General features: G+C 34.8%; 4 protein-coding genes across 4 annotated transcripts; 3 read left to right on the plus strand and 1 right to left on the minus strand.

The window, feature by feature from the left end:
* The first annotated feature begins 9522 nt into the window (after positions 1–9522).
* LOC105164491 (uncharacterized) lies at positions 9523–10560 on the plus strand. The gene has a single exon (XM_011083143.1). It carries the CDS (start codon positions 9523–9525, stop codon positions 10558–10560), a length of 1038 nt encoding a protein of 345 aa, XP_011081445.1.
* A 9837-nt stretch (positions 10561–20397) lies between these two features.
* LOC105164476 (beta-casein (DUF760)) lies at positions 20398–26193 on the plus strand. Its single transcript, XM_011083122.3, has 3 exons — positions 20398–20666; positions 21599–21876; positions 25252–26193. Exons 1-3 carry the CDS (start codon positions 20532–20534, stop codon positions 26063–26065), a joined length of 1227 nt encoding a protein of 408 aa, XP_011081424.1. The 5' UTR covers positions 20398–20531; the 3' UTR covers positions 26066–26193.
* Positions 26194–27363: 1170 nt separating this feature from the next.
* On the minus strand, positions 27364–50829 carry XTH30 (xyloglucan endotransglucosylase/hydrolase 30). The gene is made up of 4 exons (XM_011083123.3): positions 50594–50829; positions 50333–50433; positions 50001–50209; positions 27364–28048 (listed from the first exon to the last, which is right to left on the minus strand). The coding sequence occupies exons 1-4, from the start codon at positions 50793–50795 to the stop codon at positions 27523–27525; spliced, it is 1038 nt and encodes a 345-aa protein (XP_011081425.1). The 5' UTR covers positions 50796–50829; the 3' UTR covers positions 27364–27522.
* A 14858-nt stretch (positions 50830–65687) lies between these two features.
* Positions 65688–66445, plus strand: LOC105164479 (18.2 kDa class I heat shock protein). The gene has a single exon (XM_011083124.3). It carries the CDS (start codon positions 65822–65824, stop codon positions 66299–66301), a length of 480 nt encoding a protein of 159 aa, XP_011081426.1. The 5' UTR covers positions 65688–65821; the 3' UTR covers positions 66302–66445.
* Positions 66446–72089: the final 5644 nt, after the last annotated feature.

The following is a 72089-nucleotide window of genomic DNA, read 5'->3' on the forward strand; positions in this document are numbered from 1 at the left end:
CTAAGATTTTTAAAATGAAGCAATTTAACTCCCTATATAAGGAAGTAAATTGCTTCATTTTAAAAAGTATAGGGGGTAAATTGCTATATTTTTTTAAATAATATACTCATTTTTAATATCACAAGAGGTAAATTATTATTCACCCAATAAAATTCGCCATTTACTTAACTTCTCCATATAGTTGTTTTATGTTGATACTATAAATATCCATACCTAAATATTCATAAATTATGTATTTTCATACACAACGAAAACTGTATGGTCCCAATAAAAGATTTCGTACGTATCGATAGTGTATATCTACTACTCATGTAGTAAATTAAATATACATGTCAGTGAGTAGCCTTGATTTGTAAAATTTTATGGAGGATTTATTTTGTTTAAACATAAGATTTTCATTATTTAGTGTGATTATGTTAGATTGTTAGAAATATTTCAAGTTTGGACACAATTTTATTTGTCATAAATAGACTCATATCCCCTAATAAAATTGCGTTTATCTCCTTGTTCTTGCTGATTTTCTTTTATACATTAGTAATTGCATTCTAACCCTTTATTTGGGGATATTTAAGAAATTATTGTTAGAAACATTTGCCTACAATAAGTGTTCTTTAGTGCCATGTCGATATAACGTGGCTCATTCTCATTCTTGGTTATGAAAACATCTTATATAAGTCAGTGAAGAAATCGGTAGAATTTATTTTCTTTATTATATTCACTCTTTACATAACTACGTGCATATACTCCATACATAATTGCCAATTGACTGTTTGCTCACACTTTTGTCTTTGTCTTCATTCTTTATTTACTCAGAGTCTCTCACATACATATATACTCCACACAACACTTTGTGCACACAAGAAAAGATGGAGCATAGCTGACATGATGGGAGCAATGTAGATATTTACTTAGCGACTTAACTACATTCAAGAAATACTGCAGAAAATATCACAAAATAACTAGAATACTTTATTGAAGAAAGATCTGGGCTTTGATAAAGCCACGCAAGTAAGAGAACTAACGAAAATACAGGTCACTAAGCATTTATTTAGCTAATTACCAAGATTAAATCAAACTAGCTAAAGATAACTCCAAGACTAAATCAAACTAGCTAAAATTACTCTAACAAACTCTAAATAATAGTTCTCGAATCAACCAAAATATTCCAACAATCCCTCCCTTGAACTCATTGCTTAAGCAATTGGTTCAAATATGCAGCAGCACACATACCCAGTGTCTTACGAAACTTCTCAAAAGCATCTAACTTGAGGGGCTTAGTCATTAAATCTGCAAGTTGGTCTTGAGTGCCATAGAAAACTAACTCAACAACACCATCTTTGGTAAGATCTCTGAAAAAATGAAACCTTACTCGTATATGCTTGGAACGACCATGTAAAACTGGATTTTTTGACAACTTTATAGTTGAAGTATTATCACACATTAATGTAGTACAATCATCCTGCACATGACCAATTTCTTTTAAAATTCTTCTCATCCAAATAGCTTGGCAAGCACACGCAGCCGCTGCTACAAATTCGGCCTCAGTGGTTGATAAAGTGACTATGGGTTGCTTTCTTGATGACCAGGCTAATGCTCCTTCACACATCATGAACACATAACCTGAAGTGCTTTTGCTATCCTCCTTGTCTCCGGCGTAATCACTATTTGTATAAGCCACCATTTCACTTGCTCCTCCTTTCTGGTAGAAAACACCATAATCCATAGTTCCTTTTAAGTACCTCAAAACTCTTTTTGCTGCTGCAAAATGTAGTTGTGTGGGATTCGCCATAAAACGACTAATAAGACTTACAACAAACATGAGATCGGGTCGAGTCGTTGTAAGGTACATCAAGCTTCGTACCATTTACTTGAACTGAGTTGCATCTACTTTGATTCCTTCTTTATCCGCATCAATCTTTTGACTAGGAACAATTGGGTTACGAACAGAATTGCTTTCTCCCATGCCAAAATGACTTAAGACTTCAGCTGCATATTTTCTTTTGCATATAAAAACACCATCAGCCCTGTGCAACACCTTAATTCCAAGAAAGAATCTCATCTTTCCTAAATCTGTCATGGCAAACTGCTTATTCATAGAATTTTTGAACTCACACAGCATCACCTCATCATCACTAGTGAACAACAAATCATCTAAATAAATACTTACAATTAGAATTTTTCCTCCTTTTCTTTTAAGGAAAAGTGTGTGCTCACTAGGACTCCTTTCGAATCCTTCCTTGATGAAATAGGACTAAATCCGACTAAACCAAGCTCTAGGTACTTGTTTTAGTCCGTAAAGAGCCTTTTGTAAATCATAGACCATAGTTCACTTCCTTTTTTTTCATATCCTCTTGGCTGCTCCACGAACACATCTTCCTTCAATCCCCATGCAAGAATGCAAATTTGACATCTAACTAGTAGAGACTCCATCCTCTTTGTGCTGCAAAAGCAATGATCATTCTCACCATATCCATCCTAGGCACAGGTGCATATACATCTGTATAATCTATTCCATGCTGTTGGGAGTAACCTTTCACTACCAATCTTGCCTTGTATTTGTCAATTTCACTAAGCTCATTTAGCTTAGTTTTGTAAACCCACTTCATTCCTATTTTCTTGGCTCTAATGGGTAGTTCTACTAACTGCTAGGTCTGATTTTTCTCAATGGATTTGATTTCTTCATCCATGACCAGCCTCCATTTTGAGCTTTTAACTACATCCTCAAAGCTTGTAAGATCAGAAGACACTACAAATTCTATGCTTGTCATGTTTACTTCATCATCTTCTGACAGTTCTTCACCGAATGTGTAATCTATCATCCATACTGGTCGATGTTGAATTCTGCCCTCCCTTGTTGTCAAATTCTCTTTGGCAATTGGTGCTTCATTTACTGCTCCATCGACATCTTCTACCGCTTCTCCTTCTTCATTTGTAGTTATTACAGTGTTGTCTCCCCATTCTAAATCCATCAACTACTCTTTTTCATAATCGGCATCACAATTCCACACACGGTCTTCATCAAAAACTACATCAAGGCTCAGAATAATTTTCTTTGCAACTGGATCATACATTCTGTACCCTTTAGATTCGTCACTGACCCCAAGTAATACACAATTCACACTTTTATCTTCAAGCTTTGTTCTCTTAGCATCTGGTATGTGGACATGTCCCACATAACCAAACACTCGAAAATGCTCCACTGAAGGTTTTTCTCCACTCCATACTTCTTCCGGAGTCACATCCTTCACAGCTAAAGTAGGTGATCGATTTAAGGCATGAATCACCCACCTAGCAGCTTCTACCCAAAAGGTCTTGGGTACTTTCTTCTCTGATAGCATGACCCTCACCAAATTCATCATTGTGCGATTTTTGCGCTCGACCACTCCGTTTTGTTGTGGAGTGTAGGTTGTTGTCAATTGTCTCTTCACGCCTTGTTGCTTACAAAAATCATTGAATTCTGCAGAATTGAACTCCCCTCCGCTATCTGTTCTCAAGCACTTAATAGACATTCCAAGCTCTGTTTCTACGAGAGTCTTGAAATGTTTAAAGAGATAAGAGGTTTTTTACTTCTCTAAAAGAAAATAAATCCATGTCTTTCGAGAAAACTCATGAATGAAAGACAATAAGTACCTCTTGTGGCTGCTGGAGGCAGGTGTAATTGGACCGCATAGATCTGCATGAACTAGTTGTAATTTCACTATTGCTCTCTAGTGGCTCCTTTTGGGAATGAGAATTTGGTGTTGCTTGCCTTTCATAAACGCATCACAAATGACATTTGTTTCTACAATTGGCGGCAAACCAACCACCATTTCTTTGCTTTGTAATGTACGCAAACCTTTAAAGCTAAGGTGATCATAACGATGATGCCAGAGCTTGGATTGATCTGTGGTACTGATCTGCAGACACTTTTCTTCCTTTACTATGATGGGTGAATCAGTAATCAACTTAAACATCCTGTTTGCACTCATGATGGATTCTGCCATTTTTCCTTTTTGTGGATGATAGATGCTACACACCTCATCTTTGAACAACAGTCCCAATCCCTTTTCTTGCAACTGGCCCACGCTCAAAAGATTATTTTGGAGTTCCGGCACACAATATACATCACCAATAACATAACTAATGCCTTTCAAAACCAGCTTCACAACTCCCTTTCCAAGCACCTTCATTTTTGTATTATTTCCAGGCTTGACAGTATGAGAGAAAGTTGTATCCAAGCTTGAACATATACCCTGATTCTCACACATGTGATTTGAGCATCTTGAATCTAAAAACCACACATCACTTCCCTTGTTTTCATAGAGCTCCCATATGCCATTAACAGCAACTCATCTTCATCTTCATCTTCTTCTACTTCGGCATAATTAGCCTCCTTATTCCATTTTGGAAATTCATACTAAAAATGTCCTAAATTGTGACATTTATAACATTCAACAGTTGCTTTGTTGAAGGCTATTCTTCCTCTTCCTCGTCCTTTGCCTCTAGATGATCTTCCTCTACTCCTTGTTCCAGACCCTGAATCTACCTTTAGAACTTGATCCTCATCCTCATTGTACACCCTTCGAAACTTCTGCTCATGTACCACCAATGAACTCTGTAATTTATCAATGGACATGTTATCAATATTCTTTGATTCTTCGACGGACACCACAACATACGTGAACTTCTTAGTTAGGGTTCGTAGAATTTTATGAATAATTTTTGAATCAGACATATCTTCTTCATTGCTCCGCATCTTGTTAGAAACGGTCAACACTCTTGCAAAATACTCATTAATGGCTTCATCTTTCCTCATTGATAGAACCTCAAATTCCCTTCTTAGTGAATTAAGAAGAGATTTTCTTCACCTTGTCATTTCCTCCAAATTTCTGTTTCATCGAATCCCAAACACTCTTGGTTGTACTACGATCTAAGATTTGTTCAAAGACTGTACGATCAAGTGCCTAGAAAAGATAATGTTTAACCTTATAATCCTTGGTTGTGGCATCATCGAGCAACGCTTGTTGTGCCTCTGTCAGCCTCGTCCCTTCTACTGGCCTTCCACAATCGTTTTCTATCAAACTCCACTGACCCTTTGCCCTAAGCAGATTCTCCATCAATTCACTCCAATGGACATAGTGACCATCAAAATGAGGGATCTTCGTCATAGTCTTGTCGTCGTTCACTCTCTTAGTATCTGCTCACTTGAAGACTACAGCTTCTCTCTCTAGTTTCTACAAGCCCAGTGCAGGCTCTGATACCAATTGTTAGATGTTAAGAAATACTGTAGAAAATAACACAAAATAACTGGAATACTTTATTGAAGAAAGATCTTGGCTTTTATAAAGCCACGCAAGTAACAGAACTAACGAAAATACAGGTCACTCAGCATTTATTTAGCAAATAACCAAGACTAAATCAAACTAGCTAAAGATAACTCCAAAACTAAATCAAACTAGCTAAAATTACTCTAACAAATTCTAAATAATAGTTCTCAAATCAACCAAAATCTTCCAATAAGAAAAAGAAAAAAGTACATCCAAGAGTACAACACGGAATGACGGGTCTTTTTTTTCTTTTTTTCAGAAAAACCATACATATGTGCAATTATCATTCTTCTTCTTTATTTAGATACTTTATTTTAAATATAAATTTTATAGAAGTACTAACTTAAAATTTGTAACTTCTCAATATTAAAAATGCTAACACAATCTCTCTCTCTCTCTCTCTCTCTCTCTCTCTCTCTCTCTCAATAAAATCTCAACATTGGTCAGTATATCTAAGTTTTCATGTAAGATTAGGTTAAAATGTTATCGTCAAGTTAAAATTGTATAAATTATTAATGATTCGACAAAAATGACAAATTTACTAATGTCATAAATCACAATAATATTTTTTATTTATAACTCATGTTAATTAGGTATCATGCTCATTTGCAGCTTATGATATATCTACTATGAAGAGCTCAACAAAACCAAAAAAGCTATTCTACAATCAAAACAAACATATGTGTAATTACCTATGTATTGTTTGCTCATACTCAAATTTTTGTCTTCACTATCTATTCCTCGGTGTCTCACACACACATACTCCACACAACACTTTGTACGCACTAGAAACTATGGCGTAAAACTCAAATGATGAAAGCAATGTAGATTTTTTTATTTAGGGTTTAAACTACATTCAACATTTAATTGTATTTTATAATTTTGTATGAGCTCTAACATATGTAGACTTTCACATTGTAGATGGAATTGATACGGGGAAAGACTACTTCCATAGTGCTTGAAGGTAAATGGTATGATCTTTTCGAGCCAACTCAATTTTAATGTGCCGGCACCTCTTCTTCCAGCCCCATCCCCACTATCAAAAGTACCTCCAAGAGAGCAATATGCATCGTTGATCTTTTTTTCTTTCTTTTTTCTTCTCTTTTTTAGAAAAAAATATATATTTGCTCCAAGATTCGTTTTTCTTTTTTTTTTGTTTAATCTTTTATAAGTAAAAGTTTTATAAGAAGTACTAACTCAAAAATAATAATCGCTCAACTTGAAAATGTAAAAAATATATCCGCTTGCTTTCACTTTCGATTTTTAAAATAAAGCTTTTAGAAAAAAAAAACTACAATTCGCCTTCGATTTTTTTTTTCTTGGATATAAGATTTGATATGCGGGAATGTTTCTTCTTCTCTCTCTTCCTTTTTAATATATTAATGAACAATAATAGTCATGAATGGGAGTTACATACTTATCCAAATATTAAGTCTTAATCTTTCAAATTTGTTTAAAGCTGAGTGTTTATGTGAAATCAGATTAAAAAACTAAGCATCATGTAAAGACCGTCAGAGAAGTTTTCTTTTTTTTTTTGTTTTTTTAAATGGGGAAATGGAATATTATGTCTGTAAAATCTGGTCATCACCCCAAGGGCATTAGACAGGGAAGTAGGAGGGTGCACCCGGCGCAAAAAAATAATTATCATTAGCTAATTATTAACTTAATCAGAAATTTGAATTTTGGGTACATACATTGTTTTTCAAAAATTTCCTAAGTATATGATGACTCAAGAGAGATTTATTTATACCATAAATACATAAATCATCATCCATTTAATTTCTCAATATAGTTGTCTTGTGTTGATAATGTAAATATCTCATACTTAGAACTTTGCATTGCATTAGCTACATATTGTGAGGGATGACACATCTACTTTTATAAGTGACAAGCATATTGTGAGGGATGACATACAAGTGACAAGCTGCATTTAATGTATTTTTTCGTAATCAACCCCCTAATTTCATATTTATATTTATAATCTATGCATTTTTCCGTGAAAAATTGGTGTTACTTTAATAAATTGACCATATACGTACATAGTATTTATCCATATTTAGGGTTAAAATATGAGATAAAAAATAATATTGGAAGATTAATTAGTTTTATAAATAAATACATGCATATTTTAGACTCTAATTATTAAAACTTTCAATATATATATATATATATATTTATATATATTACGAACAAAGTTTAAAAAAAATATTAAAGAATTGCGAGATAAAAAATATTATTGAAAGATCAATTAGTTTTATCAATAAATACATGCATATTTTAGACTCGTACTTATAAAACTTTCAACATATATATATATAATATTATGATAAATAAGTATAAAAAAAATAGTAAAAGAATTGTGTTGGGGTCCAAAACCCCAAGGTTTTGCACCCATATTGAAATTCGAGTATAATTAAGATTGATGCCTCATAAATTTATTGGGTCAAGCCAACGAGTTAGGCATACTAGCTCAGTCAGCTAAGAATCCAGCTGGCTCATCAGCAGAACAAATAAGGGCCCAATAACAAGACGGATAAAGCCCATCGCTAGGAAAGAAAGGCCCACAGGATTACCTGCTATTTTACTGAACTGGTAGGCCCAAGAAATAAGCTTATTTCAGCTGGACACATCATCATACAGCTGAAAGAACATGTTGTATAGCTTTCCAACACATTTTTACACATCATCCTGATAACTCTGCAATTATAATGATTTTATAGCAATTTAATCTTTCTTTTTAAGCCAAAATATTGCTAATTATGTAATTTTATTGCATATTCAGCAAAAAAGGAAGATTACAAGGAAATTTCTACAGAATTGACAAAATATGCCCATGCTTAATGGAGTAGTCAACTCGAGATAAGGATAAGCACGAGCGATTTCCCCAAGAGATAAAGGAATCAATTGTTTAGATTTAGAAAGGATTCTTTAAAGCTTATCTCTTATAATTTATTTACCTTTTTAGAGTTTATCACGTGTCTATCCCCCCACTACGTCTAGATTCGTAGGGGACTTTTATTATAAATAGGGGGGATCTCTTCATTAGAAGATTCGGTTATTATTTAGAATTCCATAGAATTCTTGTTCATCTTTTCTCTTTTATTTTTATTTTACAGCCGGAATTAATGGAATTCCACTTTTTAGTGTGTTCTTCTATTAATATGTCCGGCTAAATTCCTTATTTTCTGGTTAAGGTATGATGATTGCTTGATTCCTATTATGTTGTGAGATCTAATCTGCGTTCTATACTTGTCAAATAAATATTCATGTTATTCTCTAAGCTTTAATTACAAACGTCTGATTTATGAATGATTCGGCCGGTTGTTCATTATCAAGAAGGTTTGCTTAGCTAATTGGACTTTATAAATTCGTGTAATTGTTTATTTAGTTCAATACTTAGTGGCAACGTAGCATGATTAGTTATGTCACAGTATTTAATTATGTTATGGGGAATGCATGATCTAGTTTAAACGAATTATCCTCGTAGGAGTTTGTTGATTAGAATCAGGCCTTTCTAATTCTTAATGCTGTTAATAGATTAAATCTTGTGGACGTTCCCAAGGTTGTCTGTTAATTAGAGATCTAGCACAACGGTCGTACCTTGGCTAACGAAAAGGTAAGGAAAGGTGAGGTTGTTATGTCGTACCAACGACCATAAATGGTTTATTTGTCCATACATGTGTTACTCTTGCATCAATGATCAACTCATAAGAATCAAGCATAATCCTAGCCTTAATCGGAAAATCTCCCTCATATATCTCCACCAGGTATTTTTAATTATTTATTTAGTTTTCAGTCACTTCTTTTTATCATCAATCTTCCCCCATTATTTTCTATTTTTATCAAAGAAATCAACTTAAAGCCAATCTCTGTGAATCAACCCTACTCCCACTTTCACAAGTGTAGTAGGAATTATTTTTGGTGACTTCGACACTCATCAAATTTTGGCGCTGTTGCCGGGGATTGGCATTTTTAAGAAGATTTCTTTTCTTGTTGATTGATTTTTTTTTACTTGATTTAATACTAAAATCTTCTCTTACAGGTGAACTTGAATCTAATTTAAAACTGAGAGGAATGGACGAAAATTTTAACCAAGCAACAAGTTGAAAAAAAAAAAGAAAAAAAAATTAATGGAAATCGTTTCTTCCGAGCCATAGTTAGAACAAGAGATATTGGAAACTTGGAGTGAACCATAACACACAACCCCATTGCAATCATGTGGGCCAATACTCAACAGTTTGGGACTAGATACGACAATCCTCCGGTGAATGAGGTAAGTATATCTTCCCTTGATGATCGTTTTGATAAACTTTTGTCCCTTGTTGAAGGATATGTCGAAGAAAAATACCAACGGGTGAAGGCTTGTGGAATATGCAATTCCATGGTACATCCCACCAATTTGTGCCCTATGCTTCAAGAAGAAACCATCGAGCATGCCAATGTTGTTGGAGGACTTTTTGGACCACCACAAAGAGGATATGATCCTCATTTCAACATGTACAATCCAGAAAGGACAGATTACCCCAGTTTTAGCTATATTTCACAATCTCAAAACTGGCCACCACCTCCTCCACCTAGTCCCACGCCTAGCCCATCTCTCGAAGACATGATGAAAGCACTAGTGACCAACACACAACAGTTCCAGCAACAGACCCAAATGAGCATTCAACAGTTCCAACGACAGACCCAGACGAGCATTCAAAACCTAGAATCTCAAATCAGTCAACTGGCGTCATCTGTTAGTAAATTGGAATCCCAAGGTAAATTACCTTCCCAGTCTGTTGTTGATCCCAAACAAAATGCTAGTGTTTTTGTCTTTCGCAGTGAAAAGGAGTTGCAACCAAATATGAACGAAAATGACACCAAGTGTACGGATGTCCAACAAGGTGAACCAGATCAAAAGATGGAAATTTCTCAAAAGCAGACCAACAAACCCAAAACAGCCGACAGTGAATATCACAAGGTGTTGATGGTCAAAACTCCATTACCGGAAGGATTTGTTGAAAAAGAAGAAGGGGAAACGAAGGGAACACTTGAAATTGTTAGCATAGTGGTGGTAAACATTCCATTGATCGACGCAATCAAAAGAGCACCTCACTATGCAAAGTTCCTCAAGGTCTCTGGTCCGAGAACTTATAAGAATAAAGCATTTCACGACAAAATAAGTTCGAGGAAGAATTCTCTCATGAACCTCAAAGTTTTCCTTGGTCCACACCATCTTTGGGTGCACTATGTGAAGAAGAAGAGAATTTAAAATGCCCAACTTATTCAAGTTGAGGCACAACAATGTCTAGCCAAAGACATTAAAGAAAGGCGCTAGATGGGAGGCAACCCATGAATTTCTATCCCTTCTCTTTTTCGTTTCATTTTATTTTAGTTTTAGTGTTTTTATTCAAGCTTTGCGATGCGTGCCCACGCTTAGTCGATCTTTCAAAACTGTTTAACTCACTTCACCAAAACAGATTTGGAGCTTCCACTAAGCGTGCCCACGCTTAGTCGATCTTTCAAAACTGTTTCAACTCACTTCACCAAAACAGATTTGGAGCTTCCACTAAGCGTGCCCACGCTTAGTCGCACTTCGTAGGCTGTTATTCACTTTCATTTTCCTTCATTTATTTATTTATTTTTATTTATTAAAAAAAAACTCAAAAATTCAAAAAATCAAAAGAAATATGGAAATCAGTCGAATCTTTCCATCACACTTCAAAATCTTTGACCGATATTTTCTTTTTATCTTTCTCAGCTCATCCACAGTAACTTCAAATCCGCCAAGAACTCTTCAACAAAGCCATCTCACCGGAAAAGCTCCCCGCCGTCGTTTGCCATCGTCGCTCACCGGAAATTTGAACACTTCGGGCGGACACCAAGGCAACCACCCACACCATGACCTTTTCGTGACTTGCACTTAGGGATGCTTCCTTAAACTCTCTCCTTTTAATTTTTCCTTGAAATACATGTCATAGTCCACATTGAGGGCAATGTGGATTTTAAATGTGGGGGTATTATTGTTGAGCATATTTCTTGAATTAGGTGTTGCACGTTGAAAATAGTTGTTGCTCTTGTTGATTGTTGAAACTACTCGAAAAGATATTTTTGTGCTTGATTTTCTTGACTTTTGAAGATTGAGTCTTATGGAAATTGTTAGTAAAAATTGCTTGGTTTTGAAAAAATTTTGGCATGATAAAACCCTTTCAATTTTGGACTAATCTTGGCTTGATGATGTTATGTGTAAAAAGAATATATGTTTTATGTTTAAGGATAATTCACTAGTTGAAAGCTTGTTTTTACCAAAATGACTTGAGTTAAAAATCTTCTGATGTAGGATTAGTGGACTAAAACATACCTCGTGAGATTTTGAGCTTGATATATCCATAAAAAGAATTATTCTTTCTTGAGAGAATAACACTTCTATGGCTTTGTCTTCCTAGAACTTGCCTTGAACCACATCGAGGCCACACAAATGTACATTTACTTGGATATGATAAAGGCATTAGAAACCACTTTCGGCCTTCTTTAACCACCCAACACATTTTAACATTAGAAAACCCCTTTGAGCCTTTTGACCTATTTTGTTGAATAACCCGTCATATACGAACCTATCCCGTCGTTTGTTTAAAATCTTGATTTTGATCCCTCTAAGAACTATTAGAGCATCAAGGGAAATGGGTTTATGTTCAAAAGAACAAATTCTCAAAATGGGAGATTTTCGAAACCTTTGTGATTTACATGCTTAAAAGATGTATTTCAAAATGAGTGTGGGGGTTCCAAAATTATGTTCTTCTTCACTTTGTGGAAACCGACATCAATTTTCTTGGTCTATGCCTATCACAAAAAAATTGGAGAAGGAGAAAAAGAAAAAGAAAAAAAAAGAAAAGAAAAGAAAAAAAAGAGAAAAAAAAAGAAAAGAAAAGAGAAAGAGAAAAAAAATGTATGAACTCTCCAAAAGGAATAAGAAAGGCATAGTTCAAGGAATTGTCGAAAGATCTTGAAGGGAGATGAGTAAACTTTGAGAGCTTCGAATTATTGTTCACTCAAATTCTTTTGGTGCTCTAATTAGTTTCTTGAAATTTAACCTCATTATCCTTTTATCATACCCCAAACCAAAGCCCCATTACAACCAAAATAAAAGACCTTTTGATCCTTATATGTGCATATTTCAAAAGTGGTGGAGATGTGGTGTATAGGCAAGCCTATGGTGAAGCATTGTCGTAGTAAGTGTCGAGAGATACACTTGAGCCATATATACACTTGAGAGAATGGAAAGAGGAGAGAAAATAGTCCACTAGTTTTATGCGATTGGTTTTGATAATGGTCATCATGTGAAAACTTGTTTGATACATGTTGAATTATCTCCTTCATAAAATATGTCATTTACTTTGCACATAATTACAAATTGCCTTGAGTAGTTTAAAATTTGGAGGGATTTTTGAATGCGTCTTGACTTTGCTTGAGGACAAGCAAATGGCTAAGTGTGGGGGTATTTGATAACTCTGCAATTATAATGATTTTATAGCAATTTAATCTTCCTTTTTAAGCCAAAATATTCCTAATTATGTAATTTTACTGCATATTCAGCAAAAAAGGAAGATTACAAGGAAATTTCTGCAGAATTGACAAAACATGCCCACGCTTAATGGAGTAGTCAACTCGGGATAAGGATAAGCACGAGCGATTTCCCCAAGAGATAAAGGAATCAATTGTTTAGATTTAGAAAGGATTCTTTAAAGCTTATCTCTTGTAATTTATTTACCTTTTTAGAGTTTATCACGTGTCTATTCCCCCACTAAGTCTAGATTCGTAGGGGACTTTTATTATAAATAGGGGGGATCTCTTCATTAGAAGATTCGGTTATTATTTAGAACTCCATAAAATTCTTGTTCATCTTTTCTCTTTTATTTTTATTTTACAGCCGGAATTAATGGAATTCCACTTTTTAGTGTGTTCTTCTATTAATATGTCCGGCTAAATTCCTTATTTTCTGGTTAAGGTATGATGATTGCTTGATTCCTATTATGTTGTGAGATCTAATCTGTGTTCTACACTTGTCAAATAAATATTCATGTTATTCTCTACGCTTTAATTACAAACGTCTGATTTATGAATGATTCGGCCGGTTGTTCATTATCAAGAATGTTTGCTTAGCTAATTGAACTTTATAAATCCGTGTAATTGTTTATTTAGTTCAATACTTAGTGGCAACGTAGCATGATTAGTTATGTCATAGTATTTTATTATGTTATGGGGAATGCATGATCTAGTTTAAACGAATTATCCTCGTAGGAGTTTGTTGATTAGAATCAGGCCTTTCTAATTCTTAATGCTGTTAATAGATTAAATCTTGTGGACGTTCCCAAGGTTTTCTATTAATTAGAGATCTAGCCAACAATCGTACCTTGGCTAACGAAAAGGTAAGGAAAGGTGAGGTTGTTATGTCGTACCAACGACCATAAATGGTTTATTTGTCCATACATGTGTTACTCTTGCATCAATGATCAACTCATAAGAATCAAGCATAATCCTAGCCTTAATCGGAAAATCTCCCTCATATATCTCCACCAAGTATTTTTAATTATTTATTTAGTTTTCAATCACTTCTTTTTATCATCAATCTTCCCCCATTATTTTCTATTTTTCTCAAAGAAATCAACTTAAAGCCAATCTCTGTGGATCGACCCTACTCCCACTTTCACAAGTGTAGTAGGAATTATTTTTGGTGACTTCAACACTCATCACATCCTAAAATATCTCCAGGTGGTTCCAAGTAAATGGATAGCAAATGAGCTGAATAATCTATGAATAATAGACCCTCCAATTTTTAGGCAGTTTGATAGGATTTCGTCTAGCTGGTATATTTTAGTTAATATTTATCCAAATTGTAAAGGGTTTGATTTGGATGATAGCCAACTTGCAAAGCTTTCTAATGAGGTACGGAACTTATTAATTTACCCCTGATCCAACTCTGTACACGCCTATAAATAAAGGCCTTGTGCAGTTATTTGATAACATCTCTCTTATTCTCAAACTCTTACTTCCTTGCATTATTCTCTCTCGGATTTCAAGCAATTCTAAGCTTACAATTTGCACTCCACTTGAATATTCATCATTTATAATTATATTTTACCACTATTCTCACTTTATTTTAAATTTTTAAGTTTCTCTTTTAATTTCTTTTTTAATCCATTACTGAGTTAAGCATCACAATACTAACCTCTGTTTTGCAAAGGGTAATCTTAGAAATTTTTTGAAGATCCTTTGACCCTTGTGGTGTCGTGAATTTCTAGTAAGCATCATCGGCGCCGCCTTTGGGAACACTTGAGCTTTGTCGTGAGAAATAGAAAAATTCCAATAATGGAGGTGATCATAGATCTTATGATGGAGACTCTTCCCTCCTCTGCATCTAGACTTTTTGTTCCACCTGCAGATTCCACTTCAGGAGATGTTAATGTCCCGGGTCTAGATCCAACACCAGGAGTTAATGCTGCAGTCTTAGCCCCAACTCTTGACCAAGCAATTGGATCTGCCATTTTGAAATCGCTCTTCTGCGAGCAGGTTTGTCAGTTCATCATGGAGACCATCAACTCAACCCTCTGCGGTTCTCAAACTAGCTAAGTGGGACCCTCTTCCCAACTGAAAAGAGGAGGAACACCAAGATGTCAAGGTATGGGCAAATAGATTCTTGCTGGGCTTTGGCAAGACCAATCCACCCTCGTTGAGTAAGTATGTTGTTGTTAAACGGGCATGTCAAGGAAATCTAGTTTCTAGAGTTGTTATCCAATGTGGTGCTAGTGCCCAAAACCAGGTAACAAGTGGCAAATGTGTGTTGACTTTTGAGATGTCAACAAGGCATGCCCTAAAGATTTTCACCCTTTACCTCGCATTGACCAGCTAGTGGATTCCACCTCTGCCATGAATTATTTAGCCTAATGGATGATTTGTAGGGTTACCACCAAATAATGCTCAACCACAATGACCAGAAGCGAGTTAGCTTTATCACATAGGAGAAACCTATTACTATGTTCTTATACCTTTTGGATTAAAAAATGCAGGGGTTACGTATCAATGCTTAGTAGACTGCATGTTTCGAGAACAATTAGAACGTAACATGGAGGTATACGTTGATGATATACTGGTAAAGAGCAGGCAGATGGACCAACACTTTACTAATCTAGTTGAGACGTTCATACATTAAGAAAATATCACATGAAGCTAAATCCAACCAAGAGCGCATTTGGGTTGCGAAGTGGCAAGTTCCTAGGATACATGGTTTTGGAGAAAGGAATTGAAGCCAACCTAGAAAAAATTCAATCTATCCAAGAAATGAAACCTCCCGCTTACCTCAATGAAGTACAGAGACTAGCAGGGGGCATAGCGGATCTTAGAAGATTATATCCCAGTCAGCAAAATGCAGCTTACCCTTCTTCAAAGCCTTGAGGAAAACTAAGAATGTTGTTTGAGATGAAGACTGCCACCAGGAGTTCCAGGATCCGAAAACCTATTTAGCATAAGCCTGGTCACCAAGCCAACACCTGGTGAACCCCTATACCTCTACTTAGTAGTCGATCAACAGGCAATCTGTGCTCATAAAAAAACCCATCTATTATGTAAAAAATGTATTGTATGGGGTCGAACAACGGTTCCTGAGGTAGAGAAATTAGCTTTCACTTTGATTATAACACCAGGCAAGTTATGACCTTATTTTTTTTCACATCCTAATTGTTTGCGTACTAATGCCCCATTGCATACAACATTAAGTAAAACTGAAACCTAAAGAAGAATGATTAAGTGGGCTATTGAGCTTAGTGAATATGATATCTCCTATCAGCCCAGATCAGCCATAAAAGCTCAAGCATTGGCTGAATTCATAAATGATGCGACACTCGTGGAAGAGGACGAATGGAATTGGTTGTTACATGCAGATGGCTCTTTCACTCTTGCTAGCAATAGGGCTAAAGTGGTGCTCACTAGCCTAGAAGGGGATCAACTGGAATATGCCTTGCATTTCGACTTCAAGGCCTCAAATAATGAGGCCAAATGTGAGGTCCTCATTGCAGGTATCAGGATAGTCTTGGATGCAAGAGCTAAGAGTCTAATCGCCTACGTCGATTCTCAGCTAGTGACCAATCGGGTGAAAGGTAAGTATGAGGTCAAGGAAGAAAGTATGAAAGAATACCTTCAGGAGGTAAACAAGCTTATCAGCCCCACAACTTTCAGCTCCACCAAACCCCTTGAATAGAAAACACCAAGGCTAATTATTTAGCCCGACTAGCTGGCTCCCTGGTTGATTGTAATACTCGCACAATAACTATAAGAACTCTCATAAAAAATTCCCTTAAAAGTGACATAATCATCTTGTAGGTTGATACAGATTGGAGGAAACCCCTCCTGGACTATCTCAAAGAAAGTATCCTTCTTGCTGATGAAACAGAAGCAGCCCGCATAAAGAGCAGGGCAGCTAGGTTTGCTCTATTAGAGGGTATCCTCTTTAAGAGTAGTTTTTCTCAATCTTATCTCCAATGTTTCTCAGCAAAGGAAGGTAGGAAAACATTGCAGGAAATACATGAAAGAGTCTGCGGATCTCATATAGGTGGCATGGCTTTGGTAAAAAACAACTTTGTGAGCAGGATATTTCTGGCCAACTTTCAGGAAAGATGGGATAGATTAGGCCAAAAGATGCGAGCAATATTAGAAGTATGCCTTGTTAATCCACGTTTCAGTTGAACCATTCAAGGCCATATCAGTATCTTGCCATTATCCTAATAAGGAATAGACATAGTTGGGCATTTCCCAACAGCAATAGGGCAGCAAAAATTCCTTCTCGTGGTAGTAGACTACTTCAGCAAGTGGGTGGAGGCTCAGCCTCTAGCACAAATCACTAAAAATGAAGTGATAAAATTCCTTTAGAAAAATATAATTTGTAGGTATGGTTTACCTCGCGCTATTATTTCTAAGAATTATCGTCAATTTCAGGGTTGGAAGATTCAAGATTGGTGTGCCGAGCTAGACATCCAGCACCTTTTCACGTTCGTTGCCTCTCCTTAGGCTAACGGGCAGGCTTTAGTCACTAATCGTATCCTGGTTCAAGGAATCAAAACAAAGCTGGAATAAGGTGGACAGTGGGTAAACGCATTGCCTGGCGTGCTGTGGTCATAAGTAGTACTCCTCGCTCCACCACAAAAGAAACTCCTTTCAACCTGGTATATGGATCAGAGGCAGTCATCTCGACTGAAGCTGAGCTGAAACCTTTGACGAGCCGGCCCTCTTAGGCCAGTAGGAAATCTAGCACCCAATTGGGAAAGGCCATACAAAATCACACACATCATCAAATTTGAGGTATACAAACTTGAAGACATCGACGATAGGAAACTTTCTTGACCATGGAATGCTTGCAATTTTAGAAAGTTTTACTCCTAAAATTCCTTTATTTCTAATCAGTTATTAAATGTACTCAAACATTCTTTTCTTAATAGACACACATCCTTTGCCTTCCTTCTCACATTGTCTCCAGGGTAGATGGAATCCCAAATAAAGCTAACTGAGCAAAACAACACTTATCTTTACCTAAGTCGCCTTGTTCAGCATGAAAAAGGAATGAAACTGTACAGTAGTAGGGGTCTCTCCTAAATTTCTTACAAAAATATGAAAACCAACAATTATACTAAAGGCTTTTAGGGCAAACTGATTTAGTGGTACTCTGAATAAAGTGGACACTCAACAAAAAGAGAAGGGATTGGAAATCGCGGACCAACTTCTAGCTGAGATACATAAAAGCTTAAGAAGCCCTGGGGGTGAGTGGGGGGAAAGAAGGGATTTTAATAAAAAAATTATCATGTATTCCAAATCAAGACCTAAGGTCACCTATATCCTTCTCCTTCACACAAGAGCGGTAAACTTTATAAGACTCAGTACTAAAAGCTACCAATATGTCCTCCGTCTTTCTCCTCTCAGACTCTTCCCTAGAAATTCTCCTCTTACTACTCACTTCCTCTTCACCCTTGCCCTATTGGAGGCTAGAATGAGAGGTATTAGAGAAAGCTGCTAAGTCAATCATAAAATCCTCTAAGGCTCGATCGTCTACACCATCGTCAGATATGATTAAAAAAATCCAAAGGAGAAGGAGACTTACTTAGAGATGAAAACACTATGCGATGATAATAGGATGAAAGACGAGAGCCTGCAGAATCAAGGGGTTAGAAATTGCCCTAGTTTCAAATGCAAAGGAAAAGGGAGAAGGAAAGATTTTTTTTTGACCTTAGAGTGCAAATGGTAAAACTGAAAACAAGGGGAAAATTCCTTATATATGATTTATCATGAACAGTCATCCTATTTGATGACTCAAGAAGACTATTGTTTTCTCCGGCTGACCACGCGAACTTCCAAGGATAATTCAAATATAGGACTCTTCTCTTTCTTTTTTGCAATCAATACCATTAATGGATATCTCTTCTCTGCATGTGCAAATTCAAAATTCAAATCACATCTTTTACTGAAAAAGGTTGGAACTAGATAAACTTGATCAGTCTTGTTGATAAGCAGGGAAATATTTCTCTTTTGTACAACTGCTCACCTACTCCAGCAGTTCAAGTCTACGACTTGCATTCCTGGAGTGGGGGGAGGGAAAGTGATGATGCCTTTTAAATTTATTGGGCCAAGCCCATGAGATAGCCTAGTTGGCTCATCAGCAGGACGGATAAGGGCCTACTAGCAGGACGGATAAAGTCCATCTATAGGGAAGAAAGACCCACAGGCTTACCTGTTACTCTACTGAACTGGTAGGCCTAAGAAATAAGCCTAATTCAACCGAACACGTCATCGTACAACTAGAAGGACATGCCGTATAGCTTTCCAACAAAATTTTACACATCAACCTAAAATATCTCCAGGTGTTTTTATGTAAATCGGTAGCAAATAAGATGAAGAATCTACGAATAACAGACCCCCAGACTTTTAGGCAGATATGGAAGGATTTCGTCCCGCTGGTATATCTCAATCAATATTTATCCAAATTATAAAAGGTATGTTTCGGATGATAGCTAACTTGAAAAGCTTTCTAATGACATACAAAACTTATTAATTTACCTTGGATCGAACTCTGTACACAATATTGTGCAATTATTTGATAACATCTCTCTTATTCTCAAGCTCTTACTTCCTTGCATTATTCTCTTTCGGATTTTAAGCAATTCTAAGCTGACAATTTGCACTCCACTTGAATATTCGTCATTTTTAATCATATTTTACCCCTATTCTCACTTTATTCAAAGTTTCTCTTTTAATTCATTTTTTAATTCTTTACTGACTTAAGAATCGAAGTGCTAACCTCTGTTTTGCAGGATTAGTTCTCGATAGTTTGAGAATTTTCTTGAAAATCCTTCGATCTTTGTGTTATGGCCAAATTTCTGATTACCATCAAAGACAATAAATGATTCGAGTTAAGCTGAACATATCATTGTTCAAACTTATTTAAATTCTTATCGAACTTCAAATATTGTGTTTGAATTCGTTTTAATTATTAATCTAATCGATTCAAATGGGCTTTAATTTAATGACACATGAGCCAAAATCGAGTATTTAATATTTTGTTATGTTGGTACTAATCGAATAAAGCTCAACTCAAACCTAACTTAAAAATTTGTCAAACAAAATATTTATTCAATTTTAGTTTATTAAGCTTAATAATCGAGTTCAACGAACTTGTAGTGCTCTTTTTAATCGAGAATCAAATTATTTAATTTATTTTTCAAACCTAATTGTAACTTCAAAATCCCTTCAAACTAATGAATCTAAGTTTAGGATTAACCCAAATTCATTGCCATCCCTGCAGCGATGGTTATATTTGAGGGCTTGCATATTTAGGCCAACACTTAAAATTGATTTGTTTTTGGGTTTTTAAGACATCTTTTAAAATATTATTAAATTTGATAATATGAATTTAATTTTAATTATTGTCCTAATTACAACATGGACACAGTTTTATCTTTTATTTTTAAATAATTTCTATTCATAGCGCAAAACTCATGCTAGTATTTAATATTCAAAATATATATATAAATATATAAATATAAAGAAAATTACCTCCTCAAGATGGCAGGATAGCCACGTCAATACAAATTTCCCCAAAAAAAGTTGATTAAAAACGGAAAAAAACCAACAAAAATCTGCTGCACTTCTTTGCTATTCCTCATTCGTCACTCTTTGATAGACTGAAGTTCTAAGGGTAAGAGATTGATGATGCAAGTTTCCGGCTTGTTGCCAGACGTCTCTGTTGTTCTACCGTCGGCTGCTGGATGCCGGTCGCCGGACGTCAAGCATTGCAGCTCCTTCTTTGAAGCAAAGTGCTTTTTCTCTCCTGGATTCTCCAAAGTAAGCTTTCATTGTATCTGTTGGATCCCAGATGTCCTGTTTTCTGAGTGAGTTTCATTTTTTTCTGTAAGAGTTTAGAGTTTATTTATTTACTTTTTTTTTTTTTTTGGAAATTTTTATGCTGTTTGATGATTGATAATTCTGTTTTACTGATTTGCAAATTTGTCTAAGTGGGGGGCAGCATGGCAGAATTTTAATTCACCGGCTGGACAATAGTTTTTCATGGTTGCCTGCAGCGGAAATTATCTTTGGCTTGAAATTTTGAAGAAATTGGGTGAATTTAGTTTGAATGTGAATTCCTAAATTCGACGCAGTAGTCATTTGGATGCTAGTTGGGGGTAGTTTTGGCCGCCTTTTTTTCTCACCTAATGAGAGAGGAAGGGTGATGCGAAACTAATTGTTAATGAGTAGAAGGCATGGAGAACTGGTGATGGTTTATACAAAAACATTTGTTTTTAAGCCTTCAGTGTTGCCCTTAGAGAGGTTTCAGAAATATAAGGGAGCAAGTGATAGAGTCAGTTGAAATTGTCTCTGGCATGAATACAAGCACAGGCCACTGAAGAATTTGTGCAATTCGATAATGAGATTGCCCACAGCCTCATACGACCAATTCAATAATGAGATTGCCCACAGCCTCATACGACGAATTCGATAACAATTGTTTTGGATCAATGACGAATCTAATATTTCTTCCATACTTCCAGAAGGATATGGTTGTTACTTCTATATTCAGCTCGAGAAATGAACTGCTTGATACCATCATCGATAAAACTAAAGCATTCCAGCATGCACTTTTTGTGGATGTGATGGTATTTATGATAAATATGTACTTGTATGGCTTTGAGTCTTCGGTTAAATTTTTATATTTGTGTGCATCTTTTTGATTTATCTAATTGAGATAACCTTCTTGCTGACTGCAATTCATTGAACAGAATTGCTCATTTCCTAATCCGAAGTTAGAGATTGGGCCAGAGAAGTTGAGAACAAGAGGCTTTATGGTGAGAGCCTCTGGAAATTCTGGTGGTGATCTGATTCCAGTGGCTCCTCTTCAGCTGGAGTCCCCAGTTGGTCAGCTTTTGGCCCAAATTCTACAAACTCATCCACACCTACTTCTAGCTACTGCTGAGCAGCAGCTGGAGAATCTCCAGAGCCAGCGGGATGGCCAAAAGGAGACAACTGCACCATCATCACAAGATCTCCTCCTCTACAAGTACATATTCTTTTATTACTTTTATTTCGTCGGTGTTGTTTAAGTGAATTGTTATATCAGCATTTGTTTGGACTTCGATCTAGCCGTGAAATTCATTGTCAGTTTATCATGAGATTTTTCTTGGGATTTTTCTTTGTCAAAATTGATGCTTGGGAACTTATATTTAATACACTTGATAACCAGAATGCACGGTTGTTTGAGGTGGTGATAAGAAGATGGACTTCTTCCTGGCCTTGTTGTGGGTTCCAACTACATGTTAGATATCTGACAAAACTTTAGTGACAGTTGGAGAGAGTTAAGCTGGCTGAAACTGTTTTAGTTTGAAAAGTTTGGAAAAATCACTCTAATATTTTGTTGTTACCCAAGCTGGTTGCGACAACTTTATTTACAATATAGTGTAATCTGTATAAGATAGCAGCAGCTGCAGAAAATTCTCCTTTTTAAGGTCAAGACATGTATCATTGAGTCAACTAGGATAATGCCAATGACAGATTTAGGTGGGGGCTTGGGGGGTCCAAGCTTTCTAAATCTTTTTACAATTATATATATATATTTTTTTTTTACATATATTGCCCCCCAACAATATGATAATACGAGCCTAAAATTACAAAGTCCAAATATAAATGCAAAGTTTGAAGGCCTTTAATTTATTTAAGTTGATTAGTGGCACAGATAAATTAAGCTGAAACATATGAAAGATATGAAGAGATACAATTTGATAGGCTCTTCCCATAGGATACTGAGTCTTGACTCTATCTGTATCTTCTACAACCACTAGGGGATCTTTCTGCCATGAAATTGGTGAAAATAGATTCAGAAATAAGATACAAGATGAATATCTTGCATAATTGTTTGATTACCTACATTGAGAGAAGAATAATAGAAGATTTTGATACAGACTAGGTTGTAAATAAATTGTTGTGCAACTTTGATAAATTTGAATATGTTACTGCTTATAAATTTGCTTTTAGACACATCTATTGTTATCTATATTTATTTATTAAACTATAACTAATCAAATTATTAGAAAAAAGTTATTTTAATTATTTTGCGGCCCCCTCAAGCTTTTGTCGTGTACAACTTCGATAAATTTCAATATATTCTTATAATATAAAATTAAATTTGCTTTGACTAGACACATGTATTGTTATTTTTATTTATTAAACTTGAACTAATCAAATTATTAAAATATTATTTTAAAAAATTTTCGGCTCCCTTGAGCATTTGTTTTTGGAGATGAGGTTCAAAAGGTTATAAGATGTGTGCTTAGGCATAATGAATTTTAGATTTTCTGCCAAGCCTAGATCACAAAATGGTTATAAAGATTGACTAGGGAGCATGGTGCTTCTGGTTAAATCTTGAGCTAATAACTAACTATTAGGGCGTTGAGGAAGTTCGCTGCAAAATGAATGAATTAGTAAACTCAATCATGTCGTCTTTATTGTGGGAAGAAGTGACAGTGTCGGGTATGGAAGATGAGTGCCAGTTATCCCACCTTCTGAAAGTTGATGTATATGAATAGGACAATAGCTAAATTTTGCTGTGCAAAATGGTGATGTTTCTTAAGAATATGAACTTAAGCAGGCTTTTGGAAGTTAGTGTTTTAGTTTCAATTCCAAAGCACCAACAGTGTTGGTTAAAAGAAACTAGAAAGAATGTAAAAGATTGCTTGTTGAGTCTGAAACTCGTTCTATTTTCTTGCGCACAACAAGGACTGGTGTATTAATATTATTCCTTATGAGGAGGAGAAGTAACTCCAGTTGCAGCATAGAGCAGCAGGTTGCTATTTATTTGAGCAGAGAAGTAGGATTTGTCTTACTGTTTTTCTGTTCAAAATAGCCTTTGAGGATGTGAGCGATTGAGGGAACTGTATGACGTCAAGGGGTTGGAAAGGTTTTCATGTGGCAGCAGCATTTGGTTGGACGAAGGAGTTTGAGTGGAATGGTTGATTTCTCTTAATGTGCAACTTTTGCCAGCAATCCTCTTTCCACAGGATCCGTGGAGTAAATGGATACCTGGTGGTGCTAAGGTGTTGGCAAGTGTCAGCATTGGAACTTATGGAAAGATGATATATTCCCTTGTCTACCAGTATTTTACTAATTTCCTGCATGCACTGGCATAGATGGAAACTTGGTCATCTTTTTAAATAACAATGAAAGAAGAGTTGCTGGAAAAAAAAAAAAAAAAGAAAAGAAAAGAAAGAAAGAAAGACATCATTGCCAGTGTTACTGAAGCTTGGGATATGGTGGACACTTTCATAAACCTCTTATCTTTGACATGAAATGAGAAAAGACCTGGATGTGTTTGCATTTTCATTTTCATTTTTAACAAAATACACTCTTCTACTGGAGCAAGGACAATGCAAAAGGTTTTTGTGCTACATGCATACTGTTTTGCAGTTTAAAAACCATGATAGTAAAGATCATTTAGTATTATGTGTTCTATTGAAGTATCTATTATAACAAAGAAGTCCTGTCATTCACTTTTTCATTCTGTTGCATAACAACAGATACGTGCAGTGCTTTATGAGCTGCTGTTTCCTGTACATGCTCATGCTAGTTGTTCTCCACAAACTGAATTCCTTGTGATGTATGGATGTGGAGCTTCATTTTCTCTCCCAAAGTTCAGTGTCTTTGGTTTTCTCCTACCCTCTCATGATATCAACTTGTTTCATATATAAGCACTAAGCTTATTATTGTAGGAACAGAATATTGCTGAAAGTAGCTTATTTGAAAGTACGCAAAGTATGCAATAAGACACTTGCTTGAGAGTCTACTACCCTTGTGATGGAAGCCTGGAAAGTGGAAAGAGGCAATGCTTTTTGGAACATCTTACAGTTAACTGACAAAACAGGAAAGCGAGAAAATTGGGGAAGATAAAAGCGAAGTAGGAATATGTTTTCTGCAGTAAGAGAAAACGAAATGGTCCCAAAATTATTTTGCTCTAGTTTGTATGTATGCATAATGTACTACATTTGGATGCAAGGATTTGGAGAAAGATGTTAGAGGACTCCAGAAGCATTTGGAATTCATGAACATTCCACAAAATATAGTTGAAAATTAGAGCTTAATGTGGTATTATCCGGCAAAACCAAAGGGTTTGTTATTAGGGATATGAAATCCCTGTTTTCAATTCCATCAATTCGAAGACAACGATTGTGAATTTGAATGCCATCTGTTTATACAATTTAGCCTCTGAGACTGGTGAGAAAATGCAGAAATACAATGCAGTTCTGGAGGGTAGTTTTTCAATGATGCTACTTCCTTCAAAGTTCGGTTTTCCCATTGGTTCTTTCAGGTTTCCTGGACTCTGGTGAACAGAACTAATTATCAATGTTTGTTGTGTGGGCATAACCATTTTCTCTACTGATTTCAGGAGAATAGCTGAAGTGAAAGAGAAAGAAAGAAGAAAGACATTGGAGGAGATAATCTATTGCTTGATTGTGCAAAGATTTGTAGCCAATCATATATCAATGATCCCTAAAATATCAACAACTTCAGATCCAACTGGCAGGGTGGACTTGTGGCCAAATCAAGAACAGCAGTTAGAATCTGTGCACTCCGCTGAGGCATTTGAGATGATACTGAGCCATTTATCTCTTGTTCTTGGAGAACGCGTTGTGGGACCCCTGGACACAATTATACAGATCAGTAAAATCAAGCTTGGCAAGCTTTATGCTGCTTCAATTATGTATGGGTATTTCCTCCGAAGAGTTGATGAAAGGTATCAACTCGAAAGATCCATGAACACGCTTCCTGAAGGTTTTGGTGAAGAACGTGTAAGATTTGAAGAGCCCACACCAGAAAAGCAACTATGGGATCCAGATTCATTGATACGAATCTATCCTGATGAGGGCGATGGGGGAGGTATAGTCGACTCTAGCAGTGAAGAAAAGTCATACAAATTGAGATCATATGTTATGTATTTGGATGCAGAAACTCTTCAGCGGTACGCGACCATAAGATCTAAAGAGGCAATATCTCTGATTGAAAAGCAGACGCAGGCATTGTTTGGACAGCCCGATATTACTGTTACTCAAGATGGTTCCCTTGATGCATCTAATGACGAATTAGTTTCTCTTACATTTTCTGGACTTACAATGCTGGTACTGGAGGCAGTTACATTTGGATCGTTTCTATGGGACACTGAAAATTATGTTGAATCCAAGTATCCATTTATTAACAGCTAGAGGTACTATTCCTTTCTCCTGTTTCATTCCTTTCTGGAGAAATCAAAAATTCTTTCAGCTTTGTAAATCATTGTGCTTGTTGCGACCTTGCGATATGAGATATAATAGAGCAGCTCACTAACTTTTCATCTTTGTTACACCTCTTAACGTATTCTGCTAACTCCAATTTAGTCAAACATAGATAATAGTTTTGTTCTTCAAAACTTCACCTGCTGGATTATGTTAAAATTACTTCTCTGTTGTGCATAATACATCATACATATCTATTTCTATATCTATCTATACTATATATACAAGTACGAATGTCTCATATGTTTGTTCTTATTGTGAAAAGACGATTGTATCCTTACTTAAATAATTTTGTAAATAATAAATCAGAATTAGTTCTAAAAGATAAATTCTATCAAGGGAAGATTATTTAAAATTTCTAATTTCTCTAAACTACTTGGACATTTAATGATAAATATATCCAACTAAAAATAAATAAATAGGCAAATAATATTTCTACATGATTAATTTAATTTTAGAAGTTATTTTTAAATATTAGAAATATTAATCTAGGGACAATAAAATTTAAAACGAATATCATTTGAATAATATATAAAATACTATATAAACTTAATAAATAAATATATATGTGTATATGTGAAAGAATAAATATCATTAATTTTTAAATAAAAATTATCAATCTTATTAAATTAGAAATGCTTTTGAAAAATTTAAAACGGGTAACTTCTAACTGATTGATTTTAAAAACAATTATATTTTTGGTTCATATGTTAGGTTCTTTTTTAATTTAGTCCTATTTGTTACGATTTTGTCATATTGATTACAAAGAATTATCACAAAGAGTGTTGTGCATAAAAAAATTCTAATTTTAATCGAGTTTGGTCAAACATGAACCAATTATACTGCAACTATAATATATTTATCATGTAAATGGTGTACAAAATTAAAAAGAGTGATTCATTACATGTCAAATATATCATATTTATTGTACGATCTATTGTATTTGATCGAACCTAATTTAAGTAAAACTTTTTCATTGTACATATATATAGATTTGAGTTCTTAAATGTGAACAAATCATCATTCGATGAGTCGGATTATCCCTGTTTGTAATGGCACCAGCTCTAAGTTAACAATTTACAAATTTATGGACAAATGTGAGGAAAATAATCTAAAATTTATCATTTTACGCTCAATTATAATATGATCAAAGAGATCAATTTAAGACAGAAACCAAAATTTAGGAATATTAAGGTAAAAAATTGAACTTGAGAAATGAAAAAAAACACTTGTAAAATCCAATCGTGAAGAAGCTTGTCACTCTTCCAACCACCACATTCTACATTTGTCTTACCAATTACCATCTAATAGATTTCTTGCAACATAATATATAACTACTACTACACCTAACCATAAAAGAAACAACAAACATGCAGTACTCCACACAGTCACACATCACTAACACCTTTATTCTTGTTCCGACGCCGCCTGTTGGCCCTCCCACGGCGGTGGTGGCTGCCGTGGAACTTCATCTTACTCCTCAGCCTCCCACTGTTCTTGAACAAGTTCCTCTCTGAGGGAACAATCACACATTCTGGCGGGGGCACCGGATACCTAATATTATCGTAGCAATACGAATAGTACATATATTTTTCTCGGAACCACTTCATGGATTTCCGGCCCTCCGAAGTGATATTGGAGTAGTCCTTGGCCATCAATTCCGCGATATTATCAGTGCAGTTGGAGGATAAGATTTGGTCGGTGGGATCAACAATGCAGCCCTCAAGAACTAGGTCTTTGAACTCTGTGACGAAGGGTTCGTATTTGTAGTTAACTTTCTCTTTGCCGCCATCAGTGGCCCAGGACGAAGCATCCCATATTGTCGCGTAAACGGACATCGGCTTTGATGGATAGTCCCCTCTCATGCCTGCAGTCCGGACTACCTCTCGTATTGGAATATTGTCCACATAAAATCTGAATTTATAGCATATTATATATTATTATATTGTAAAAGATAGGGTTCATACTATATTTATACTTTGTCTTATGGTTTATTTATATAAATTATCTTTATCTTTTGAAATTTTACACATACATCCACTAGAAACGTCAATATTTCACAAACTATCTTTATTTTTTAAAAATTACACATACACTCCAAAAAACGTGGAGATCATTACACAAACTCCTACTTTTTGATTGATATGGGAGATTTCTATAATTTCGCAAAAGACATGAAATTTTTATAAATAGACCATAAATTAAAGGAGTGTAAGTATAATTTCCGTTGAAAATATCATTATGTTATTGCTTTGAGATTGGAATTTGAGAGACGAGTTTATGGTTCGTTTATAATTTACGGGAATATGGGATTGGAATATATCTCTAAGTTTTTCATTTTAAGAGGGTTTTCTCGAAAAAAAAATTAATTATTTTCTATATTATAAATTAGGTTTTAATTTAATTTACCCTAATGATATTGCAAATGAGCAAATCACCATCACTCCCCTCCTCCCTAGAAAAGAATACCAAATTACTTTCTTGTGTTTTTATTAAATTAGAGCAATTTACCCCTCACGCAAATTCATAGTTTACATGCCTTTTTTTAATTTACTTTTTATCTTTTTAATGTTTACCTGTTGAATTACATTTATTAGTTTATTTAAGAACCGTCGGATCTGATTGAATTTAAGATCCAAAATCAACTTATAACAATATCAATGGTTTAAACTTTTCAATTCAAATCATGAGTCTTATATGAGATTAGGGATATAGGAAGGGGGTGGCGATGGGGCGGGAGCTGGGAAAGGGGGAGGGGGCGGCGACGGGGCGGGAATTGAGAAATGGAGTGGGGCGGCGACAACAGAAAGGAGTTGGGAAGAGAGAGGAAGTCCAGGGGGCTGAGAATTTGGAGGGGCAATGATGGGGTGAGTGGGAGAAGGGGATGGGCGATGGTGTAGATTGGGGAGTAGCATTTGTTTGTTTTTTTTTTAAATTAAATAATATATGTTGTTAAAATGTTATATGTTGTATATCAAATAATATTTTTATTTTTTAATAAATATTTATATAATATATTAATCAATTATATGTTTAACATATTATATAAAAAATAATATTTTATTCTTAAAAAATCACGCATAATCGAAAGCAGGGCACGTGCACCTCACCACTCTTTCTCGTTTTAAAAAATACATGAAGGTAATTTGAGTTATTTTTCATAGGGAGTATTTTGCACGTACCCCATATCACAAAGGATAATTAGTATTTTTTCCTTATAAACAACTATGTATAAATATTATGGTAAATTAACACTATTTACCATGATCAAACAAAATCAATACGATAACTTAAGTTTTGACCTTAGTTAATCAACATTTCTCTTAATTTTGGCCAAAACGTTTGTTATACTATTTAGGTATGAGTAATGTTTTGGCCTCAAAAGCAATAGTTAGTCGGGCCTGATGGAACGACATGTCTCCGAATTGGGGCATTGGGTGGGGAATTTGCAAAGAGATTTTGATAGAGGTGATCGATGATACGAGGAAGTGCGTGGTAATGGATGGGACTGGAAGACGAAGCTGTGGGCATCCGTGGCAAAGGGTTTCATCTGGTCAGCAGACGAGGAGGGGGTGAAATAACTACGAGAGTGCATAGATCTCAAGAGCAAACTTGCAGAGAACATTAAGTCTTGTCTTAAAGCACACAAATAGAGTAGGCTGCAACTAGACTTATAGACTGAAGCATTTACTTTGGTAGCTTCATTCTTCAAGATTTCCAAAGCAATTTTCGTTGTGGGATGAAGATTCCAACCTGACATTGGTGAATTTCCATGCTTAAGAAATATTTCATCTCACCCAAATTGGTCATTCCAAATTCTCTCTCCTTTTGCCTTATAAACAATATCAAGATTCTTGAATTACCACCTATAGCCATCAAGTCATTTACGTACAAAGAGACAATAAGTTGATCTTCTTCCTAAACTTTCTTCACATATAAAGTAGCTTCGTTTTCATTTCTTTTAAATCCTTGTTGCAACAAATAGACATCAATTCTACTATACCAAGCTCTTAGAGCTTGTTTCAGGCCATAGAGCGCTTTGTGTAGCTTGTAAACTTTAACTTCACAACCTGAAATTGAAATCCTTCTGGTTGCCAACATAAACTTCTTCGTTAGTAACACCATTAAGAAAAGCTGACTTCATATCGAGTTGATGAATTTTCCAACCCATCTTTGCTGCTAAAGTACTAGAAGCCTTATAGCATCATGCCTAGCCACTGGAGCAAAAGTTTTAAGATCACAACACTACACTCTTGAATACAGCCTTTTACGACTAGTCTAGCTGTGAGCTTACTTACTGAGCTATTTCGGTTATATTTGATTCTGAAAACCCATTTGAAACCAATCGTCTTTTGATTTTTTGGCCTATATACTAGCTTCCAAGTTTCATTTTTATTTATGATTTTTAACCCCTCCTCTTTTGCAACTCTCCACCCATTCTCTTCAGCAACTTCATCATAACGTGTAGGCTCTAGTACCGCTATCTCACATCTCTCATAGATTTCATTTAGTGATCTTGGTCCTCTTACTGGTACATCATCAAAGTTAACCTACACCAACTTCATCCTTAACTTCTTTTAAAGCCTGAGGTGTGATTACTTCAATTAGATCAGCATTTGCAGGTTCTAAAGCGTTCTTTTCCGATAATGTTGCTTCATAAAATTTGATGTCCTTGCTAACCACCAACTTTTTGTTTTCAAACTGAAAAATCTATGGCCTTTGGAGGTAGAGCTATATCCCATGAAGATTCCCATCTCCACTTTGTAGTCTAACTTGACTCTTTTCAACACTTAATATTTTAAGGTGCTCCACAATTGGTTTAACTCCATGCCAAGCCTTAAATGGAGTTTTATCCTCCACAACCTCAGTTGGAAGTATACTCAACAAATACACTACTACACTAGCAGTTTCTACCCAAAAACACTTACGCATCTTCTTTTTCATCAACAAACACTTGCCATCTCCACAATAGTTCTATTCCTCTTCTCACTCACTCCATTTTGTTGAGAAGAGTAACAGTCAATTGATGTTAAATTCCAGCTTCAGCACAAAACCTATCAAATTTGTCTGATGTATATTTTGTTTCATTATCCAATCTTATCACTTTAATGGTGCAATTTGTTTGATGTTCCACCAACGCCTTCAAATTTTGAAACAAATTAGCAACCTCTGGCTTTTGTTTCATGATGTAAACCCAACACATCCCTGTGTAATCATTTATAATAAGATGAAATACCTATTTCCATTCAACGATAGTGTCTTCGTTGGTCCTCACACATCAGTATGGATCAATTGCAACCTTTTAGAAGCTCTCAAGGTCTTGTTTATAGGAAATGACAATCTACTTTCTTTTCCAAATTGACAGACTTGACAACATTTTTCTCACCATAAATGATAGCATACCCTGAATTAAGCCTTTGTAATGCAGGTTTTAAGTGAAAAGATAATGTTATAAGCATTCAAATTAGTCTCTTTCCAATTATTGGAGTCTCTCATTTTTACTGTCATCAACTCACAACCAGCATCATCAACAATGATGCATAACTTATTCTGAAACTGCAAAGAATAATTCCTCTCTAGCATTTAGACCACACTCAACATGCTTTGGTTGATTTCAGGTACAAATAATACATCCGAGATATTTTTATACCCTTTGACATCAACCGAGTCTCCGTTCCCAATCTTCGCTTTCGACTTATGGGACTGTTATAACCCCCTGACCAATTCAAGGGTCATGTGGTTTCTACAACCACTATCAATAAGTCAAGTTTCTATACAATTGTTTATTGCATGACTTGTAACAATGAAGAGTTGGTCTTGTTGCTACTGATTTTCTACTATATGTGCTTGTTGTCCTTGATGTAGTTGTTGATCATTTTTATTCTTGCAAACCTTTTCTACATGACTGAATTGTTTGAATGATCTGCACTACACACTTGGCCTAAACCAGCAAAAATTCTCTGAATGACTCTTCTTCTTGCATTGAGGACATGGAGGATATCCCTTTTTGTCAAAACTTTTACTTGGATCTCATTCTTCTCCTTGGATTTCTTCTCACCAGCTTGCTACCTATCTCTACCATGAGGAGCTTTTCCTTTTGGATTTGCAAGGAAGGCCCCTTTGTTCCTATCTTCTTGCCTCATTGATCTTCTCTATTCTTGAGCTTGGAAAGCATGATCAAGCTCAGTTAAGGAAATTTTGGTTCAGCCCTTTGAGCCTTCAAGAGAGGAGATCTTAGACTCAAATCTTTAAGGTAAGCTAACTAGAACTTTCTCTACCACCCTTTTTTCTGTTAAATCCTCTCCCAGAAGCTGGATTCTATTTACAACTTCCACGAGTTTGCCCACATATTCGCTGATAGATTCATTAACTTTATCCTCAAAACTTCAAATTCCCTCTTAACATTCAGAATCTGCATTCTCCTAGTTCTATCACTACCTATGTACATCTCCTTGAGTTTGTCCCAAGCCTCTTTTGGTGTTTTCCCAAAGGTTATATTTGCTTCTCAATCTCAACCCACTACCACAAACCAAGACCTCTCGGGTGAGCTTTCATCCTGACATCCCACACTTGATAGTTTTCACCTCTGAAAGCTAGGGATGAAAGAGTTGGGATATTGTTGGAAGCCATAAGTCTGAGGTTTGATTTTCTTTTTTGTTCTATTTTGGTCTTATGAGATGAAAACTTGCTGGTGTTATCACTAGTAACTCACAGGTCCTTTAAGACGTTTTAGAGCTCTGGTACTACGTAAGATAATAATCTTTCAATCATGAAGGAAAGAGGTTTCATGTGAACTCATACACATTCACATTTTGATACATATATTACATTGGCACAAATCTTATTGCTTTGGTCAATACTGGGAGTGTTTGCGCAAGCTTCAAAGAAGTGCTTTTCAGATTCTAGCTCAAAAAATGTACTTCTAAAGTGTTTGTGATGCCAGCTTCTACTTTTGAAACTGCTAAGAAAAACTCTTTAGGCTAAAAGTTAAAAGCATCTCCGGGGTGCTTTTAGCTACTTTGGTTTTTTTTATAAATAAATTCAATTTCATATTTCACAACTTGACCCTCGTTATAATAACCTTAATTCAATTCATCTTTTTTTAATTTATTTTTAAAATGTCATATTTAAAGTTGATATTTAAATTTTTAAATAATTTGAACAATTTAACAATAATCAAATTTACAATTTCACTTATTAAATATTTTAGAATTTTTATATGTTATATGCTATATTATCTAAATATATTATATCATTAAAAAATATAAATTAATGTCTATGATTAATTAATAAAATGATATTTTTTAAAATCATGCAAGTTTAGTTATTGTGTTTGAATCAACAGTTATATTACTTCGTACCAATATTATTAAATTGAACATTCACATTTTTTTTATTGAAGTAAGTTTAGCTTTATATGTATTGTCCATATGAGGGGTATGATGGGAATGACTAGGTTAGCTACTTTTCCTTTGTTCCATATAACTTACATAAACTACTCTCCACCTATATATATTAAGTCAATTTACTATCTTTGCTATGAGAAGTGTGGGTAGGAGGATTTTTGAAAGAAATACCACATACGCGTGCCCGCTCGTCCCGTCCCTGTCTCAACTGGGCCGCGCAGTTATATATCTTTTCTAGAGCAATTGCATTAAAATCCTACACTCTTATCATTTCTGAAATTTTCAAAGATGACCAAGTCATGGAGGTTGAGAAGAAAAATCTTTTTTTACACATTTTTTTATTTGCTGGTTAAGAGTCAGCTATTTGATTCTCTCATCAAACCGAGTCTGTTTCATCTATAAATAGCCTCAGCTACTATTTCATTTTACACACCAAAAAATCGAGCTCTTCCTCCCTTCTTTTCACTACAAAAAAGCAATGCTATAGCAACGGACTTTTTGGAGCAGAGATTTCCTTGGCAACTTTGCCATGGACTTTGCCAAGACTTTGCAATACAATTCCAAAAATTTGAGTTTTTAGTGGCAAAACAACAATGAAATGTTGCAATGGACATTCCGCTGCAAATGTCCATTTCAAAAATCGGTCAACTCTTGGATGACCCAATTTCGTTGCAAAAGTCACATCAAACTTTGCCACGGACCATATCCGTTGCTAGTTTGCAACAATTTTTGCAACAATTAATATTCGTGGCTAAGTTTGCAACGAATTTTGAAATTATGTCCGTTGCTAATAACTTGCAACAAATATTGCATCGGAAAGAAGCCGTTGCAATTTAATTAAATTTTTTGCAGCGACTTTTGCAACGATTTTCAAGTTGCAAAATTTTTTTTAAAAAAAAAAAGCAATTATTTTCGCCACGAACTTTCTAGTATGTTTTACATTGCAAATTAAAGACTTGAGTGTTGCAGCAGTTTTGGTCACGAATACAAAGCCGTGGCAAAGTTTGATGATAAATTTGTAATCATATTTGCAACGGAAGTTTGGTCCGTGGCAAAATTACACTTTTACCTCGAATTTTGCAGCGGACGCGAGGGTCATGGCAAAATTCGCTGCAGAAAGGCGATAAAAGAATACTTACATCTTTATTCGTTCTTGTTTTATTATACATTTTTTTACTCATTCTTACTTCTCATTTCTTTTATCGTAGTGGAAGTTTGATCTTCTATGTGAGATTTAACTAATTGTGATCAAGCCAGTGCAACAAGTCACACGTCTAGAGGTTGAACTAGCTTATTATCTATGTCGTTATTAAATGTATATATATTTGTTGGTTTTAGAATAAAAATGAGGAGAGTGTTGAGAAAGCGGATGTGTGGAAAAATCTACTCCATAAAGTTGGTGGAAAAGAATTTCAAGACGGAGCGACAGAGTTTATAAACTAAGAAAAAGCACAACATTTTTTTATGGATAAAGAGAAATTCATTATCCATGTAGTAAATGTAAGAATGATAATACAAATCCACAAAGGAGGCGACATACAACCTCCTTAAAAAAGGGTTTGTAGAAAATTACTATAATTATCTCATGGTGAGCCAGAATATGAGCATTCAATATCTGAACGTAACTTGTTTGACCAGGTGACACACTAGAATACCTATGAGCAACTAAATTGGAATCAGAGAATGGTGTTTGATGCAACTAGTCATGTATTTCCCCCATCATATATTGGTCATGGATATCATAAATATGAGGACAGATTAAATGAAACACATGAGAACGAGGCTTATGTGAGTTCTAACGACAACGTAATTTACAATGTTGATAATTTTTTTGATATTGTAAGCGCTACATATCATCAGTCATACAGTGAGAGCAAGAGGCACTGTTAGTTATCTGGGGTAGCGAGGCTAGTTAACATTAAATCTGAATACGACCTACCACAAAGTTGAGTCAAGGTGGACTGAGACAATGTTTCAAGAGGACGAGATTGAATCTGTTCCAATATTTACTACAGAAAATGAAATTACACCTGTACATGACAAGCGGTATACCGATAATAAAGAATTTGCTGATGAAAAAGAAGAAAAAGATAGCTTTAAAAATTATGAACCTAATGATAAGAATTATGATGATAAACAAACACTTGGACAAGATGATGATGAAGCTCTTAGACAAGATGATTATTGATTGAACACATGTGTCTTATTTAATTCTTTGAGATGATGATTATTATTTATTAATGTATTGTATTTTATTACAATATTTCTCATTTATATATATTGAGAAAGTATAAAAAAATAAATAAAGAAGTATAATTACATAATGTATAAAAATATATAAATAAGACATAAATTTTAATTTTAATTTTTTTATAAAAACAGAAATTTATATAATTTAAATTAAATTACAAAAAAATATAATTCTTTTGAAAAAATATATATACATAAGATATACATTCTATAATTTTAATAATAAAAATTAACGTCAAATTTTTTATCTTCATTCTCCCTCTTTTTTTCGTTTCCCTCCCCCCTTTTCCCCATTCTTTTGCAGCATTTCATTTTGATTTCTCTCTCATTTTCTCTTGCATTTTCTCTCCCTCTCTTCTCACAACCACCACTGTTCTTCTCTCACTCACCACTACTCTTCTCTTGTCATCCCCCTGCCGCCGCCGGCTGCCAAACGCCTCCACCCGCTACCCCATTGCCGCCACAAACTTTCTCTCTTCTCTTCTTTATGATTTTTTAAAGATATATTTTATTTTGTTTTTGGTAGATGGATAATTAACATTTTTGTATTTTTGTTTCTTTCTTTAATAGATTTGAGGAAAACCTAAAATTTTCAGGTATGTTTTTTTTTTTCTTTTTAAGATGGTTTGTTTTGGTGTTATAGTGTTGTAAATATCGATTTGTTGTAGATGTTAAAAATAATTTACTTTGGTGGTATATTTTTGTATATTTTGATAGTATAGTGGTGTCAAGAAGTTGAATAATGGTGTATGTAATGGTAGTCAAAAGTCTACTTTGTTGTCTTGTTTTTGGAATTTCATATTTATATAATGGTGTTAAAAGTTTAGAGCCCGTTTGGTTGTGTTTTCAATGAGATTTTTTTCACTTTTCACTATTTGGGTAGTTGGAATTTTGTTTGGTCAAGCCATTTTCATTGAGAATGCATTCCTATTTTAATTCTCAATTTCTTGAAATTATAGGTCACATGGGTTTGTCATACTTGTCTTGTCATATTTATATTTTGATTTATGTAATGGTGTGTATATTGTTGTTTATATTGTTTGATATATATGATAATGGTGGATGAATATATTTTATATGTTTAGTATATATTGTAATGGTAAATGAATTTTATATATTGTTTAGTTTCTATAAGGGGATGATTGTGTTGATGAGATGAATGAGTGTTGTTGTTGATGATTGTAGATTATGATTTAAGTTAAAAGCTATGAATCTAAAAGTTTCAATTAAACTAATTTAACTATGAACTTTAAAGTTTCAACTAAACTATTTCAACTCAATTAACTCAAATCTAAAAGGTTCAAGTAAATTAATTTAACTATGAACTTAAAAGGTTCTACTGAACTAATTTAACTGTGAATTTAAAAGGTTCGATTAAACTAATTTAACTATAAACTTAAAAGTTTCTACTAAACTAATTTAACTATGAACATAAAAACTTCAACTAAACTTTTTCAACATAGCTAACTCAAACTTAAAAGTTTCTATTAGAATAATTTAACAAAGTTAACTATAAACTTAAAAACTTCAATTAAACTATTTCAACTTAGTTAACTCAAAGTTAAAAGTTTCAACAAAGGTAATTTAACTATGAACTTAAAAATTTCAACTAAATTATTTCAACCTAAATATTTCACCTTAACTAATTTAACTAAGTTAACTATGCACTTAAAAACTTCAATTAAACTAATTCAGCTTAGTTAATAGAAACTTAAAAGTTTTAACTAAACTAATTTAACTAAGTTAACTATTTCTATTAAATTAATTTAACTAAGTTACATGCTTATGTAGATTTGGTACACAGAGGATTGAGGGAGGTTGGCGTCGGAAAGTGAAGTACAGAAAGAAATAGATGTAAATGCTAAGGATGCAATTCACATATATTTTGGTACCATGTTGGATGATGTAATTGAATCAGAAAATAACTCGGTGACAATAATTTGCCATCCTGATTTGACCAACTATGTATAAATGATAGTGAAAATGATAATTACCACCATATTTAATATTGGAACGAAACTTTATATTTTTGTATAGTGGACAAGTATTGACATGTATTCAATTATCATTTTATATTTTTTTATTAAATTTTGTTATTTTTGAATTTTATGAACTTTTATTTGTAACTTAAATGTAAGTTTAATTTAAAAAATTATGTCAAAATTTGAAACAAAAGAAATTATAAAATTTTATTGCAAAATTTCGTAGTAAAATTTTGCAATAGATTTTAGCAAAACTTTTGTTGTAAAATCTCATGCAAAATTTGCAATGGATAGAACGGAAGAAACGTGTTGCAATTTTGCCACGAATTTCGTTTCATATGTCGCTGTAAAATTTGCAATGGATTTTTGTTTCAAATGTCATTTGTAATCAAATAAGATATTGCAATGAAATTGCCACAAATTTTGCAGCGAAAATATTATCACAAAGTCATTGCAAAAATACAACAAATTCTGTTGCAGTTTGTCGTTGCAAAATTCATTGCAAGATTTGTCAAAAGTCAAAGTTTTGGCAGCACAATTTGCAACGGACAATTATTTTGCCATGGAAGGAGAAAATCACTACAACTATAGCATTAGTACTTATAGCAACAGAAAATTTTCCATTCAAATTTTCGTGGCAACACTATTTTGCAACGGATTTATGCAAATTTCGTTGCAAAAATCCATTGCTATAGCATTGTTTTCTTGTAGTGCTTCTTCTGTTTCTATGTTTGTCTCTTCTTTTCTGAGTGTTTTACGTTCGTTCTTCCAAGTTCTCTATCATGAGTTCACGTGTTTAAGAGTACAACTATGTTAATCTTGTGGAGTGAACGGTTTACACTATGGTAGTACCAAAATTTTGCTTTCTAAGCAGTAGCTTATCCACGGCATAATATTATTTTTCCAACAATTGAAAGAGAAATTCTCCTTCAACATTCGAATGGCTATTCCCATTCCTAAAAACTACTTGATCTCTCCAATTGGAGCCACTCGATGGGACCAACTACAAATTTGGTCACAGAAGCTGTTCATTTATTCAAATAGTTGGATGTAGACTACGTGCTATTCCAAAATACCCCAAAAATTGGAACTCTTGTGGTAACCCAGATGGTTGCCATAACTTCAGTCAGTTGCCATAATTGCAAACTCCAAAAAAACCTAAAGATGAGGCCGAAAAAATACGATAGAGACAACAAAAAAATGAGATGTCACTTGGTTAATCATATGAACAATTCTCTCTTGAACCTATTTGTCAATCATGGGAGTGCTAAAGAAATGTGGAGTACATTGGAGATAAGATATGGAGGTGACGATGCCAGGAGAAAGAAGTACGTTGTGGGCAAGTGACTTTAGTTTCAAATGATTGATGAGAAGTCAATAATGACCAAGTCCATGAATATGAGAACTTAGTGGTACACGTGCTGAGTGAAGGTATGAAAATGTGTGAAATTTTGCAAGCTAATGTACTACTTGAAAAATCCCCCCCCCCCCCGCCCCACTTGAAGCGAATAACGAAACCATCTAAAGCACAAAAAAAGTGACCTAACTCTCCAGGAGCTGATCGACCATATGAGAATAGAGGAAGCAAACCGTATGAAAGATAAGGAAAGTTATATCTTTTCTCTTTCTGTTAAAGCTAACCTTGTTGAATCTGTTAGGTTTAAAGACAGGTTTCACTAGAATAAAGGGAAAAAAATTCAAAAAAGAGCACCAACACAAGTCATTCAAGGGAACTGATAGTAAGATCCAAAAGAACAAACAATTGTGCTTTCCTACGGAAAATCGTCCATGAAGCGTACCAATTCTACCAAAAAAAGGACCAATAGAAGGCAAACCAGAAGTCAACCTAGTCGAAAAACAGAAGCAAACAGAAGGCAAACCACTCAAGCTGCTCCGAAAGTCAACCTAGCCGAAAAAGGCAAGATCATCGATGCAGTAGTTGTAAAGGCAAATTTGGTGGAGAACAAAGTTGATTGGATACTGGACGCTAGTGCATATAGGCATTTCTATCCAACAAAGCCCTATTCCACGAACTTTTTGATGCAACTGATGGAAAATGTGCCTTCATGGGGAACTCCATTATAGCAGGAGTTTTAGGTAAAGGAAAGATTTTCCTTAAACATGCATCTGACAAAACCTTAGCTTTGGATGATGTATTATATGTGCCTTCTTTACGTAGCAATATAGTTTTTGGTAGTTTGTTGAATAGAGCTAGTTTGAAAATTGTGTTAGAGTTTGATAAGGTCATAATCACTAAAAATAATGACTTTATAGGAAAGGGATACTTATCAGATGAGTTATATGTATTGAACACTATTCCCACTATTCTTAATAATTCTTTCAGTTTTGCATATTCGATATAATTTATCAATGTGCGGCATACTAGACTAGGACATGTAAACCTTTCTTCATTTAAAAGGTTGAAAGGTATGAATCTTATAAATATATCTGATGCAAAAGAATGCTCTTGAATTTAGCTGATTTAAAAAATACATTAGCAAGGGTGGTAAAAATTATTATATTATCTTTGTTGATGATTGTTCTAGATATACTAGGATTAATCTATTGAAATCAAAAGATGAGGCTGCTGAAATATTTTTTAAATTTAAACCTGAAGTTCAAAATCAACTAGATAAGAAAATTAAAAGACTTAGGCCCGATGGTGGTGGAGAATACAACACTAATTTTTTGAAGGAATTTTGCGAGACTAATGGAAATAATGCATGAAATAAGTGCACCTTATACACCTCAACAAATTGGCAAAGCTGAACGAAAAAATAGAAGCCTAAAATAAATGATGAAGGATGCTTTTTAAGCTCGGGTATGCCAAATAATATATGAGGAAAGCAGTTTTATCTACATGCTATATCCTTAATAGAGTTCGACATAAAAAATTGAATAAAACCCTTTATGAAATATAGAAAGGGTTTGCACCTAACGTTAACTATCTAAAAGTGTGGGGTTTTTGGCTAAAGTGGCGTATCAAGAATTTAGAAAAACAAATATATATAGGACCTAAGACTTTTGATTGTGTTTATTGGATACACCCAAAATAATACTGCATATAGATTGAGGTGTTTAAATGATAACGCTCTTTATGAATTTAGTGATGCTGAACTCTTTGAACTAGTTTTTCCTTTGAATAAAACTATTAGAACAGATATTGCTTCTTCAAGTCACAAACCTTTGGAAACTTCCTCTAATTCTGTTATGGATGAACTAAGAAGAAGTAAGAGAAAAAACGGAACATAGTTTTGGACCTGATTTTTTAACTGCATTCTTAACTTGAGACCTAGAGAAATTAAATGAAAACTTTGTTTTGATATTCTAGTTGAAGAAGATCTTAAGACATATATGGAAGTAATAATTTATATAAACTCTAGTTTCTGGAAAGAATCCATTAAAAATGACTTAGATTCCATCATGTTAAATTATACTTTATATTCAATGGATTTGCGTATAGGAAGCCTACAAAAAGCAAATGAATTTTCAAGAAGAAAATGAAACTAGATGGATCAATAGACAAATTTAAAGCACGGTTAGTGCTTGTAGGATATTTACAAACGAAAGGTATAGACTACTTTGACACATATTCACTTATGACAAAGATTGCAACCATTAGAACTAGTTACACTCCAGCAGTTCATGGCTTAATAATTCATCAAATGGATGTAAAAACAGTCTTTTTAAATGGTGGCTTGAAATAAAAAATATATATGGAACAACCTAAAGGGTTTGTGGTGCCTGGTCAAGAAAATAAAGTATGTAAACTCAAGAAATCACTACGTGGACTTAAACAAGTACCTAAACAATGGTATGAAAAGTTTGATCATACCTTAAAGACTAATGGATACAATACAAATACATAAGATACATGTATGTACTCAAAACTATTTGGAACTAATGTGTTATTATATGTCTATAGTTGATGACATGCTGATTTTTTAAATCAACGTAGAAATAATTAAGGAAACTAAGAGATTCTTGTCCTCATAGTTTGACATAAGATGTAGGTGAAAGATATAATCCTTAGGCATTAAAATTAGGAAATCTAAAAATGGATTCTCTTTGTGTCAATCATACTATCTAAAGAAAATCTTTGAAAGATTGGATTGTCAAGATGACATACCAGTTATGACACCTTATGATCCAAGCATATATCTTAAAAGGAATAAAGATGATAGTGGGTCACAAGTTACGTATGCTAAAATCATAACGACCGCTATGTTTCTCATGAACTATATTAGACCTGACATAGCCTATGCTGTGAGTAGACTAAGTGTTATACCCCACAATCCCAACAATGAAATCTAAAGGGTACAATAAATTTGAGTTTGCACTTTAATAAATTCCTGCAGTGTTAGAAGGATTTTGTAATGCTAACTGGCTAACTAATAATAATGAAGTAAGCTCAACTAGTAGGTATGTTTTTACTTTGGTTAGGGGAGCTATTTCTTAAAAATTTGCAAAACAAACTTGTATAGCTCTCTGTACTATGAAATGTGAATTATAACTCTTGAATTAGTAGGTCAAGAAGCATAGTGGCTTAGAGACTTATTGGGAGATGTACCTTTGGGGGGGGGGGGGAACTGCACCAGTGTACCTGTACTGTGGTTCCAAAATGCCATTAAAATTGCTAAGAATTATGCTTACAATGGCCAAAGGATACATGTTCACATCAGACATGGAGCAGCGAAAGAACTTTTGAAGAATGGGATAATCTCCTTGAATTATGTGAGTTCCGAGAGGAACTTGGAAGATCATCTCACAAAAGGACTTACTAGGAGAATTTTTTTTGAGTCTGCATGAACAATCGGGCTCAAACCCCTAGACTAATAAAATATGGTAATGACCGTATAAATTCATGGCCCTGCGTTTCGATGGTCCTAACAAGGATTTGATGGATAATCCTGACATACTATGGTCAGAAAGAAAGCTTCATAGCTTAATTGCTGAGTGGTCTATAGACTTGATGAAGCTATCTAGATGAGTGTGAAGGTACGACACCATCTATGGATAGAAAAAAGAAGTTCTTTCTAGAGCACTCATCAGAATTCAAAGTACTAGCGCATGGCCATTAATAGCACTTGGAGTTTTTATTACAAAACAATGAACTCTAAGGAAATAATACGTAATTGTGGGGGTCTGAACTTGAGCTATCGAAAGTTCAAGAGTTATATCACTCTCATTAACTCAATTGATTGCCTCACTCACTATGTATTAATTCAATTGAAATATATTAGTGCTTACGTATGTTTCTTCCTTCACTCAAAAAATCGTATTCTTCATCTAAGTTAGTCAATCGTGGGGGAATGTTGGGAAGGACTAAGTTAACTACTTTTCCTTTGATCCACATAGCTTACATAAACTATGTACTTTCCACCTATATATATTAAGCCAACTTATTACCTTTGGAATAAGAAATGTGGGTAGGTGGATTTTGAAAGAAATATCACAAGCGTGCGCCCGCTCATCCATTAGCCGTTTGGGCTAGGTTGGGCCGCCTCGATTATATACTTTTTTTGGGAGAATGCATTAAAATCCTACACTCTTCTCATTTCTTAACTTTTCAAAGATGACCAAGTTATGGAGGTTGAGAAAAATCTTACCCACATACACTCTTTTTTTTTATCTACTTGTGAAGAGTCTAACTGTTTGATTTTCTCAACAATATCCTATTTCATCCATAAATACCCTCAGTTATTGTTTCATTTTACACACCAAAAAACTGAACTCTTCTTCCCTCTGTTCTTGTGTTTCTGTTTTTCGTTGATATATACTTTTTGGGAGAAATTGCATTAAAATCCTACATTCTTCACATTTTTTAATTTTTCGAAGATGACCAACATGGAGGTTGACAAAAATCCTCCTCAAATACATGTTTTTGTTTTTTTTTTTTTTTTTTTTGGTCTGCTGGTGAAGAGCCCAGCTGCTTGATGTCAATTTTCTCAAGAAAACAAACATGTTTCATCTATAAATAGCCTAAGTTAACTGTTTTATTTTACACACCAAACATGTGTTAACCTTGGGCAGCGAACGATTTACACTATTTGCACTTCTGTAGTACCAATATTTCACTTTGAATGCAATACCTTATCCACGACACAACATTTTTTTTTCATCCGGGTAAACGGAAGAGAGGTCTCAATATTCCGGAACTGTGATACATAGATGCTAGGTTTGGAAGATGGCCTTGGGTTATCAGGAACCGAATGTACATGGTTGGTAGCGGAAAGGGTCGAGGAAACACTTTGGTTGTCGGTCGAGGTAGTCAAAGAGTAAAGAAAATGATCATGGGGATCTGGGGTTTAGGACGACAGAGAAAGGTAGCAGTGGTGGACAGAGATGAAGCTGAGGATTCCCGTGAACATGCAGCAGGAACTGGAGAGCATGAGGAAGCTATTGTTGGAATATTGAAAGACTGTGCCGTGGAAAACCACTGCCTTGAAAATGAAATTTCGGTACTACCGTGGTGCAGATAGTATAAACTGATCGCTTCCCAAGGTTAACACAGCTATTACTTTCTTACACGTGCACTCGTGGAAGAAAGCTTGGAACAACGAACAAAATATAAAAACTCAGAAGAGAAAGAAGAGAAATGAGCTAGAAGAGGAGAGCTCTCAAGTTGTTTTTTGGTGTGAAAATTGAAGGAGAACTCATGCCTATTTATAGAGGCATGACTAGGTAGGTGAAATGAATTGGACTCTATCCAATCCTTAATCCAACGGGTATAATAGAATAAAAGTGGATTTGTTGGTTAATTAGCTTAAAGTAAGGCAAGTGACTTGGTCTTCTTATTAGTCATTCCTAACAATCCCCCACAAATGACTAATATAGAAGAAGAATATGATTTCTGAGTGAAGGAATAGATATACTTAAGCATTAATATCTTTCGATTGAATTAATGCATAGTGAAGTGAGGCAATCAATTTGGCTAACGAAAGTGATATGACTCTTGAACTTTCGATAGCTCAAATTGAGACCCCCACAATCACGTATGAATTCCTTAGTATTCGTTGTTCCGCGGTAAAGTTCCGAGCGCTATTAATGGCCATGCGCTCATACCTTGGGTTCAAATGAGTGCTCTAGAAAGAACTTTCATTTTTCTTTCATAGAAGGCGGCCCACCTCCACACTCAACACAGATAGCTTCATCAAGTCTATAGACCACTCAACAATTGAGCTATGAGGCTATCTTCCTGAACAGAGTCAGAGTTATCCATCAAATCCTTATTAGGACCACCCAAACACAGGGCTATGGATTTATATGGTTAATACCATATTTCATCAATCAAGGGACTTTAACCCCATTGCTCTCGAAGACTCAAAGATAATTCTCCTGGTTAGTCCTTTAGTGAGAGGATCTGCCAAGTTCCTCTCGAACCTCACATAATCTAGGGAGATGATCCCATTCTTTAGGAGTTCTTTCACTGCTTCATATCTGATACGAATAGGTCTCCTTTTGCCATTGTAAGCATAGTTCTTGACAATTCCAATAGCAGCTTGGGAGTCACAGTGCAGAGACACTGGCACAGTTGACCCCCACAAGGGCACATCTCCCAATAAGTTTCTTAGCCACTCTGCTTCTTGACCTGCTAATTCAAGAGCTATAAATTCAGATTCCATAGTAGAGCGAGCTATACAAGTTTGCTTTGCAGATTTCCAGGAAATAGCTTCCCCACCAAAAGTAAAGATGAATCCACTAGTTGATCTTACTTCATCACTATCGGTAACCTAATTTGCATCACAAAATCCTTCTAACACTGGGGGGAATTTATTAAAATGCAAACTCAAGTTTATAGTCCCCTTTAGATATCTTAACAAGCGACGTAGTGCATTCCAATGTTCATTATTGGGATTATGGGTATACCGACTCAGTCTACTCACAGCATAAGCTATATCAGGTCTGGTGTAGTTCATGAGAAACATAACACTCCCTATGATTTTTGCATACTCAGCTTGTGACACACTATCACCTTTGTTCTTTTTGAGACATATACTTGCGTCATAGGGTGTTTTGACTGGTATTTCATCTTGACCACCGAACTTGTCCAAGATTTTCTTTATGTAGTGAGACTGACAAAGAGAGAACCCATTTTCTGTCTTTCTAATTTTAATGCCTAGGATTACATCAGCTTCTCCTAGATCTTTCATGTCAAATTGTACTGATAAGAATCTTTTGGTTTCATCAATTCTTTCTATGTTACTGCCAAAAATCAACATATCATCGACATATAGGCATATAATAACACATTCTGTCCCAAACAATTTTGAGTATACACATGTATCTGATACATTTGTTTTGTATCCATTAGTTTTTAAAGTATGATCAAACTTTTCATACTATTGTTTGAGTGCTTTTTTTAACCCATATAGTGATTTTCTAAGTTTACAAACTTTATTTTCTTGGCTAGGTATAATAAACCCCTCTGGTTGTTTCATATATATTTCTTCTTCCAAGTCTCCATTTAGGAAGGCTGTTTTTACATCCATTTGATGAATTATTAAGCCAAGAATAGCTGATAGTGCAACTAGAGTTCTAATGGTTGCAATCTTTGTCACAGGTGAATATGTATCAAAGTAGTCTATGTCTTTCTTTTGTGTATAACCCACAACCACTAATCGTGCCTTAAATTTATCTATTGATCCATCTGGTTTTAATTTTTTCTTGAATACCCATTTGCATTTTATAGGCTTACTTCCTATAGGCAAATCTACTAAATCCCCAAGTATGATTTAACATTATAGAATCTAGTTCATTTTTAATGGCTTCCTTCCAGAAACTAGAATCTATGGAGGTTATTGCTTCCGCATATGTCTTAGGATCATCTTCAACTAAAAATATTGAAACAAAGTCTTCATTTATCTTTCCTTGGTCTTCCGTTATGAAAGCAGTTAAAAAGTCTGGTCCAAAACTATGTCCAATTTTTTGTCTTTTACTTCTTCTAGGTTCATTCACAATAGAATTAGAGGAAGTTAACAAAGGTTTATTGCTTGACGAAGCTATATCCGTTCTAGAAGTTTTAATTAATGGAAAAACTAGTTCAAAAAATTCAGCATCTCTTGATTCACAAAGAGAGTTATCATTTAGACACATGAATCTATATGCGGCACTATTTTGGGCATATCCAATAAACACACAGTCAAAGGTTTTAGGTCCTATGTTTGTTTTCTTAAATTCTGGATATGCTACTTTAGCTAGACAACCCCACACTTTAAGATATTTAAAGTTAGGAGCAAACCATTTCCATAATTCATAAGGGGTTTTATCCAATTTTTTATGTGGGACTCTATTAAGGATATAGCATGCAGATAAAGCTGCTTCACCCCACATATTATCAGGCATACCTGAGCTTAAAAGCATAGCATTCATCATTTCTTATAAAGTTCTATTTTTCTGTTCGGCTATGCCATTTTGTTGAGGTGTATATGGAGCAGACATTTCATGAATTATTCCATTAATCTCACAAAATTCTTTTAAGAATTTAGTATTATATTCTCCACCTCTATCAGATCTAAGTCTTTTAATCTTCTTTTCCAATTGATTTTCGACTTCAGCCTTAAATTTCAAATATATTTCAGCAACCTCATCTTTTGATTTTAATAAATAAATTCTAGTGTATCTAGAAAAATCATCAACGAAGGAGATATAATATTTTTTACCACCCTTGCTTAATGTATTTCTGAAATCAGCTAAATCTGAGTAGATTAATTCTAGTAATTCAGTACTTCTAGATGTGATGGAATTAAAAGGTTTCTTTATGCATTTTGCCTCTACACAGACTCCACATTTAGAACATCCATTTGTGTCAGAAATATTTATAAGATTCATAGTTTTCAACCTTTTAATAGAGGAATAGTTTACATGTCCTAATCTACCATGCCAAATATCAACAGATTCCATCAAATAAGCAGAACTGCAAGAAATTTTATTAATGGCAGGCGAAACAGTGTTTAGAACAAATAAACCACCAGATAAGTATCCCTTTCCTACAAAGTCATTATTCCTAGTGATTATAACCTTATTAGATTCTAACACAATTTTCAAGCGAGCTTTATTCAATAAACTACCAGAAACTAGATTTCTACGTAAGAAAGGCACATATAGTACGTCATTCAAAGCAAGTGTTTTGCCAGAAGTAAGTTTAAGGAAGATCTTTCCTTTACCCGAGACTCCCGCAGTTGTAGAGTTTCCCATGAAGACACACTCGCCTTCCGTTGCGTCGCTAAGTTCATGGAATAGTGCTTTGTTGGAGCAGAAATATCTGGACGCGCCAGTGTCTAGTATCCAGTCTTCTTTGTTCTCTATCAAGTTGGCTTCTACAACTACCGCAGCGATGATCTCGTCATTTGCAGCTAGGTTGACTTGTGGAGTAGATTTAGTATTTGGTTTTTGGTTTGTCTTTTGTTGATCCATTCTATGGTAGCACTGGTACACTTTGTGTCCTAGCTTCCCACAGCAGTAGCACGATATTTTGTGCTTTTGGATCTTGCTGTCAGGTCCTTTGAACGTCTTGTGTTGATTGTTCTTTTGAAAGCCTTTTATTTTATTCTGGGGAAACCTATTTTTAAATCCAGCAGACTCAACAAGGTTAGCTTTAACTAAAACAGAAGAGAGAGAAGTTTCCTTATCTTTTAGGCGAATTGCTTTCTCCGTTCTCATATGGCTGATTAGTTCTTGAAGTGTTAGATCTTTTTTCTTGTGCTTCAAGTGGTTGCGATATTCACTCCAAGTAGGAGGGAATTTCTCCAGTACTACGTTGGCTTGTAAAATTTCACATATTTTCATGCCCTCACTTAGTACTTCAGTTACTAGGTTCTCGTACTCATGGATTTGGTCCATTATAGGCTTCTCATCGACTATTTGAAATTGAAGCCATTTGCCGACGACGTACTTTTTTCTTCCAGCGTCATCACCTCAGTATGTTGCCTCCATTGTAGTCCAGATTTCTTTGGCACTCTTATAGTTGACAAATAAATCGAACAGAGAATTATTCATATGATTCAGCAGATGATCTCTCACTATTTTATTATCTCTATCGTATTTCAGTTTTGTCTCGTGCTCAGATTTTGTAGTCGTCCCTTCTGCTGGAATTGCCGCTGCAGTAATGGCAAGAGTGGAGATTTCAGCTGGAGTTTCCGGTGGAATCTGGAACAGCACATAGTCCACGTCCAATTGTTCAAAAAATATGAGCAACTTTTGTGACCATCGTTTATAATTGGTCCCGTCAAGTGGCTCTAGTTTGGAGAGGTCAGGCAGTGTTTTAGCAATTGGAACAACCATTATAACAATATTTCGCTTTCAACTGTTGGAATATTGAAAGACTGTGCCGTGGAAAACCATTGCCTTGAAAATGAAATTTCGGTATTACCGTGGTGCAGATAGTATAAACCGATCGCTCCCCAAGGTTAACACAGCTATTACTTTCTTACACGCGCACTCGTGGAAGAAAGCTTGGAACAACGAACAAAATATAAAAACTCAGAAGAGAAAGAAGAGAAATGAGCTAGAAGAGGAGAGCTCTCAGGTTGTTTTTTGGTGTGAAAAATGAAGGAGAACTCATGCTTATTTATAGAGGCATGACTAGGTAGGTGAAATGAATTGGACTCTATCCAATCCTTAATCCAACGGGTATAATAGAATAAAAGTGGATTTGTTGGTTAATTAGCTAAAAGTAAGGCAAGTGACTTGGTCTTTTTATTAGTCATTCCTAACAGCCATTGGTCCACCCAACAACAGGGAGTAATTACAATCACCTCCCCTGAGGTTTGGTATAATTATAACTACCTCCTTGTTTGAAAAATTAATTACAAATACCCATTGATTTTAACGTCCGTCTAACAACGAGTCCATTGCGTTAGGTTTTTCCATCTAATATTTGTGATGAACTGGTAGAATTATAAATTATAATTTTATATATATTTTATAATTTTCTAAAATATTTTTATGAACTAATATTCCCTCTAGATTATTTATTTTACTCACCCTTGAATTTTTTTATATTTTTTCTAATACTTTTTTTATTTTTTAAAAAATTTAATAAAGGTAAAATAGCAAATGTTGACTTCACTGTCTAGGAGCTACATAATTATTTTCATTTGAGAGGGATATTTGTAATTTTTTTAAACAACAAAGATATTTATAATATTCCAAACATCAGGAAAAGCAATTATAATTTGTCCCTATATATATAAAGAGAGAGAGAGAGAAAGAGAGAGAGAGAATTACATGATATTTGTGGGGGTCCAAAGGATGCTGTAGCGATGAGAGTGTGTGGTGGGATCGAACCACATTCGATATCTCTCCTCCCTGCCACGGGACACGCTCCCATTTCCATACATGTTGGTTTGGAACCTCCACGGTTTCCCTTTAATGTTCCCCAAGAATTCAATGTCTAATTCGTCATGGTTCTTCTCAAATGTATCCACATTTGATGTCTACACCCACATTAATTATATATATATATATATTAGTCACTAATGTTCTTAATATTCCTTAATATATTATTCAAGGACGTTCAAAGAATATTTTTTATTCGATATATATATATACACACATACGTAGAATGCGACGACAATGCCAGCAGCATGTTGGGACGGCATCTTGATACTTGCGCTGAAGAATCCATAGTTGTAATAATCAGATGATATAATGCCAGACCCTGAAAATATAAAAAATTAAATAAAAAAACACTAAGAATTCCATGATCCAACATCCATATATATACATATAAATTGAAATGTCGAAAGGTCTTATTCTTACAACGCCAAAATTCGTATTCATGGTATGCATGCATATGTATATACGTATAGGTCACGTACCTGAGAAACGATTGAGGAGGAGGCGGACAGTCTTGTCGTCAGGAGATGGATGAATGTTGAATTTGCTAAAGAGAGGAGAATAGGCTTCGTGGAATGTGAGGGTGGTGGTGGTGGTGGTGGTGGTGACGTTGTTGATGATGATGAAACAATACAAGACAAGAGAGAGGAAAGTTAGGCGATTTGATCGTAGAGGTGAATGCATTTCAAGATTATCTTTTCTTTTTCTCTCTCTTACCAAAAATCCTTCTCTTATTTTTTCTTTTCAAGATTTTATGTGCACCAACCAAACAAATATAGGACATGCATGCAGCATTGGGGGAGGAGGGGGGGTGGGGGAGAAGGGGTGCGTATCTTCCTAGTTAAATTCATCCTCTGTATCATTACAAGAAAAAAAAGAAAAGACAAAGGAGATTAGTGATAAAAAATATTGAATGAAAGTTTAATATTATATATCATTAACTATTTTGATGATAAGAAACTTTGTTTTGTGACAATTTGTTTTATAGTTCTAACTTCTAACAAAAACAATTATTTTGTAAAGTTATCTCTAGGATGGATTAATGGTAGAATATAATATATAATATTGTCATTAAAAGTAATTTGTATAACAACGTTGTCAATGTAGATATTTCATCATACAACTTCAGTTCTGTATGCTACGAGGGTGGCAATCATAGTCATGTAACTAAGATATTGGCAATTTTAGTCCTGAAATTTATAATTTTATTACAATTTTAGCTCTTTCAGTGAAAATCAACCAGAAATATGCCAGAGCAATTTGAGATTTTTCCTAAATAGATGTAAAAATACACGCAATAGCTTACATCCCAAAATAATTTATTAAAATTATTTAGCAACTTGCAAAAATTAGAAAAAAAAAAGTATAAAATACGTAGGGCATCTAATTGTGTAAAACGACTTATTAACATTTGTGTTACAACTCAATTGAATTGCATGGAAATTAAAACAAAACAATTGTCATATGTTTATTAAGCATAAAAACGATAAGTGAATGTTCATTCTTATAAGCATATTGTTCTAATCAACAATCATTTTGTTGAATCATTCGATCGAACCATCCGATTTGAAATCTAGCCATTATGTAAAGAATGTGAAAATAAAGGAAGAAATACTATCGCAGGCCATTAGAATATGATTCTTGGATCAACAGAATGAAAATCAAGAAACCAGAGTTACACACAGTCTGTGTCTATTTGTTGATCGAGGAAGAAGAAGCCTCAGTCTATATAGACTATTACAACTATAAATAACGACTAATGCCTCGCATATATTGGAGCATAGGCTAACTTGCAATTTACACTAATAGTCGCTGATGACTAATAAAAGTCGTATTGCAATTTATAACTTTAAGTTTCAGACTTTCGTTTCCCATAAAAACTACTTGTTCCATTGTGATGCTTCAACAGTGCTTCTTCTACCTCTACCTACCAACACTTCTCCAGATGTTGTTCTTCACATATATGCAGCAGTAATTCAGCAATCTTTACATCTCGTCCTCAAGTAGGACTTGTCAAGATAATGACCAGTCCTAACTTGGAAATATGATACATACATCTAGGACCTATTAACACTTTAGTGAAAGCATCTGCAAACTGTTCTTGAGAAGCAATATGCAGTGGAGCAATGAACCCTTCTTTGTACTTGTCTCTAACTAAATGACAATCTATCTCAAGATGTTTAGTTCTTTCATGAAAAACAGGGTTAGCAGTGATATAAAGGGTTGCTTGATTATCACAATAGAATGGGATTGGAGTTGGGCCCTTGATGTGGAAATCACTAAGAAAGTTGTATAACCATATGAGCTCACAAGTGGTACTCCCCATGCTTCAGTATTCAACTTATGCTGAAGATCGTGAGACTGTTGTTTGCTTCTTAGTCTTCTAGGATATTTAGCTGCCACTAATGAATATACAAGATCCAGTAATAGACCTCCTTGTATCCTTGCATGTTGCCCAATCAGCATCACAATAGGCCACCATATCAAAACTCTTATATGTATTAAAGAAGAGCCCTCTGTTCATAGTTCCCTTTAGGTACCTAACCAAATGTAATGTTGCTTCCTAATGCTGCCTACATGGATGTTGCATAAACTAACTTAATTATTGTGTGGCATGACATATATTAGGCGTAGTGAATCCAAGATAGAGTAATCTACCCAACAATCTTCTATATGATTCAGGATTAGCCATCTGTTCTTCTGCAGAAGATGTTAATTTAACTCCTGCTGGCAATGGTGTGGTGGAAGCTCTTGCCTTCAACAGTGCAACATCTGTGACAATATCTCTTATATATTTTATTTGAGTAATAGTTAGGCCTATACTTGACCTGGCAATTTCCAAGCCAAGGAAGAACCTTGTTGGTCCAAGGTCTTTAATGGTGAACATGTCATGTAAATATTCTTTGATCTCTATAATTGTTTTCTCTAAAGGGCCTACAATCAACACATCATCCACATAAACAAGTAAGCAATAAAAGCTAGTTTGAGTTACTTTAGTGAATAGACAGTGATCAAATTTAACTTGAGCAAAGACAAACTCTTCAAGTTTTGTGGTGAAATCTTGGTTCCACTGCCTTGAGGCTTATTTCAGCCCATAACGTGTCTTTTCAGCATACAAAGATGTCCCTCAGGGACATTACATCCCTCTGGAGCCTGCATATACACTTCTTCATTTAGAAAACCATATAAGAATGCATTGTTAATGTCAAGTTGGTGCAAATGCCAGTTATGTTTTGCTACTACTGCAAGGAGAGTTCTGACTGTTACCACCTTAGCTATTGGAGAGAAACTATCTATAAAATCTATTCATTCTATTTGATTATAGCCTTTTGCAACCAATCTAGCCTTATATCTATTGAAAATCCATTTGCTACCTATAGCAATTTTATATTGAGGAAGCTTTGTAATTTCCCAGGTTTGATTCTTCTCAATGCTTCTATTTCTGCTGACAGTGCATTCCTCCACTCCTTTTCTTTTACTGCCTAAGCATATGTTTTAGGTTCTTGAGGAAGAGATGATGCTGCAAGCATACAAGTGTACATTGAGGGTAAATGTGTAATGGCAGGTATGCCTGTGAGCTCAAAAGTGTTAGAACAAACAAAATCTTGATACTTAGCTGGTCTATATATTATTCTAGAGGATCTCCTTAGGCCTTCATTTTCTCTCCCTTGATCTTCCTGTATGTCCCCTTGAGTCAAGTTTTCTGCAATCACTATATCATTCGTGGTTTGGTTTATTTCTGAGTTTTGTTAATGATTCTCAACACTTTCTTGGTCTAATTCAACCATCATTTGTGGTAGAGAGTAAGTAATGGGGTCAGTTTGTTGTCCTACAAAGGGGAATACATCTTGAAATGTAACATCTCTAGAAACCAAAGTAGTTCTTTTATTTAAATCATATAATTTATACCCCTTTTGATTCATGGAATAACCCAAAAAAAAAAGATGCATTTTAAAGCTCTTAACTCAAACTTTGATTTGTCTGGTAAAGTATTTGTTGCAAAGCATAAACAACCAAAGGTATTAAAATGTGAATAGTTTATAGATTTGTCATAAAGCACTTTTAGAAAGAGAATATTCATTATAATTGTGACGCCCCAAAGATTATAATGTATAATTAGGGGATTAATTGGTAAATTTTTATGAAACTTAGTTAACTGGTAAATAAATTATAGGTCATGATGGAAATATAATAAAACTTGAACGAATTAAATTAAAGTTTGTTATAATATTGGGGGACAGCTTATATTAATTAAGGAAATTTAGGAGGGACGTGATGGGTATTTTAAAAAAAAATTAATTAAATAAATAAGATAATAATATTATATATATATATAAATAATATATATATATATTAGTAAATAATATATATACATACATATATATATATATAAAAGAAAGTGACGAGAAAAGAAAAAGAAAGGAATAAAGATTTTGGGGGTGGGCCATCACCCACCACCCCACTTCTACATATATATATAGATATGTGAGTTCAATCACATACACAAACCTTTCAATTGCAATTTCCTTTTTCTGCTCCACTAACTGCGCGGCAAAGGTAAGATTTTTACTTAAATTTTTATTAATTTATATAATTATATTATTTAATTAGTCCGTTTATTAAATATTATTTATACTAAGCGGTGTACTATTTAATCAGAATATTTTATGAGTTTGGCTATTTAAAATAGTGTCGAATTAAATATCAAATTGGATACAAAAATGATATCGTTGGTTAATTAGATTATTAAATTTATTAGATTTGCATATTACTATAGCTAATTTATACAATTCCATTGGAATTGTTAACCAAACACGCAATTATATGTATTATTGTTCAATTAAAGAGTATAATAGCGAGAAATTGATAGAAAATTCATAGAAATATTTCAAAAACTATATTTAATAAATGGCATGTTAATAAACAGGAAAAACGAAGATTTGTATTTCGATAGAAATAAAATATTAAAGAATTATTAGAAATTGTACAAATGATATTCAATATTATATTTAAAAGAAATTACGATATTCTCGATATATTAATTATGTGTGGTATAACTCATTATAGGATATGGAGGTAAAGTGAAAAGACCGAACCACTACCTATTGGATAGATAAAAGCGTTGTAAGGTCGAGGTAAGTAAATAATTAGTATTATCTATATATGTCTCCTTTATTTGTGATTTTACTATTATATGAATTTGTGGTTCATGCTAACATTGATTATCTGAAGTATATGAGTGATGGATGATTTGATTAACGATATTGTGTATGTAGAATGAGAAAATACGTTGAAATATTATGTTTGTTGTTTGATATATTGTGGATGTCTGGAATGAGAATATGTTAATATATTATCGTTACTAGTTGCTTACAAGAATGGTGATATGTGAAAATGAAGGAGTGGTGGAAATTGAATATAATTGTGGTGTGAATACCCTTGATCTGTTGAAAAGCCTATAAGGCGAAAATATGATACGAAAAGAGCTATGTGCAAAATGAAAGAGGCTATGTGCGAAATGAAAATGCTATGTGCGATATGAAAGAGCTATGTGCGAAATGAAAGAACTATGTGCGAAATGAGATTCATGAGCCAGCTGTCAAGGGGATTCACTTGAATTTATATAACGGTGAGATTGAGTTGATGGAAAAAACACAATATGACCTTCTGGTAAGCAAACTAGGAAAAATGGAGTTTGATTGATTGTCTTATTATGAGATAGTATGTGGTGTAATAAAGCTGATTATGTTAGAATTAAATTGATTGTATTCCATGCGTGTTGCCTGTTCATCTTGTTTGGACTGTGTTTGGTATGCATATATAGATAGGGCTGGTTATTTACTTAGCGAGTAGAAGACTCATCCCTCTGCTGACGTTTTATTTCAGGAGTAGACATTGAAGTGTCTGACTGTTGAAAAATAGGTCTACACGCTATAATCAAGCAGGTCGGACCAGTATGCAGTTTTCTCCTCTTAGTCAGTTAGAGTACAAATTACATTTTGTTTGTACAGAGAGCATATAAGCGTACGGATCACTTGTGATGAATCACCTTGTGGTGTTTGATATTTATATATATATAATGTTGTAGGTTGATAATACCTGTTATGACGTGTTAGAATTACGTATGCGAATTGATTAGATGATTATATGCAAATTTATATATATAAACACAGGGATTACTTTAAATAAAACGTTTATGAAAGATATAGCCCTAGTAGCGTTAGGGGGTACTACAATAATACCCCCACAGGCCTATATGCATTAGATCAAAGCAATTCTGGGAGGATGAATTACTCAAAGGGAAAGAAAGTCTCTCTTATTTGGCTTGTGGGCATATTTCACAAGGCAAAAGCTATAACTTGGCATCTTTTATTAATCTTGTATATGTCATAGCACTGTAGGATATATGTCCTAACCTACTATGCTAGATTTCTGGTGATATACATGTCACACTAAAGCTTAACTCTCTGCAAGAGTTCATGGCTTTGGTTATGAGCTTCTTGTCAAAGGATTGTTCTTGGAGGGTGAATAATTTTCCTACTAGGCATCCTACAACAATCACATCCTTAGTCTTGTGGTCCTACATAACACAATAGGATCAGAAAAATTTAAATCTAATGGAAGCAGTATTACACAATCTACTAACAGATAAAAAGTTGAACTTGAGATTAGGGACATGTAACACATTTTGCAAGTGAATTCTATTAGAAAGTGTTATGTTTCCTGAGCTCCTAACAGTGTGTTTTGTGCCATCAGGAAGGTGGATAAACGTATTCAAATTATTATATTTTGGTTCATCAAACAATGCAGCATTGTTGCACATGTGGGTAGTAGCCCTACTGTCAATTATCCATACATTTGATGACCAGTTATTCGTGGTTGAGTTTTCAAGACACTTACCTGAAAATTCACCATTACCTTCATCTGCCAGTGTTGTGATTGAGGCTTCAATGTTCTAAGATATATGTAATTCTATTCACACAACTTCAGCCATTGACTTTGCATCTGTGACATTTTGCACAGTCTCATTATGTTCAGTGGCAGCTGTTGCTTTATTGTTTATTGATGCATTCCTTTTTCTTTGTTCTATCATGGCTTTGTACCAATCTGGATATCCATGTATTTCGAAGCAAACCTCTCTTAGATGCCTGTTTTTCCACGTCTCTACATATTTGTGTTCTTTTGTCTATGAAGGTCATTTTCCTTTGAAAATTTTTCTGAGCTTCAGGTCTTTTGAATGCTTGCATAGCATATTTTGAGCACTATATGAATGTCGGGAAATTACTTCTTTTTGTTTCTCAATCCTTCGGATCATAGAGTATGCCTTACTAACATTAGGCAGGGGGTCCATCATGAGGATTTGGTTCCTTACATGATCATAGTTTTCATTCAAGCCCATTAGAAATTGCATGAATTGATCTACCATTTTGAGATCTGCAGTTTCTTTAGTGGCTCCACAGCTGCATTGTGGAGTAGGAGTAATGCATGTCAATTCATCCCATAATCTCTTAAGTTTAGAGAAGTATGCGGATACTGATAGTGGGTCTTGTGATGTGGATGACAATTCCTTTTTTAGTTGGTAAATCATAGGACCATTGCTTTGTCCAAATCGCTATGCCAATTCGCTCTCAAGGAAGAAGAAGCTTCAGCCTATATATACTATAACAACTTTAAATAACGACGAATGCCTCGCATATATTGGAGCATAACGGCTAACTCGTAATTTATACTAATAGAGGCATATTCACGCTTACATAAGTACATAATTATTATTAAAGTCGTTGATGACTAATAAAGTCGTAATTGCAATTTGTAACTTCGAGTGCCAGACGCGCGTTTCCCATAAATACGACTTGTTCCATTGTGATACTTCAACAATGCCTCTTCTTCCTCTACCTTCCAACACTTCTCCAGCTGTTGTTCTTCACATATATGCAGCAGTAATTCAGCAATCTTTACACATTAGATATGATCATGTTGATATCATATTACTTTCTTTCAAGTTTTAATCTAATCTGAATAGAAGATTTTGGTGTATCATCTCTGAAAAATTATGCTATTTTTAAAGGATGAAAAAGGTTGACAATTTGGGACGGCGTTTGGGATGATTGTCCAACATAATAATACCATCCCAAAGGAAGTCCTAATTTTTTGCAAAGTTTATAAAAGTTTTAACCCACAAGAATTTGGATAACATGGGTGCCGCTTAGGAACTGATGTTGGGAAGGTTTGGGATGGACAATTCGACTTTAAATTGGATCGGCGACATGCCGTCCCAAATGTCGTATGAAAATTAGGATTGAGTGCATATGGTCCCAAACTACATTACAAATCATTACCACCAAAAGATTGAGACGACATTTGGGACAACTTATGACCAATACTTTTCTTTGTCCGATTTTGGAACAGAATTTGGGATGAACGTTTAATTTTAGAATGGTATGTGCAAGTACAAGACATGCAGTTACAAATCCGTTAGAAGTCGTCCCAAAATCGTCCCAATACGAGACGAATTTTAAGACAAATGTTAGCCGTCCCAATAAGGCCTTTTTTTTGTAGTGACAAGTCAATTGTGGGTAACTATGAAATTTCATTTTTTTTTTTTGTTAAATATTATCGAATTCAGTGAATTTTAACTAACATATTGATCTATTTGTTAGAAACAAACAACATAAAAAACATCACGGGTATTAGAGCAATTTCTCAAACTATAAAAAATATATACATAATTATACCAAATTCTGGGGATGAGGGTGTAATTATCCCAAAATTAAACTTAGGTCAATAAATGCTCCTCTCTCGAGCATCCAACTTTGCTTCTATCCCTTCTTTTTGGTGTTTGTTTCTTGTGTGAAGGGAAGATCTCATCCTCTTCTCCCCATTGCATCTTTCAACAATTTTCTATTGCTTCTATCAATGTTAATTAATATGTTTTCCTCTTGTTTCCACACACACACACATGCACACACGTGTGCGTGTATATATATATATATATTGTATGTATAAATCCCATGCACGAGGTTAGAGAATCATCTCACATTCTAAAGCACACACACATAGCAAGCAATATCTTAACATATTGTGGTAGGTAGGTGTCCCGTGCACGAGGTTTGTAGCTTTGTTTTAAATTTACCATCCCACCCCCCAAAAAGATAGTTCAAACTTTTCGAAGTTACTTAGTTTTTTATTGATTTCTATATTGAAACTAGAATTAATTATTATCTCTCTAATTTTTGGAGTTTTTCTTTTCTCTAGGAGGGAGCTTGAAATATATACTTATGGGAATTTATTGTGAAATCATACTAAATATTTATAGTTTATATTTACAGAAAATCAAAACAGTTTGAAGCATTGTACTCCTGATCAAGCTGCTTTTGATTTTTGAACAAACGTAATTTTAAATTTATAAGATTTAGAAATAGAGGTTGGCGTTTCAAACACCTTAAATTAGAAATATATGTATACAGGGCTAATTACATTTAGGACCCTTCTGAAAATATTAAATTATATTTTTCTCTAAAAGAGTTTTGAAATTAGAGTTCCACCCTTCCAAAAAATTCTCGATTTACATCTGGCCCCCTTTCATTAGGGTTTGGATGGAAAATACTGACGTAATTAAGAAAAAATAATAATTACATAAATTTTAAATTTTTGGCCCTTATTGAACATTCCCATTTATATGTTTGTACTTATAAAAGGATAATATGATGTACATACATGAAGGGAGGTTAACAACATTGCATTTTTCCCTCATAAGTGCAAGATTATTACATGAAAACGTTAAGAGGGGTAATATTAAAAATTTATATAATTTTTTTTTGCTAACATCAGTATTTTTAGTCCAAAACTCAAGTAAAAGGGGTCACGTGCAAATAATGAATTTTCAGAAAGAATATAAGTATAATTTTAAATTTTTAAATTAAAAGTATAATTTTATATTTTCAAAAGAAAATTTAAGTATAATTAATATATATATATACATGGAACGTGACCAAGGTTGGGTTATAACGGGTTGGTTCAATCAAAGTATTATGGTCCAAATAGGATCTATTATACATATCAGGCACATTCACTTAAATATATATATTTTTTTCTTTTCAAAAGTGGTATGTATCTAGAGTAGGGGTTAGACATTTATCCTTCAATATTTATTAACTAGTCGTTGTGGTACGTTGTTTTTATGTATGTATAATAAATTTTTTATATTTTAAAATATATTATAAATAAGAGTAAAATATATGAACCAGTACATTACATTAATAAAAGAAAGAAACAAACAAATAATAATTTATCAATTAATATAAATTTTAAAAAATTTAAGTTAGTTATTTTATCATGAATGGTATTTTTGCTTTCATAAAAAATTAGTACGATCGTATCATTAATCGTCATTTATGAGTATGGTAGGCATTTTTTTATATTAGTATATCTTGGAAAATTTGACAATATACATCAAAACCGTCAAATCCACCTAATTGTTATTAGGGATAATTACATCCTCCCCCCTCCCCCCCATATGAGATTTGGTGTAATTACACATAAATTTTCTGTAGTTTAGGAAATTACATTTAGCACTCTTGAGGTTTGTTTTTGTCTAATAAATAAGTCTCTCTATTAGTCAAACTTCAGAGAATTTACTGATATTAATAAAAAGTATAGGATAAAAATTTATATTTACCCCCGATTGACTTGTTACAAATTTATTGCTAGTCAAATAAATTTTTTTGTGATCAAATTACTCTCGTACGTCTTCACACATTAATACTTATGAGGATGTATATTTTTACCATTATAAGGGTAGTTTAGTCGAATAAAATTTATTTGATCTGCTATAAGATAATAAAAGTCAATCAAAGATAAATATTAATTTTTACTCATTTTTTTTTTTGGCTAATATCAACAAATTCAGTGAATTTTCACTGATGGAGGGACTTATTTGTTATACGGAAACAAACCTCTAGATACTAAATGTAATTTTTCAAACTACAGGAATCTATGTTTAATTACTCAAAACCTTAAGAAAAGAAAGTGCAATTATCTCTTACTATTATATGCTTTGTACTTGTTGAGGGATACAACAAAATTAGGTTTGGCATGAGGCACCCGAAACTTGCTCCCAATGCCCGAGTTTAAGTACAATAAATGCATATTGATGCGTGCAAAAATAGCATGGGTCCAATGAATTTGGACTGTCGTTCAACACTCGAGCTGGAGCGTTTGTGATCTAAAGAAAAGGGATTTATAAAAACACATGCTAGCACTCCGATACCTTAATTAGTATTAATTAAATTTGAAGAAAAATAATGAAATAAAGTAAGTAAAGGTAATAAGAAATCGAGATATGTTGCTTTAATTAAGAGGAATATGAAAATTCGTGAGAGAATGCCTGGTAAGTCCTATTTGTTGAAAACAAAAAAAAGATTATATCTGTTCGTGATTTGAGGTGCGTTAAAATAAATTCATTTGTAGTAAGATGCATATTAAGTAAAGTACATTCCCAATTCAACTATTCAAAATGATTCACATTATTTGAATCCGCTACCCACATGGCTACATCAATTTGTTTGATGCGCACATTATGTCATAATATTCCCATAATTATCATATACAATTCCTAACAATACACATATGTGCTAAAAAAGAGTCATACATTATTAGCAAAAACAATATATAATTATATTTTTCTTTCTGGAACTTAAGGTTTTCCTACTTTTAATCTCATGAGTTCCGTAATTTTATAAAAGTAGCATTTGTTATCCCATGACACCTTTGCATTGAATGTTTAATGCAAAAGACTACATGATCGTTAAGTACATGAGATCAAAAGTGCTACTTTTTTAAAGTTATGAGACCAAAAGTGAGAATCTAGTCATATATAGGACCAAAAGTGTAAAGATTCTAATGGCCACATGCTATTTCTCGTTAAAATATTTAACGAAAATGTATCATGTAACCAAAAAAGTATTATTTTTTTAAAGTTACAGGTTCAAAAGTGAGAATCTCATAACCAACAAGAAGAAGTATGTATAATTTTAAAATTTTATTGAAAAAAGGTGTGATTTTATGTTTTTAGAAAATGATTAAGTGTAATTAACTATATATCTATATATGGCGCGCACGGAAATAACTCGAGTCCAACAAGCTTGGACTTTTATCTTGGATCTAAATCAACAAGCAAAAAGACTTGGAAAACAAAACCTGCAAAACATGTTAGCACTCTGACGCCTAAGTTAGTATTGGATTTTTAAGAAAAAATAATTGCCAAAAATAAATAAAATAAAAAATTGAGATATGATAATCGTACTTGTGGAAGAAATTATGCTAAGATCACAGTTAGAATGCCAAGGAAATGTTGACAGCTGTCCCCCACCTAGGGGCCAAACCTGTATTTATAGAAGTGTGTCCTACAACGGGGGTCTGCACGTTTTTCTTAATTTTCAGAGGAAGAGGATGAGGGTCGTTTGGATAGACCATGATCTGCATTTCTCTTCGTCAGTTTTGCTTTTGGATATCTATCTTCGAGTTTGAGGAGACCCTTCGCTGGCGAGGACTCCTACCCTTTAGGGAGCCCTAGTCGTTAGGGAGCTTAGGGTTTGGAAGGGATCTCCCTTGAATCATGTCCTCCATGCTACCAAAAAAGATACACTTAGCAAACCAGGTGTATACCACGTGGGGAAGGTTGGATATGGGCCTTCGGCTAATCTCCTCGTTAGACCATGCTTCTGCTAAATCCTGAAGGACACCTTAGACCTCTACCTTTCTTCATGGGTTGTTAAGCCTTTTGGACTATTAAAGTGGATGTATTGGACATTCTTATTTTATTTACGTTTTTTGGACTAAATTTCATTTGGGTCATACACATCAATATATTTAAAAAAATTAAATATTTGCATTCACTACTTCAATAACAAAATTTGATTGAATAGTCGTGATCAATAGCTATTTGTTACAACTATTTTAATTTTAACCATGGCTAATGTTGCATTTTTTGTAGTGATAATTTTATAAAATATTTAGAATATAATATTTTTTAGAATCATATTAATTAGTTTTTATAAAGTTAAGAATTGCTTAAAATGTATATAAGATTATATATATATATATATATATACTATTATTAAAAAAAATATCTTTTGTCGTACTAATTTTATTTCATTTTTTGTCTTTAAAAAGATATAGTCAGATTAGTAATTTTCGATATTTTTAATTATCTCACAATTATATTTATTTTTCTTGTAACTACCCACTACATTACATTTCTATCTCAACTTACTTATTATATTTCTTACAATTTATAATTATAATTTGGTTTCTTTTCATAAATTTCTTTTTTCTCATCATCTCAAACCACGATTCGTTTTATATGTTCATGGAAACCACGTGTTGCTATAACTAATATGATGAAAATGAATGAGAAAAAAAAACTACCCAAAGTTAGTTATGAAAAATCATAATGAGTGGAAAAGTAAAAGAAAAAATTATTTAATTTAAAAAAATTAACATACCAATAAATTGAAGAAAACAATAGGGTGCTCTTCAATTATATATAGTATAGCCATTGGTTTATATATATGTATTATCTTATATATACTTTACATTATGTATTAATATATTTATTTGTATTAAAAATGCTAATATTTATGTAAATATATTAATTATTTTGGTAAATTATATAGACATCTCCTGAGGTCAGGCCAAATTTGTTCCTCCCGCAACGGGACCGCCTTGACGGCCTCAAAATACTCCTGCACCCTCTCCTCGTCATGAGAACTCCAATTATAATATCTAGCATAAAACCTTTTATAAATAGGTCGAAATTGACCTCGTGCATGCCTTTGAAACTTCATTTTTGCACTTCCGACAAGGACAATTAATTTTCTCACCATCCATATATGCATGTTGAGACTTCGCCCATTCTATAAATGTAGCAACACCATCCTGAAACTTCGAGGTATGACCCACCCTATTTTGAAGGTTCATCTCATACATCCATCTCCTAGACTGTCTTAATATGATGATTAGTCCTACACACACATATTAAAAGAATCAATACAGCCCGGGAACGCGGCTGATGCGTGAAATAAAAAAAATAATTAAAACGGTTCAAACGGGTGTTCAGTCTGAAATTTCCGAGTATTTGGCGTTTGTTAAAAGCATAACAACAAATATATAAGCATGCTAGATATGTGGCTAAAGGATGAAATAAAAGCATAAAATAAAACATGTAACTTTACCTTTTTATTTGTATAGATGAGCAGCAACGTCCGTTGTTTTTCTTTTTGTTCCTCTTTCATTCACTTTAAAATCCAAATTGAAACCCCTCTAGTTTGTCCACACCATACTAAGGAATAGATGTAATTCTTTTTCTATTGCTAGATAGAACAAAGAACAAGAAGAACAACTCCAATCTAACGCAATTGTTTAGTACTTTTGGATTGTTCTATGTTCTAACTCCAAATTCAATATAGAACAAAATGAGAATATTTTTAGATAAAACAGGAGAGCAAATTTCGTGACTCATTGGGTGTTGGATATGTGTATAATTTTGTATATTACATACAATTTAATTCAAAATTCAATAATTACCAAGTTTGCCTCTAAGGCAACCTGTACACACACATGTATATAACTTTCAACCATGATGAAATAACCACTCCATTATGTTCATCATGATGAGGATGTCAACTCCTTTTTAACTTGCTCCAACGTCCCTCAAATGGGTTTAGACTTCAAGAATGCATCGGACTTGATATAATCAAATTAAATCAAGCACAACCAAAATCGATTGGATAAAAATTAATTAACTTAATTTTAGTCTAACAAAGTCCAAAGATTCATTTAATCCAATTTTAATGTATATTAATTTTTCATCATAACTTTTTTTTTTATTTATTCATGCATCTTGTGTATGTATACTGTTGGTAATCAGTATAAATAGATATATATGTAATTTCAGAGACATACGAAACATTTGGTGGTTCAATGGTCTCATTTTATCCTGTCTAGTTCTACAATAATTAATACTAGTGTATATATACGGCACACTCAAAATGTGTGTGCGTAATTAATTTAGATTTAAATTAATAATAATTATTTTAATAAATAATTAAATAAAAATACTAATTAAAAAGTATAAGAAAGTTATGGAAATTTATTGAAAAAAAATTAGAGAATAAAAAGGAATGTAAAAGTTAAGAATAGAAAAAATGAGAAGTTGAAAAGAGATAAAATAATTTAAATTATTTTATGAATAAATTTGATGTCATGAATTTGAATTCTATTGTACATATAACTATTTGTTTTATTTTAAATTAATTTATTATAGTATATTTTATAATTTTTAATTATATTAACATATTAATCAAATTAGTGTATTTTTTATTTATTTATTTTTATTACAATATTCGTGTAATTATATAATTATTGACTCTATAAATTAAAAAGGGAAAAAAAATGATACAGATGCTTTGGGAAGGAACGAGCTTTATCTAGAAGATGACGAGGGGAGCTGAAAGCGTGATTCGTAGAATATACAAGAAAATGCGAGAATCATCTTGTAGCTCATATAAATAAAGCGTGCTCTTTCAGCCAATTCCCACAACAAAGATTTGATCACACAAGCCTGCCCACAAGAATCCTTTACAACACACTCTTCATCAATCAAACCAACCTATTCTTTTTCTGTTCTTGCACTGCAAAATATTAACACAATGTCTCTGATTCCAAGCTTCTTTGGCAACCGCCGGAGCAACGTCTTCGATCCATTCTCGTTGGATATCTGGGATCCCTTTGAGGGCTTCCCTTTCTCCACCGCCGTCGCCAATCTCCCCTCCTCCGCTCGAGAAACCACTGCCATCGCCAACGCCCGCATCGACTGGAAAGAGACGCCGGAAGCCCATGTGTTCAAGGTGGATGTTCCTGGGTTGAAGAAAGAGGAAGTTAAGGTGGAGGTTGAGGATGGGAGAATTCTGCAGATAAGCGGGGAGAGAAGCAAAGAGCAGGAGGAGAAGAACGAGAAATGGCACCGGGTGGAGAGGAGCAGCGGGAAGTTCCTCCGCCGGTTCAGGCTGCCGGAGAATGCCAAGTTGGATCAGGTAAAGGCGGGAATGGAGAATGGGGTGCTGACAGTCACGGTGCCCAAGGAGGAGGTGAAGAAGGCAGAGGTGAAGGCCATCGACATCTCTGGTTGAGCAATCATCATTTATCAGTACGATTGTGTTGAATAATAATGTAATTGTTGTGGTGTGGTGTTTGCATGTCGGGAATCTGTGTATCTCAGGTTGAATGAGCTGTGGTTTTATATGTTAATAAATAAATAAAAGATTGTGGTTTAAGCCTCTGTTTTCTGCTACTTATTAACGAAATTTTCAGTCCTGATTTCTCCTACAATGTCCCAAAATGAATGATGTCTGTGTATCTGTATCTGTGTCGGGCTACTCATGACCAGCCTACAAAATAATACTTAAAATAAGGGTAAATAGCAATTTATGCTCTTACGATATTGAAAATAATCACATTATCACCTTATAAAAAAATATAACGATCTAGCTCCATATACTTTTTAAAATAAAGAAATTTACTTCCTTATATAGGAAGGTAAATTACTTCATTTTAAAAATTATAAGGGGATAAATTGTTGTATTTCAAAAAATATAAGCAGGTAAATCGCTAAATTTATTTTTCGTAAGGAACTAATTTGCTCATTTGCAATATCACAAGTATTGCTTGCATTTCTTCCCTTAAAATAATACTCAGCATCGGTCACATTACCACCATTTTACAATAGGCATTAATCATTGTACTAAATGTGTATTTATATGGTGACACCTTATGATCCAACATCGATCTCCCTATAAACACATTTGCATGTCATTGATGAAATCAGTGATATATTTTCAAGATTTAAATAAATTAAAAAAAACGTTAATTTTGTACTTGAATAAGGAGTCAATTGAAGCTATTAATTTCTTCAAATTATATATTCCAAGAAATACTTTAACCGTCAAGAGTTTAAATAGGGGTGAATAGCAATTATTCCCCTATGATATTGAAAATAAGCACATTACCCTCTTATTAAAAAAATATAACAATTTATCCCCCTATACTTTTTAAAATGAAACAATTTACCTCCCTATATTTATAGTAAGGTAAATTGCTCCATTTAAAAATCATAGTGGAGTAAATTGTCGTATTTTAAAAAATATAGGAAGGTAAATCGCTATTTTTTTTTTTCATAAGAGGATAATTTACTCATTTACAATATACAAAGGGAGTTGCTTGTATTTTTCTTACAGTTAAAATAGCAAAATCTCATAAAGAAAGATCACCAAAACAGACTACATACAAAATTTAATTGCATAAAACAACGATATACACATAGAATACAGGAAATTAGAATAGGGAAGAAACGCAAACTAAATGATAACTTTGAATGCTATGAAAAAAAAAAAGACAAATAAAGAATTAAAGCCAAAACCAATCTCCTTTCACTTTGATCCGGGTCAAAGTAAGCGATCTCATGAAACGATCTCAGCACAGACGACCAACTCTTCCTAGATTAGATTTTGGGTCCCCTGAGAATAAAACACGAACCGTGAACTCGTCAGGCCCGTCCCCGACAATGACCCTCCGACGCTCAAGTTAGGTTGATCGAGAGAAATGTATGCTATCTCAAAATTCGATCTCAATAAATACGTAACAGTTACCTTAATAACGGCGTTCCGGGGTCTATTTATAGAGCGCAGCTGGACACTGTTGACTGAGCCACGTGGCCTTATCCTACTGGCTCTCGTCCTGATCGGACGGTTCTAATTGTCTGGGTCTTCGAGGTGGTTGTTCGAGCCGGGTCGGGTCATGCGCGACCCGCCCGTTACAAAAAGCGCGGATCCTATGCTGAAAGGACTCTAATGCCCTTAATGAAGGGTATTTTTGTCATGTCTCAGGGGATTATTATGACACCCATCATTACTCCCCCACTTTTTCAAAGTGCAATGCCGTTGCCTTTGAAGAAATCGAACGGTCGCGTCGCTTGATCTGCTGCCCAGGTGGACACATGGCGACATCTTGTGGGCTGATCTGCGGCGCGCATCTCCAGAGAGGCCCGTCTATAAATACCTCAGCCATTCAAACATTCATTCCTGCTCCTCATACAGATATTCCGCGACCGGCGATAACCAAGAGTTCGCATTCGACCTGCAACTTCCAGGGCCATCCTGTTCTAAGATACGATGTCTTCCAGCTCTAGTTCGAATTCTGGGTCGAGCTCTGGCTCTGGGTCGTCTGCGACCCCTTCTGAGTCTGCTCATGGTTCTTTTTCTACCTCTCCAAAAAGGAACAAAAAGTTCCCTATTTCCAAAATTGCTGATAAACAAACCGGTCCTTCTACTCAAGCGAAATTCCAGGATAGGCTGGCTAGAAACCCTTGGGAAGTCGTAGTAAGTAGTGTTAGGACACCTGTTCTTAACATCAGGGAGAAATATTACATACCCCCCGAATATAATATGACATTGTTATTCCTACGACCTTCGATCGAATGCACCGTCCTCCTGAGGGTTTCAGCGCTTTTTCTATCAAACACCTTGATGTTGGCCTTCGATTTCCTTTGGCTCCCCCTATAGCCTCGATTTTAAATAAACTGGGGTTGTGCCCTATGCAACTTTCCCCCAATTCTATTTCTTATATTGTCCTTTTTGTTGTAATAATGCAATACTTAGGTATAGAACCCAGTTTTGATAATTTTTGGAGTTTGTACTCTTTCATTACTTCGAAATGATCCGGTGATAGAGGTTTCTTTTATCTATCGGCCAAGCCCGACTGTGGGTACCTGAGCGCCCTGAAGTCGAATGTAGGGGTCTGGTTAGATCGCTATATTTTTATTCGACCTCCTAGAGGTGTCTGACCCTTTAAAAACGAATGGACCAAATATAAACCTGTTCCGAAAACAAGTGGAGGGGGGCTGGAGGGCGATTAGATAAATAGCCTAATAACTTATAAATACGACCCCAAGAAGCTTCTCAATGAGAAGGTTTTGCAACTATCGGGGCTCTCTCCAGCGTCCCTCCACATCGAAGAGTCTTTAGGTGATTTTCTCTTCTAGTGATGCTTTCCTGTCGTTATGGTCGAACTCGCTTACACGCTTTGATTTTTCTTGCAGATAGCATAATCATGAGTTCCCGTAATGCCTTGCGACTGAAGGCGGCAGAGAATAAGATAGCTGAGGCCAAGGCCAAGGGGAAGCAAGTCGCGCCTTCTAAAGACCTTCCTCCTGCACCTGCTCCTTCGTGAGCCCGCGAGCCCTGCTAAACATCAGCTCATCTAAGTGGATAGCGAAGACACTCCCACCCAACCTCTCTATGGATATAACTCCAGCGACCTAGAGCTGAACTTGGACAATGCGAGTGGAGATCAGGGAGGTGAGTCCGGGAAACCGGATCGCGATCGCAGTGAGAAATCAAAGAAGAGGAAGCGGGTCTCGCAGAAGTAGGGGCAGGGGGCAAGTCTGAAGGAGAAAGAACCGAAGGAGAAATGACTGGGGGCACCCTCTGATTCTTCAAAATCCACTCCCCATCGGCCTAAGACTTTGAGCAGGATGGCCAAGGAAGCTGCGGATAAGACTAGCCAGGCGGACGAGCGAGATAGGTTCCTGAGGTTGGAGCAGCTCGCTTCGCACTAGGAGGAGACCAGGGAAGTCATAAGGGGTCCTCAATCGCATCCATATGAACCTCCGAAGTGGGATTGTTCTTCTAGCACAGTGCTTTTCTCGGAAGCAGGGGGGAACCTTCTGACCTGTATAACTCTTTGACCTCCCTCCGCGACCAGAGTTCCCTAGTGACGAACAACCCTGTTCGAATCGAGGAATATGGGGCCCACACCATGCTGCAGGTAATCTTTTATTCTTGGATCGACTTTAATGTTTGAACCCGAATAACTTTACACTACTCTGTAGGGCTTGACATTTCTCCGGAGCCTGTCCTTGAAATGCCTGTCCTTGAAATGCTTTATCTGAAGGTAGGAAGGAAGGATTCGAGGCCGGCCGGGAGGCTGGACTGGCCGAAGGCCACAAGCAGGGCTTTGAGGAAGGCCAGTCTGGTCACATTACCTTGGAGGAACATCACAAACTTCTGGCTGGCTCTCGAATGGCTGTTGTCCGCGACTTTCTGAATACGGGCACCTTCACAACTGCCGTGGAGATCAAATCAGCTGACTCATTCACCAAAGGCTACAAGACTTGTGAAGCTCAAATTGAAAAGCTTAGCGGATTCCAGGAGTCATTTGACCGCAGTCGGCTGGACATCACTCTTGATGGCGACCTTCAACCCTATCCTGCTGAGCCCGATCTCAAGGACGATGAGTTCGCGGCCCTAAGGGAAGAGCTAGAGGCTGAGGATGAGGATTGATGCTATCCGATCTCCCTTTTTACGATAGGAGTTTGTCTTTTTGTATGACCCCTTCTTCCCTTCGATACTTTTAGTGATTCGACTTGTAAATTTGGGAAGTTAACCTCGTGGGGCATATTTTTGCGATGCAACTGTGTAAATGACACTTCATCAATAGAATTATTTTTTGTCAATTTGCGTATTTGCTTCCTTCTATCTCCACTTAATGCTTTCCTTTTATTTCAAAATTGCATCTCTTTTCATATCGCATATGCTGAATGCATTTCAGTTCGCGTAATAAGATGCCCCTTTTTCAGTTGGCAAGTAGGATGTGTCTTTTTCAGATCGCATAGTTGGACGCGTTTTTTTTCAGTTCGTGTTTAGTTGGATGCATCTTTTTCAGATCGCATGGATTGGACGCGTCTTTTTCAGTTCGCGTTCAGTTGGGTGCCTCTTTTTCAGTTGGCACGAAGAATGCATCTTTTTCAGATCGCATAGTTGGACGCGTCTTTTTTCAGTTCGCGTTTAGTTGGATGCATCTTTTTCAGATCGCATGGATTGGACGCGTCTTTTTCAGTTCGCGTTCAGTTGGGTGCCTCTTTTTCAGTTGGCACGAAGAATGCATCTTTTTCAGATTGCATGGATTGGACGCGTCTTTTTCAGTTCGCGTTCAGTTGGGTGCCTCTTTTTCAATTGGCATGAAGGATTCGTCTTTTTCAGATCGCAAACATTGAACGCGTCTTTTTCAGTTCGCGTTCAGTTGGGTGCCTCTTTTTCAGTTGGCACGAAAAATGCATCTTTTTTAGATCGCATGGATAATTGTCTTTTCACCACAGCCGCGTCTCTTTTCGGAAAACGGTTGAGTCTTCCCGTTTTTTGTTCCATTGTCAAATCCCTGAACTTATGAAGTCTCGTTTCTGTAGTGGACCAATTCGTTAACATCCCGCCAAGCCATTTTTTATTAACACAATGACACCAAGCCTTTATTGCAGCCTGTGCTACTGAATCAGCTACTTTATTTTTGGTACCAACGATCAAGAATTGTTTTCCCCTACTTGCCGCATCAAAAACCAAATCGTAGGCTTCGGATAAAAAATGAGTAGTTCTAGTAAGATTTGTAATATGAATACCTTTAGGCTTTGCAGAGATATAAGGTGCCATTTTAGGATTCCATTTCCTAGTACCATGGCCAAAATGAACTCCTGCCTCCAGCATCTCTTCCAAGTTGATGCTTTCTTTACTTTACCTTATTCATCTAGAGGTTTTTTACCATCTGTTGTGGAAACCTCTAGATGGAAGAAGATTCTCTTTGAAAAGTAGTTTTGTACCATCTGCTAGAGCTTGAAGAATTCCCAAAGGCCCGGCGTATTCGGGTCCAATACGTTGTTGTATCCCTGCAGATATTTCTCTTTCTAACCAAACAATTACTAGTACACCTAGTGTGATTCCTAATACAAGAGTCAAAATAGGGACAAACATCCATATGATCCCATAGACTTCTTTTAAGAATTCAAATCTGGAAAAAAGAATTGATAGCTTGTATTTCTGTTGTATCAATTACATTTCAACGATCAACTTCTCCCGTAATGATATCTATGCTACC

The sequence above is a fragment of the Sesamum indicum genome, linkage group LG6 (assembly GCF_026168435.1).
Source record: "Sesamum indicum cultivar Baizhima isolate 11 linkage group LG6, ASM2616843v1, whole genome shotgun sequence".
NCBI classification, from domain to species: Eukaryota; Viridiplantae; Streptophyta; class Magnoliopsida; order Lamiales; family Pedaliaceae; genus Sesamum; species Sesamum indicum.

What these genes read in the sequence shown, in the direction of transcription:
- LOC105164491 (XM_011083143.1), top strand. Translation starts at nt 9,523, where the DNA reads ATGTGGGCCAATACTCAACAGTTTGGGACTAGATACGACAATCCTCCG.
- LOC105164476 (XM_011083122.3), top strand. Translation starts at nt 20,532, where the DNA reads ATGATGCAAGTTTCCGGCTTGTTGCCAGACGTCTCTGTTGTTCTACCG. An exon ending in TCTCTCCTGGATTCTCCAAA is followed by an intron (nt 20,667 to 21,598) that starts GTAAGCTTTCAT and finishes TTCATTGAACAG; the next exon opens with AATTGCTCATTTCCTAATCC. An exon ending in CAAGATCTCCTCCTCTACAA is followed by an intron (nt 21,877 to 25,251) that starts GTACATATTCTT and finishes TACTGATTTCAG; the next exon opens with GAGAATAGCTGAAGTGAAAG.
- XTH30 (XM_011083123.3), bottom strand. Translation starts at nt 50,795, where the DNA reads ATGCATTCACCTCTACGATCAAATCGCCTAACTTTCCTCTCTCTTGTC. An exon ending in CCTCCTCAATCGTTTCTCAG is followed by an intron (nt 50,434 to 50,593) that starts GTACGTGACCTA and finishes TTATATTTTCAG; the next exon opens with GGTCTGGCATTATATCATCT. An exon ending in GCATTGTCGTCGCATTCTAC is followed by an intron (nt 50,210 to 50,332) that starts GTATGTGTGTAT and finishes ATGTGGGTGTAG; the next exon opens with ACATCAAATGTGGATACATT.
- LOC105164479 (XM_011083124.3), top strand. Translation starts at nt 65,822, where the DNA reads ATGTCTCTGATTCCAAGCTTCTTTGGCAACCGCCGGAGCAACGTCTTC.